This window comes from Coregonus lavaretus (genome assembly GCF_964263955.1).
Source record: "Coregonus lavaretus genome assembly, contig: HAP1_SCAFFOLD_1141, whole genome shotgun sequence".
In the NCBI taxonomy this organism is placed as follows: Eukaryota; Metazoa; Chordata; class Actinopteri; order Salmoniformes; family Salmonidae; genus Coregonus; species Coregonus lavaretus.
Window position 1 is genome coordinate 351 of NW_028162962.1, and position 72,089 is coordinate 72,439.

At 45.3% G+C, this 72,089-nt stretch overlaps 1 protein-coding gene and 1 long non-coding RNA gene across 2 annotated transcripts; both read right to left on the bottom strand.

The window, feature by feature from the left end:
• Positions 1–6,916: 6,916 nt before the first annotated feature.
• On the bottom strand, positions 6,917–7,442 carry LOC311118645. The gene is made up of 3 exons (XR_014611828.1): positions 7,419–7,442; positions 7,199–7,290; positions 6,917–6,993 (listed from the first exon to the last, which is right to left on the bottom strand). It is a non-coding gene; the product is annotated as an uncharacterized lncRNA (long non-coding RNA).
• Positions 7,443–9,146: 1,704 nt separating this feature from the next.
• Positions 9,147–12,783, bottom strand: LOC311118647 (serine/threonine-protein phosphatase 6 regulatory ankyrin repeat subunit A-like; the record flags this gene model as incomplete). The annotated part of the gene is made up of 4 exons (XM_084193436.1): positions 9,147–9,404; positions 9,628–9,745; positions 9,968–10,055; positions 12,762–12,783. The coding sequence occupies 4 exons, from the start codon at positions 12,781–12,783 to the stop codon at positions 9,147–9,149; spliced, it is 486 nt and encodes a 161-aa protein (XP_084049562.1).
• Positions 12,784–72,089: the final 59,306 nt, after the last annotated feature.

Sequence of the window (72,089 nt, forward strand, 5' to 3'; positions counted from 1 at the left end):
CTGTAGGCCTATGTGATCCTGTAACCAGTCACAAATGTGTCATTAGTGTAAATCACTTACCTGACTTCCTTCATAACATCAGCTTCATTGATGGGGTCATCCAGGTCTATGAGGGTGAGGTCATTCCCATTGACCTCTGACCTCTGAAAGACAGCACAAAGTCATGTTTAGATGTCACCTACTGTGTCGCCTTTTGCCGTGTTCAAAACAACTGGGAAATCTCTGACTTCCGACTTCAGTGCGTTCAAGACAACTGGGAAATAGGAAAAAAAAACAAGCTCCGACTGGGAAAAATCGTTTTGAACAGTCATCCAACTCGGAATTCCAAGTCGGAAGCAGCGCGGCTTGGCGGGTCATGTTTTGGAGGACGCCTGACTCAACCTTCACCTCTCCCGAGCCCGCTGGGGAGTTGCAGCGATGAGACAAGATCGTAACAAGATCGTAACTACCAATTGGATATCACGAAAAATTGGGGAGAAAAAGGGGATAAAATTACCACCACAAAATGTAAAAAGGAATTCCAAGTCGGAAATTCTGGCATCTTTCTAGAGCTCCGACTTTCCGACCTGAAGATCACGGACGTCATGATTTGACCTAGTTATTTTTTTCGAGTTCCCAGTTGCCTTGAGAGCACCATTAACCCAACTCTCATTGTCACATCATAATGCATCATATTCAGAGAAATAGAATCACCAGAACATCATATCAGGTGTGCAGTTCAGTTTACCAGTCAAATTGCCAAGGTCAGAGGCTCTATCCTTTCTAGTGATTCTATTTCTATGGTCACATAATAATGCATCATATCTATGCTTGTGTCCGAAATAGCACCCTAGTTCCAATATAGTGCACTTCTTTTGGCTGGAGCCCTATAGAGTCCCACAGTATGAGTCATAATACCCATAAAACCTAGTGGTCTGGCAGCCTCTGGAACTGCCGTTCTGCAGCCAACAAGGCAGAGTTAATCTCAGCCTATGCTACCCTCCAGTCCCTCGACTTCTTGGCGCTGATGGAAACATGGATTACCACAGAAAACACTGCTACTCCTACTGCTCTTTCCTCGTCTAACCATGTGTTCTCGCATACCCCGAGAGCATCTGGTCGGCGCGGCGGTGGCACAGGAATCCTCATCTCTCCAAAGTGGACATTCTCTCTTTTTCCCCTGACCCATCTGTCTATCTCCTCATTTGAATTCCATGCTGTCACATCACTAGCCCATTCAAGCTTAACATCCTTGTCATTTATCGCCCTCCAGGTTCCCTTGGAGAGTTAATCAATGAGCTTGACGCCTTGATAAGTTCCTTTCCTGAGGATGGCTCACCCCTCACAGTTCTGGGTGACTTTAACCTCCCTACGTCTCTGCCTTTGACTCATTTCTCTCTGCCTCCTTCTTTCCACTCCTTTCCTCTTTTGACCTCACCCTCTCACCGTCCCCCCCTACTCACAAGGCAGGCAATACGCTTGACCTCATCTTTACTAGATGCTGTTCTTCTACTAATCTCACTGCAACTCCCCTCCAAGTCTCCGACCACTACTTTGTATCCTTTTCTCTCTCGCTCTCCTCCAACACTACTCACTCTGCCCCTACTCAGATGGTAATGTGCCATCACAACCTTCGCTCTCTCTCTCCCGCTACTCTCTCCTCTTCCATCCTATCATCTCTTCCCTCTGCTAAATCATTCTCCCTCCGATCTCCTGATTCTGCCTCCTCAACCCTCCTCTCCTCCCTTTCTGCATCTTTTGACTCTCTATGTCCCCTATCCTCCCGGCCGGCTCGGTCCTCCCCTCCTGCTCCGTGGCTTGACGACTCATTGCGAGCTCACAGAAGAGGGCTCCGGGCAGCCGAGCGGAAATGGAGGAAAACTAGACTCCCTGCGGACCTGTCATCTTTTCACTCCCTCCTCTCTACATTCTCTTCCTCTGTTTCCGCTGCTAAAGCCACTTTCTACCACTCTAAATTTCAAGCCTATGCCTCTAACCCTAGGAAGCTCTTTGCCACATTCTCCTCCCTGCTGAATCCTCCTCCCCCACCCTCCTCCCTCTCTGTGGATGACTTCGTCAACCATTTTGAAAAGAAGGTTGACGACATCCGATCCTCATTTATTAAGTGAAATGACACCGCTGGTCCTGCTCACACTGCCCTACCCTATGCTTTGACTTTTTTCTCCCCTCTCTCTCCAGATGAAATCTTGCGACTTGTGACGGCCGGCCGCCCAACAACCTGCCCGCTTGACCCTATCCCCTCCTCTCTTCTCCAGACCATTTCCGGAGACCTTCTCCCTTACCTCACCTCACCTCACCTCGCTCATCAACTCATCCTTGACCGCTGGCCATGTCCCTTCCGTCTTCAAGAGAGCGAGAGTTGCACCCCTCCTCAAAAAACCTACACTCGATCCCTCCAATGTCAACAATTACAGACAAGTAAGTATCCCTTCTTTCTTTTCTCTCCAAATCTCTTGAGCGTGCCGTCTCTAGCCAACTCTCCTGCTATCACTCTCAGAATGACCTTCTTGATCCAAACCAGTCAGGTTTCAAGACGGGTCATTCAACTGAGACTGCTCTTCTCTGTGTCATGGAGGCTCTCCGCACTGCTAAAGCTAACTCTCTCTCCTCTGCTCTTATCCTTCTAGACCTATCCGCTGCCTTTGATACTGTAAACCATCAGATCCTCCTCTCCACCCTCTCCGAGTTGGGCATCTCCGGCGCTGCTCACTCTTGGATTGCGTCCTACCTGACAGGTCGCTCCTACCAGGTAGCGTGGCGAGAATCTGTCTCCGCACCATGTGCTCTCACCACTGGTGTCCCCCAGGGCTCAGTTCTAGGCCCTCTCCTATTCTCTCTATACACCAAGTTACTTGGCTCTGTCATATCCTCACATGGTCTCTCCTATCATTGCTACGCAGACGACACACAATTAATTTTCTCCTTTCCCCCTTCTGATAACCAGGTGGCGAATCGCATCTCTGCATGTCTGGCAGACATATCAGTGTGGATGTCGGATCACCACCTCAAGCTGAACCTCTGCAAGACGGAGCTGCTCTTCATCCCTGGGAAGGACTGCCCGTTCCATGATCTCGCCATCACGGTTGACAACTCCATTGTGTCCTCCTCCCAGAGTGCAAAGAGCCTTGGCGTGACCCTGGACAACACCCTGTCATTCTCTGCTAACATCAAAACGGTGACCCGATCCTGCAGGTTCATGCTCTACAACATTTGCAGAGTACGACCCTACCTTACACAGAAAGCGGCACAGTTCCTAATCCAGGCACATGTCATCTCCCGTCTTGATTACTGCAACTCGCTGTTGGCTGGGCTCCCTGCCTGTGCCATTAAACCCCTACAACTTATCCAGAACGCCGCAGCCCGTCTGGTGTTCGACCTTCCCAAGTTCTCTCATGTCACCCCGCTCAGTTGAGGCTCGCATCTACTACAAGACCATGGTGCTTGCCTACGGAGCTGTGAGGGGAACGGCACCTCCTTACCTTCAGGCTCTGGCACCCCAATGGTGGAACAAGCTCCCCCACGACGCCAGGACAGCGGAGTCACTGACCACCTTCCGGAGACACTTGAAACCCTACCTCTTTAAGGAATACCTGGAATAGTATGAAGTAATCCTTCTGCCCCCCCCTCCCCCCCATAAAAAAAAAAGAAGAAAAATAAGTGGTTGTCCCACTGGCTATCATAAGTTGAATGCACCAATTGTTGAATGCACCATTGTAAGTCGCTCTGGATAAGAGCGTCTGCTAAATGATATAAATGTAAAATGTAAATATACTGATAAAAGTCAACTTGTCCGAGAGAGATTTACATAGTTACAAAAATGTCACGCCAGGGTAAGCCTACACGAAATACAGCCCTTATTTTATGTGTTTCTAAAATCGCCTATGGGAAAAATAAATGGTGGAAAAACGATTGGAACCATGTCCCTGTTTGACCGCTAGGTTTTATGGGTATTATCACACCTCCACTGTGGGACTCTATAGAGGGGTTGGTTGTTAAGCAACAAAACTGGCATGCAACTATGGGGCAAAATAGACAGGGTTTGACTTAGACTGTTGACAACATGTAAACTATATTTAGTCTCTAAATGTTTAATGCAAACATAAATACATTTGAACAATGAACTCGTCTCAAATACATTGTTACAGTTGTTGTTGGTTAGCTAGGTAGCGAATTTGAGTCATTGCATAGACATGATATCAGTCAAAACACCTCAAAACAAGACATGGTATCAATAACACCATACAACAAGCTGAAACATGCCACAGAGCTACGATTCCCCACATGGCAGCTTGTTGTTAGCTGAGGTCAGAATCATAACAAGATACACGACTTCCGGCCATCGATGCGCGAGCATCATTTTCGTGACGTCAGCCAACCCTTCTATGGCTCCTGGTCAAAAGTAGTACACTAGCCTACATAGGGAATAGGGTGCCATTTTGGACGAATTTATGAAGGTGCTGTCATAACCTTTGACCCCCATTTGACCCTACTGTACCTTTAGCCAACTCTCATGACTCCCCGGCCATAGACTTTCTAGTTTGATATTACAGCATGAATAGCACACTATTTCATTTGTTAAACAATATTTAATCCACAGTAATTCATATAATTGAAGATTTAAAAATAAATAACATGCCTACCTTGAACTCTTTATTCTCCATCTCCTTGCAAAATCAGCACATTTCCTTGCCAAAATGAACGCGCATCCAGAGCGAAAACAAACGCAATCCTCCAGCACTAGGGAGGTTTAGACTGAACTGCTCCAGCGGTTTTTCATCAGTTTCAACGTTTATCAGTGATGACGTAACAATGACCTGTACAGATTTGACGCACTTTCGATCTCGTGCTGATGCAACACTCTGTGTTGTTGAAAGCTCATGTATGGAAATCCTGCGAGTTGTAAACAAATGTAGGCTATTGTTGCCCTTAAAACTGTAATGTTGAGGACGCCATGAAAAATAAAATACATAACCCACACCGTTAGGCCAAGGTACATGCAATATTCATCACTTTGCCAATAGACTTCTTGTTCCTTGTTGTATGTAGCCTTTCTTTTGGGATTAGCACCACTGTCACCTAGAAATTGATACTGCAGTTGTCACATACAACAGATAACTCATTTCTTTATTTTATTACTCATAAAATATACAGCAATCTTCAGATACTGAAAGAATTCATGGGAGTTTCGAATTCAGTCACTATTTCATATGTACATGCTAGTTTCATCCTTTTAAATAAAAAAAAAAGGACACGAAAAAAACTGTGAACCTCCTGTTCCTGATTTGACGAACATAGCATATGTATTGTACATATTTCCAGTTAAAATGATTTTCAAAAAGATACAAAAACGGGGGTTTGAACAAGCAATCACATAAAATGATTGAGTGGTTTCATTTTTTTGAAGAAGTTAAGCAAGCAAAACCTGTCAAAATACATTGCTTATAAGACCAAGACAAATAATATAGATTTTTTTTTTTTCAACAGAAGAAAATCTAAATGCTGCTGTCCTACCATTGGTTTACAGTGTTTCTCCTCTCCAAGGGAGGCATGTTTTCCCCCTCGTATGCCTCGGAATAGTATCAGTGCTTTTCACAAACGTTGTAGTACTTAGTGTGCATCATTGTTTTCGCTCATACAGCTGCCCCTACTCTCCTAACCTCCCCCCAGTAACTAAAGAAGGCACAAAATGATGACATAAATATCACAAGAAAGTAAATTATTCATTCATGTATTCTTTCTAAAATATTTTCTAGAGCGCAAAGGACAGGTAGGTTTAATAACACAAATGTAAATAGTCCTGTCATACAAATGCAAAACTTTACGTCCTAAATGGCACCCTATTCTTTATAGAATACACTACTTTTGACCAGAACCCTATGGGCCCTGGTCTTAAGTAGTGTACTATAAAGGGAATAGGGTGCCATTGGGGATGGAAATTCTTTGAAATTACTCATGAGAGCAAATACTACGATTTTTTGGTTCCCACAGAGGGTCAGGAGCTTAAGACATGAATGATGTTATTAAAATGTTTGTTCATAAAAAATAAATGATTTCCCCTCCTCCCACATGGATTACAGACAAGAGGCTAGGTGCGTTCTGACTGTCTTCGTGTGCGGATAAACATGACCATCACTCTCATAAAACTTAAATGAAACATCACTCCTTATGTTTTTTCTCAGCCCAAAACGCTCAATCCCATTTCTACTGTCAAAACAGGTTTTGAAAAGGCTTCTTCCACATCTTTTGGTCCATGTCTGTTTTTCACTCAGTGAAGTGCTACTATCCCCTTGGACTACAGGTTATTGCCGTCATAAGGTGTCCGTCTGTCTGTTGGCTGGACAGTTTCTACCGTTTAGGACCTTTGTGGGTAAAGGTAAAGGTGGGGTATAGCAGCAGCAGTTCCTCTGAAGTCCAGTATCTGCTGGAAGGACACCTGGTGGTATGAGAGGATGAGTGTGGCCAGCCAGCCTGTTGTGCCTCCCCCTCTCCCTCCCTCCCTCCCTCCCTCCATTTCTCTCTCTCCATCTGCAGGACTCTTAAGGCTCCTGTGCGGACTGTCTCGGCTCGTGCCCTCCCAAAGCTGGCTATGGTGATTTAAGACACGGTGTGTATGTGTGGATATGTTTGTGGCCTCTGCCCCACTTCACTGTCCATCCGCCTGCCCTTGGCTCCCCTCCTGGGCAGCGACCACCCCCCCCCCTCAGTATGTCTCTGAGTCTGAGTCGTTGAGTTCCTCATCCTTGTAGAAGCCTCCATCGTGGTCGCGGTGGCCGATGTTGTTGAAGCTGCAGTAGGAGCTGTGCTCGCTGCGCAGCACGGGCAGGCTGTCGAAGGTCACACTCTTGGAGGGGCTGGTGGTGTAGTGGTTAATGGCACTGAAGGACAGGCTGGGCGCCGGGTTGCAGGGGGACACGGGCATCATGGTGGCCAGGATCAGCGCCAGGCAGTCCGCCACGTCTTTGTTGGGGGCGCAGGCCAAGGCAGGCGTGTAACCTGAGGGGTTCAAACAGAACAGCAGAGGGTCACTTCAGGAGCATCACCGTTTACTATAACACTTTTGGTGAAAAACATGAAATAACAGCAGGCTAGGAGATACAAAGTTAAGACAATAACCAAGCAGTGGACTAGAGAGAAACAATTGTGGACACATTGAGAAGAGAAGTACAGAAGAAAACGGTGTTAGCGTTATGGATCTTACCATTCTCATCGACTGCGAGCACGCTAGCACCCTTCACTAGTAGCTCCTGAACCACCACCGTCAGACCATTTCTGGCTGCAACGTGTAACGGCCTGAGGAGAAAGTACCGTCAGATTAGCCAGCAGCAAATGAGGATACCTCCCAAATGCCAGACTATTCCCTATATAGTGCACTTCTTCTAATTCTTCTGGCCCAATTAATACAGCTGAACCATACGTACGTCTGTAAGGCTGCGTTAGTCGAGTTGATGAGGTTCCTGTCTGTAATCTTCTCCAATATCAACAAAGCACTGGTTTCATGCCCCTTTAAAAACCAGAGTCAAACATGTCAGACCAAAATTTCAACCAGAGAGAGCCAACTGTTCAGATGAACGTCATCTTCATGTGGGGATGCTCACCTTACTGCAGGCCAGATGAAGAGCAGTGTTCTTGACTGCATCCTGCAGGGTGAGCTCTGCTTTGGCACTGCTCACCAACAGCTCTGACACAGACAGAGAAACATAAAGAAACTCAATTAGGAAATGAAGCGACTTATTAAAATGTAAAACAGACATGTTGAACTTAAGCCGGCTGGGCGAGGCAAAGCGGAGGAGAGGGGGCTGCGTACCGACAGCGTTGGTTTGTCCGTTCTCAGCAGCCATCATGAGGGAGGTCTTCCCGGAGGCATCGGGGGAGTTGACCTGGGCGTTGTGGCCTAGCAGCAGCTGAAGACACTCCACGTGGTCCGTGAAAGCCGCCGCATGCAGGGGGGTCCTGGAGAGAGAGGAAACTTATTTCACCGATATCATGTAGGACTGTTATAAACAAGTTTGTTCAATTAACCCTGTTTATACCATAGAAATATAAAATCACTAATAGATGTATTAAAAGTAATCTACAATCCCTCATCCAACCCCAGAGGTCATTTTATTCCCAAGACAACATTATTCTCCAGAAGAAAAGGACTTTGTCATGTGCTGTAGTTACCGGTTCTTGGTGTCAGTGGCGTTGACAATGGCCGGCCCCAGAGTGTCAATCAGCATCTCTGCAGCCCCCTCGTTGTCATTGATCACAGCACAGTGGAGGGGGCTGAACGAGTTGCCCTCGGTGACATATGCTATGACAAAGTCCTGTTTCAGTGTAAGGTCCTCCACTGAGAGTCATAACCCCTAATTCTGTTGTAGTCTTGTTCATTCCCCCACATGGCTCCGTCCACACCAATCGAATGCTTTTCAAGCCACAAGAGGGAGTGAATGAGTGTACACTTCATGGAGGAGAGAACAGAGCTACAGTCCAGTTAGTCAGTACGTACCGTTGTATGTAGGGGTGTAACGATCCATCTACTACATCGATGTATCGATTTATATTCCTATGATCCAACTACATCGATCTGTGCTCGGTGAGTTGGCCTTTTGGACAACATATATCACTCTAACATCGTTTTAAAATGTAATAAATCGATTGTATCGATACTAGGAAATAACCCATTGGATTTAAGCACGTCAGACTTTATATGGATGTTTTTTCTTAGCACTTTTAATGATAAAGGCTTTAAACATTACTCGATTCAGTCTGCCTATCCGTGACGTCATCGCCCCACGCCAGCAGCAGCGCAAAGGCGCAAAGACAACAAAACATAGCATGGCGGACGACAGAGGAGAAGCCGACGAGCGAGAAATTATCAAGCCACCATTGCGGTCCTTACAAGAAACAGGAATCTAGGAAACTTCACCTGCACTGTCCAGTATCCAGGTATTTATTTCAGTCACACTGGTTGAATTTTTGGCTAAAAGGTTACTGAATCGATTTCAAGTCACTGAATCGTTTCGGATCGTATCGTTCTAAATGAACCAATATCGTCCTTGAATCGTATCGACAACCACGAATCGTGATACAAATCGAATAGTTACACCCCTAGTTGTATGGCCTGCCTAATTCAGGGACATGTTTACGGTGCTGAAGAGAGAAAATCAGAAAATATCTAGTGTTCCGTTAGTCCAGTACGTACCGTTGTAGCAGGCCCAGTGTAGTGGCGTGTAGCCCTGGTTGTCTGTGATGACGGGGAGGGTCTCCACTGACTGGGCGGCGTGTAGGAGTCCCCCCAGCACCCCGATGTGTCCGGATTCCGCCGCCAGGTGGACAGGGGTCCGCCCCTTACAGTCCCGAACCAGGAAGCTGGCGCTGTGCTGCAGCAGGGCCTCCACACACTCCTCATGACCCGTCAACGCCTGGGAGGAAGGGCAGGGAGACAAGAATGGATTTGAATAACTAATAATCAATGATATAATAATGAATCATCAATTATTACAAATGATGTCTGGAGGCAGGTCCCCCTACAGGGATGAATACACCACTACCCATGGACAACTACTTTTCTGAAGATAATATGTATATTTGAGCCTCCCCGTCTCTTTCTGTGTGTGAGCGTATACAGCCAGCTCTCCTCCTCACCCCTCTGTGTAGCGCTGTTCTGCCCCACTTGTCTTTGGCTTCTACGCTGGCTCCCTTGTTGAGTAGTGAGTACACACAGTCTGTGTGTCCGCTCAGCACTGACAGCATCAGAGGGGTTCTGATACACAAGACAACAAGGTCATATTACAAACTGGTAATAACCAGGCTGAGTCCCAAATGGCAACCTATTCCCTATATGGTACACTACTTTTGACCCGAGCCAATAGGGTTCTGGTTTAAAGTAGTGCACCAAGTAGGGCATAGGGTGCCATTTGGGACGTAGAACTAGTGTCAAAATCTCTTTATTTCAGGAATTGTATCCAAAACCCAATTGACTTACTGTCCATTCCCGTCTTGAACGTCCACTGCACTCTGGAGGTCAGCATTTCCAATCAGCAAATGCAAACACTCCGAATGACCGTTGGTAGCTAGAGGAGGATAAACAGAGAGGATATAAGAATGTGAGATGAATGACCGTTGGTAGCTAGAGGAGGATAAACAGAGAGGAATTAAGAATGTGAGATGAATGACCGTTGGTAGCTAGAGGAGGATAAACAGAGAGGATATAAGAATGTGAGATGATTGACCGTTGGTAGCTAGAGGAGGATAAACAGAGAGGATATGAGCTGATTGCTGGACGACTATTACCTTCACATGAACAGACAGATTTCTAGAACAGTGGTATTGGTAGATGACATCCTCATGATGTTAACACAGCAGATAATAAAACATTTTGGGGCTGAGGCCCTCGAAGCCTGTCACCTGCTAGCTGTGTACCTGGCTCTGGATAGAAGTCCCCCTGTGCACTGATCTAGGATCAGCTTACCCTCCCCAGATCCTCAGCAATAATGACAAAAAATGACCTTAGATCAGTGTGTAGTGGGCATTTTCACACTATGCTATATAATATCCCTAGAGTGGACATTGGCGTCCTAGCAACATGACCAAACAAATGTCCATCTTGGTAAGGAAAACTTTTGAATTACAGAATCTCTAGGTCTTACGTGATATCCTATGCGTACCTGCAGCGTGGATGGGGGTCCTCTTCAGGGTGAAGTCTTTAACCAGGATGGAGGCTCCCTGGTTGATGAGGACGTCAACACACTCCACATGGCCTTTAAAGGCAGCCAGGTCCAGAGGGGTGCGCCCCTGGCTGTTCCTCACGTCTAGATCCAGCAGAGACTGAACCAGGACCTCCATAGCATGGTGGTGGCCGTGGTACGCCTGAATGGAAACAAACACACAGTCTGAAGCAAATTCCAGTGGTATGCCTGAACAGATATACACTCCTAATATAATCAATGTCCTATAGTAGACCAGTGGTACGCCTGAACAGAAATACACTCCTAATATAATCAATGTCCTATAGTAGACCAGTGGTACGCCTGAACAGAAATACACTCCTAATATAATCAATGTCCTATAGTAGACCAGTGGTACGCCTGAACAGAAATACACTCTTAATATAATCAATGTCCTATAGTAGACCAGTGGTACGCCTGAACAGAAATACACTCTTAATATAATCAATGTCCTATAGTAGACCAGTGGTATGCCTGAACAGATATACACTCCTAATATAATCAATGTCCTATAGTAGACCAGTGGTACGCCTGAACAGAAATACCCTCCTAATATAATCAATGTCCTATAGTAGACCAGTGGTACGCCTGAACAGAAATACACTCCTAATATAATCAATGTCCTATAGTAGACCAGTGGTACGCCAGAACAGAAATACACTCTTAATATAATCAATGTCCTATAGTAGACCAGTGGTACGCCTGAACAGAAATACACTCTTAATATAATCAATGTCCTATAGTAGACCAGTGGTACGCCTGAACAGAAATACACTCTTAATATAATCAATGTCCTATAGTAGACCAGTGGTACGCCTGAACAGAAATACACTCTTAATATAATCAATGTCCTATAGTAGACCAGTGCTATGCCTGAACAGAAACAGTCCTAGACCCCTAAAGTAGACCAGTGTCTCTCAAATCGGGTGCCCATTTTTTCTCCCGCCCAGCATCAACATCGAAGGTCCCTGCCAAGCGTGAGATTTAGAAACACTCTACTTCTCCTCTGTTGGAGGTTGATTAACTCAAATGGCAAAATAAGGAAATCATCCTCATCATCACTGTGTCAAAACATGCATGTATTTTACACTAATCAGGAACAGATAGGAACATGGTGTGTGAGTGTCTGGACAATCAACTTTTCGTGGAAAAACAACACCATGCCTGCATCCCAGATAGCACCCTATTTCCCATGTAGTGCAGTACTTTTGATCTGGGCCCATAAGGCTCTGGTCAAAAGTAGTGCACTAAATAGGGAATAGGGTGCCATTTGTCATGTGGCGAGACCCCTACAGGAGCAGGTAGGCTTTACTCACAGCTAAGTGTAGGGGGCTGATGGGAGCTCTGACATCAGAGTCGTTCAGGATGTCTGTCCCTGAGGTTTCCATTAGCTGGGGAAAGACAAGGACGGGCCAGTTTAGACTTGTAACATGTTTACTTTGAAGGTTAGTCTAGTAGCATGTTTCATGTTGTAAATCTCAGTGACCAGCCCCTGCAGACATACTGGGGTGTTGCATTCGTATCTTAAACAAGCTAGTGTGAGGAAAAGTAACCAACTGGTACTTACCACATCTAAAGGTGTTTCACTTGCAATCTGGAAAAAGAACATCAAGAGTGACGATGCGGCCACGACAAACATGCAACCACACCTTAAAACCTACTGAATATCAACGTCTGTCCCAAATGGCACCCTATTCCCTATATAGTGCATTACTTTTGACCAGAGCCCTATGGGCCCTACATCCATTTGGGACGCAGACAAAATGGTCTGTGAATGCAGGGCGTCTAGTCCCCTGTGGTTCTGACTCACCAGCTCCAGACAGAGGCGGTGTCCGTACGCAGACGCGTAATGGACTGCGTTGTAGCCCTGATTGTCCCTGATCCCTGGGTTAGCGTCGTTTCGCAGCAAATATTCCAGACACCTAGAGGTCAGAGGTCAAGAGTTCACTAATCATTATACCAACATCAAGACAGACAGATAAGCAAGCAGAGACACTTTCCCAAAGGAGACGTGGCCAAGCTTTCACACTGCAGATTTTAACACTAGTATGCATTCAAACACGGCCAACAACATACTCTAGACTACAATGAAATGTGAAAGGTCATGGCACCACAACATACTCTCCAGACTACAGTGAAAGGTCATGGCACCACAACATACTCTCCAGACTACAGTGAAATGTGAAAGGTCATGGCACCACAACATACTCTCCAGACTACAGTGAAAGGTCATGGCACCACAACACACACAACAGTAAGAGAGGTGTGAGACGTACTTTCCGTCTGTGTCGGAGGCAGCAGCGTAGTGGAGCGGGGTGCAACCCCTTTTATCCAGATCGTTCACACTGGCCCCAGACCCCACCAAGGCAAACAGACACTGGTAGTTACAATTGGCTGCCGCATAATGCAGAGGACTCCTAGAAGAACGCACAGAAACCATTCAACATCAACAACAGAAACAGCTTATTGGAGCTGTATAACATTTACATTTTACATTTATGTCATTTAGCAGATACTCTTATCCAGTGCGACTTACAGGAGCAATTAGGGTTAAGTGCCTTGCTGCAGGGCACATAGATTTTTCACCTAGTCGGCTAGGGGATTCGAACCAGCAACCTTTCGGTTACTGACCCAACGCTCTTAACCGCTAGGCTACCTGCCGCCCAATCTTTCCCATAATAATTCCTATATGCCCCTATACTATATTCCAAATTATCATAAAGATCACATATGAAAGTTATTTGATGCCACAGACAGACCTTCCGAAGCTGTCCTTTCTGTTGAAGTCTGCCCCTGTGTTGAGCAGCAGATTCAGACAGTCCAGGTTCCTGGTAACAAGATATCAAGTTCAGAAAGGCTCTCGTACATCTGAGCTATCAGGTGGATGGTAACAAGATATCAAGTTCAGAAAGGCTCTCGTACATCTGAGCTATCGGGTGGATGGTAACAAGATATCAAGTTCAGAAAGGCTCTCGTACATCTGAGCTATCAGGTGGATGGTAACAAGATATTAAGTTCAGAAAGGCTTTTTTAAATAACTCTAAACAATACTGCTAAACCATGTGAAATGTAAGAGTGTGAATATGTGTTTGTTCTTTCTGGTGGCTTTCCAGTTCATGAACTAAATATTCCTTGGTGTAAAGCCTGGACCAGTCCACTCACCCAACAGCTGCTGCAGCATGTAAACAGGTCCTTCCAAAGTCGTCAGGGGTGTCTATATCAAAGCCTGATGAGAGGAGCTTCCGACAGCAGTCAGAGAACCCACTGAGAGCAGCCAGGTGGAAGGGGAACATCCCATGGATGCCTCGCCTGCAACACATTTTTACATTTTAGATCAACCCCCCACACACCACAATGTGTTGAGCATAGTCTCCAAGCGGCAATTCGGTCAATGACAGAATTGCAGATGCATGTTGCATTATTGCTGGAAACTGTGTGTGTTCTCACTTGGCTGTGTCAGCTCTGTTCGTGATGAGTGTATTGATGAGTAACTCGTGGCCGTAGCGAGCAGAGATGTGCAGGGGTGTGTTTCCATTCTTATCTTCACAGTCGATCTCAGCACCTACAGAACACACACACACACACACACACACACACACACAGACACACACACACACACGTCAACCACTTGACCCTAGAGGCCTCATGAAGCTTCATGTTCAACCACATTGCAAGTAACATTGCTCTGTGCCAGTGAATCATGGTTTGAAGACTAAAGACAATGCTGAAGAGCCTACTGGTTCATATATATTCAGTTGAGAGCATTCACAGCGACTCACCATTCTGGATGATGGCTTGAGATCTGGAGAAGCGTCCGTGGATGGCCGTCATGTGGAGGGGGGTCTTTCCATCTTTACTCTGCAGATAGAAAGACAAAGATGGTTCACACGGCAGTCTGTGCTGCTGACCACAGGCAAAATCAAACATGTATTGGAGGAGCGCTTGATGGCATTTAGTTTGCATTGTTAGGCCTATTCCATTGGTATTTGAATGTAGACCAGGGCCAAATACTAAGCCATGTGCTGCGTCAGTGTGTGCGTCCCAAATGGCACCCTATTCTCTTCATAGTGAACTACTTTTTGAACCAAAATAGTGTACTTATAAAGGGAACAGGGTGCCATTTGGGACACAGGCAGTGTCATCACGGCTCCTTGCTCTATGGGCCCCTGGTCAAAAGTAGTGCACTACATAGGGAATAGGGTGTTATTTAGTTCAGACACAGTGTTGGTCATCCGGTCTCCTCACCTTGATGTTGACGAGGGCCCCGTTGCCCACCAGCAGCTCCAGGCAGAGCGAACCATGGCGCGAGGCGGCCGTGAAGTGGAGTGGGGCGAAACCCTTCTCGTTCACCTGGTTCACGTTGGCGCCACACTCGATCGGCTCATTCACCACCACGTCCTGCCCGTTGTAGCATGCCACGTGGAGGGGGGTGTTACCGTACCCATTGGGCTAATTTATCTGGAGGGAGCAAGGGAGGGAAAAGAGTGGAGAGAGAGAGGGGGGGGGGGGGGGGGAACAAAACAATACATTCCTGATCAGGTCACTTGGTTCTGAAAACCCCCTGGCCCAAAACACTGGCTCCAACCTCCATCTCTTCATTACTTGGTTATGAAAACCCCCTGGTCCAACCTCTCTCTCTTCATTACTTGGTTCTGAAAACCCCCTGGTCCAACCTCTCTCTCTTCATTACTTGGTTCTGAAAACCCCCTGGTCCAACCTCTCTCTCTTCATCACTTGGTTATGAAAAACCCCTGGTCCAACCTCTCTCTCTTCATTACTTGGTTCTGAAAACCCCCTGGTCCAACCTCTCTCTCTTCATTACTTGGTTATGAAAACCCCCTGGTCCAACCTCTCTCTCTTCATTACTTGGTTATGAAAACCCCCTGGTCCAACCTCTCTCTCTTCATTACTTGGTTATGAAAACCCCCTGGTCCAACCTCTCTCTCTTCATTACTTGGTTCTGAAAAACCCCCTGGTCCAACCTCTCTCTCTTCATTACTTGGTTATGAAAACCCCCTGGTCCAACCTCTCTCTCTTCATTACTTGGTTCTGAAAACCCCCTGGTCCAAACTCTCTCTCTTCATTACTTGGTTATGAAAACCCCCTGGTCCAACCTCTCTCTCTTCATTACTTGGTTATGAAAACCCCCTGGTCCAACCTCTCTCTCTTCATTACTTGGTTCTGAAAACCCCCTGGTCCAACCTCTCTCTCTTCATTACTTGGTTCTGAAAACCCCCTGGTCCAACCTCTCTCTCTTCATTACTTGGTTCTGAAAACCCCCTGGTCCAACCTCTCTCTCTTCATTACTTGGTTCTGAAAACCCCCTGGTCCAACCTCTCTCTCTTCATTACTTGGTTATGAAAACCCCCTGGTCCAAATCACTGGCTCTAACCTCTCTCTCTTCATTACTATTATGAAAACCCCCTACACATTTGAATGCGTGTTGACTCACATCCACTCCAAGGTCCAGGAGGTACTTGACCACACTGATCATTCCACTGGAGGCTGCAGAGTGGAGAGGGGTGTAGGCCTTCTTGTCTTTACAGGACACCTCTGATCCATGAGAGGCCAGCAGTTTCACCACCTCAATGTGCCCTATGGTAGAGAGAGAGAGGGAGGGATAAATATAGAGAGAGAGAGAGAGAGAGAGAGAGAGAGAGAGAGAGAGAGAGAGAGAGAGAGAGAGAGAGAGAGAGAGAGAGAGAGAGAGAGAGAGAGAGAGAGAGAAGGGGAGGGAGATAGTAAGGGGGTTAAGAGAGAAACAGAGATACAAACACAGAGAGATAGGCAGAGAGAGGGAGAGATAGATTAGTTTACAGTGGTACACAGCACCATAAGCAACACCTACATCATGTTAGTACAACTGAAAACATCTAATCAACCTACTTAGTACATGATTCTGACATAATAACACACTAGACGTGGCTCATACAGCTGAGCTGTGAGACTAACACACAGTCCATTCATTCATTCATTCATTGGTATAAAGGACATTAGTCAGAATGTAAATGATGTGGTAAACTCATCACCCATGTAAGCAGCCCAGTGGATTGCTCGGCGATCCTTCTTGTCAAAGGCATTAATGTTGGCTCCTCTGGAGAGAAGCAGCCTCACCATCTAACAGGGAGAGGAGAGAGAAACAAAACACAGGTTGAGGAAAACTAAACAGCAAAATCCGCTAAATCTGGCTTCAAAGCCTTCCCTTTAAAATTATATATTTTGTATTCACAATGAATGAAAGATAACATGTAAAGACATGGTACATTTCTCCCCTTTTAGTCCCCCTTTGACCTCCCCCTCCCCCCAGAATGCCTCCAAACACATTTAAAAAGAAAGGGAAAGTAATTGAGTTACATGTCAGAAAACAAAACAAAAGTATACAACAACGTTACTTCAAGCAAAAATGTAATAGCCTAACAATTTCAGGTGATTAAGTGATTTTATAGGCCTATATAGCAGTAATCTCAAGGTGGGGCCAAGAGTACTAATCTGGAGGAAGTGTTTGGAGCTGTTCAAAATAGGATATCATCGGGTCCCAGGAGGAATAAAATGAGTTGGTTGACCCTCGAATGGTAACTTCATTTTTTCTCATTTTAGGAACAGCTTCAGATCTTTGAGCCAAAGAGAGGCTAAGGGAGGATTGATAGATTTCCAATCCAATAAAATCCTTCTGCGGGCTAACATGGAGGCAAAGGCAATGGCATCTAGCTGTCTATTGGTCAGAGAAGGATTGTTGTTTGGTACTCCAAAAATAGCAATTTCTGCACTAGGCTGCAACTTTATATCAAATGCTTCAGAAAGGGTTTTAAATAGTGGACAAATAATCTGCCAGACGGGGACAGGACCAGAACATGTGGGTCAAGTCCACCAAGGAGCTTTTACACCTGTCACATGTACCATCAATATTTGGGTAGAATTTGGACAATCTGGCCTTACTGAAATGGATACGGTAAAGTACCTTAAACTGTATAAGGCTGAGCCGGGCACAAGAGGAGCTTCCATTTACCCTCAGTAAGGCATTTCACACTCAGATCGGATTTTATTCAAAGCCTCCTCTGAACAAACTCAAGCATACAACTAGGGCTGTGATGGTCATGGAACTTCAGGTGTCGGTGATTGGCGTGTCTTATGTACGTGGTCATCGACAAAACTGACAGCTGACAGGGGGGCGGGACGGACATTAGCAAAGGAAAACATTAGCGCGTTTAGGCCAGTCTTCCTCTCAAGTTTGGGGAAGCTAATTTTCTCCATGAAAAATATCAAGCATTCCATGCATCATCACATTTGCAAACTTATTTAAAAAAAAAAAATTTGTTCACCTTTATTTAACCAGGTAAGCCAGTTGAGAACAAGTTCTCATTTACAACTGCGACCTGGCCAAGATAAAGCAAAGCAGTGCGATAAAAACAACACAGAGTTACATTTGGGGTAAAAAAACATAAAGTAAAAAATACAACAGAAAATATATATACAGTGTGTGCAAATGTAGCAAGTTATGGAGGTAAGGCAATAAATAGGCTATAGTGCAAAATAATTACAATAGTATTAACACTGGAATGCTAGATGTGCAAGAGATTATGTGCAAATAGAGATACCGGGGTGCAAAAGAGCAAAATAAATAACAATATAGGGATGAGGTAGTTGGGTGGCCTAATTTCAGATGGGCTGTGTACAGGTGCAGTGATCGGTAAGGTGCTCTGACAACTGATGCTTAAAGTTAGTGAGGGAGATAAGAGTCTCCAGCTTCAGAGATTTTTGCAATTCGTTCCAGTCATTGGCAGCAGAGAACTGGAAGGAATGGCGGCCAAAGGAGGTGTTGGATTTGGGAATGACCAGTGAGATATACCTGCTGGAGCGCAGACTACGGGTGGGTGCTGCTATGGTGACCAATGAGCTAAGATAAGGCGGGGATTTGCCTAGCAGTGATTTATAGATGGCCTGGAGCCAGTGGGTTTGACGACGAACATGTAGTGAGGACCAGCCAACAAGAGCGTACAGGTCACAGTGGTGGGTAGTGTATGGGGCTTTGGAGACAAAACGTGTTGGAGGCTATTTTGTAAATGACATCGCCGAAGTCAAGGATCGGTAGGATAGTCAGTTTTACGAGGGCATGTTTGGCAGCATGAGTGAAGGAGGCTTTGTTTGCGAAATAGGAAGCCGATTCTAGATTTAACTTTGGATTGGAGATTCTTTATGTGAGTCTGGAAGGAGAGTTTACAGTCTAACCAGACACCTAGGTATTTGTAGTTGTCCACATACTCTAGGTCAGACCCGTCGAGAGTGGTGATTCTAGTCGGGAGGGCGGGTGCCAGCAGCGTTCGATTGAAAAGCATACATTTAGTTTTACTAGTGTTTAAGAGCAGTTGGAGGCTACTGAAGGAGTGTTGTATGGCATTGAAGCTCGTTTGGAGGTTTGTTAACACAGTGTCCAATGAAGGGCCAGATGTATACAAAATGGTGTCGTCTGCGTAGAGGTGGATCTGAGAGTCACCAGCAGCAAGAGCGACATCATTGATATACACGGAGAAAAGTGTCGGCCCAAGAATTGAACCCTGTGGCACCCCCATAGAGACTGCCATAGGTCCAGACAACAGGCCCTCCGATTTGACACACTGAACTCTATCTGAGAAGTAGTTGGTGAACCAGGCGAGGCAGTCATTTGAGAAACCAAGGCTATTTAGTCTGCCAATAAGAATGCGGTGGTTGACAGAGTCGAAAGCCTTGGCCAGGTCGATGAAGACGGCTGCACAGTACTGTCTATTATCAATCGCGGTTATAATATCGTTTAGGACCTTGAGCGTGGCTGAAGTGCACCCATGACCAGCTCGGAACTTATGTAAAATAGCTGACTATTCCTAATGTGATTAGTAAATTGGATAGTCATAATTTAGGCTAATAATATAACTCAATCACAGGCTGTTCAATGCAGCGGGTGGTGGAGTAGGTTTCTTTTCACTGGAAAAATGTGGCCTTTTATTATTTTAAAATCACGCAATTCTACTACACTTTATATGACTAGAGAGATTAGCAGAATCTTTTTCAACACGACTTTCAAGTGGCACTGACCCAGTGATAAAGACAGTGAATATGCACACTCACCAGGGATATAGCCGATGCCAATGATACTGTTCCCTCAATTAAGTTGAGGATTTTGATCATTAAAAAGACATTAGTATTTTCATCTTCTTCTCTTTGAAGCAATAAGCCAATTGCTTTCCAAACTGTTTCCCTCCATTGTATTTAGAAAAATTGCGATATGCCTGGTTGAGCCTCTCTTTCACTGACATTCACAACTCAACAGTCATCTATTTGGAAGCCTATTCGCCGCACCCGCTGCCTTCCGACAGGCTACGCGATTTAAAACAATCCAGAAGAAGCTAATGATCATGCTTTCTGGTATAGTATACACACGTAACATGTAGGATTCCCAGAATATGTTCTATATTCTCATTATTAACTCATTATAATCAGTGGTTTAATTCGAGTATGAATTAAATAAAACAATGGGCCTATGGTAATGCAACATTAAGTGATTCAAGGAAACTAGCCTATTTTGTTTGTTTATTTGCTCGGGCATCTGAATTACAATTATTCATGAACAATCATTTTGCATATCTTATTCTTCTAACATTGAATAGCCTAAAATGTGGTTATTACAGCTGTTGGTGCTGTCATCTTCAGGACAGGAATACCGGCTTACTTAACGGAGGAATAAACACACATGTTCATCGTTGGTGTTTCAACCAGAACGCGGGAAAATGCCCTTTCTTTATTTTCGCACATGCGCAGTTGTACATCTCTCATAGGGCATAACTGTACCAGTGTAAGAACACAATTTATAACATATTAGTCTATATGTTAACACCCCCACTTGCTCTTATACTGTACAAGTCGTATTCAACCTAACTATCAACACATTTAGCTTACAGTTATACATCTCACAAATGTCAGTTTACATTCCAAACATATAACCCAATAATTTTTCATTTTTGAACTTCGTTACAGGTTTAGTCAAAACATCTGCAACCATGTCTGCCGTTGGACAATATTCAATACTTATTTTGCCATCACTGAGCGCAGATCGAATGAAATGATATCTGATGTCAACATGTTTACATCTCTGACGACATACTGGGTTCTTTGACAGAGCAATTGCACCTTGGTTATCTTCAAAGATTGTTACTGGTGCATATTGGCACTCACTATCCATCTGGCCCAATAACTGTACAAGGTACAAACTTTCTTGTGTAGTAGCAGCCAGTGCCATGTACTCTGCTTCACATGTAGATAAAGCTACTGTTGGCTGCTTCTTAGACCTCCATGAAATAACAGGTCCACATTTAGTTAAACTAAAACAATACCCTGTTATGCTTCATCTGTCACTTTGATCTGCTGCCCAATCAGCATCACTATATGCTACGAGGTTGTGTTTTTCCACCCCCTTTTTGTAACACAACTCCTGATTCATTGTCCCCTTCAAGTACCTCAACACATGTTCAGCTGTTATCCAGTGTTGCTCTTTTGGTTCTGATAGGTATTGTGACAGCTTGCTGACAATCCAGCTGATATCCGGTCTTGTACATGTCATAACATATATCAAGCTGCCTATCACTTCACGATACCTTTTTGAATCAATAGGTTCACCATCAAAGTTTGTTTTTTTGTTCACATGGTGTTGACCTTGTTTTACAGTTGACATACCAAACCTTTCCAGTATCTTGGTTATGTACCTTGTTTGGCTCATCTTTATTTTCCCTTCACTTTGTGTAAAATCGATGCCTAGGAAATGTCTAAGCCTCCCAAGATCTTTCATCTTAAATTTTTCACTTAACATTTCTTTTACACTTGTGAGTGAGTCACTATCACTAGCAGCGATAATTAGATCATTGACCCAAATTATCAAAATGATCCTTTCTGTTGCAGTTTGTTTGTTGTAAACACAGTGATCAGCTGGGTTCTGTGTAAAACCATGGTGATCATGCAACATTTTGTTCCAGTTCCTTCCTGACTGTTTCAGGCCGTACAGTGACTTGTTCAGTTTGCAGACTAGTTGCTCACCTGTATCTGACCTGACTTCAAAACCCTCTGGTTGCTCCATGTACACTTCACAGTCAATAGGAGCATGTAGATATGCTGTTTTGACATCCATCTGATGTAACTCTAAGTCATACTGAGCTGCTAGCTGCATCAAACAACGTACTGATGTCATATTTGCAGTTGGAGAAAAAGTCTCCTTATAGTCTATTCCTGCCACTTGACTATATCCCTTTGCAACATATCTTGCCTTGTATGTCTCAGTCTCATCTGAATTGTTTTTGACCGCATAGACCCACCTGCCCCCCACTGCATTTTTACCCTCTGGCAGTGTGGTCAATGTGAATGTATCATTTTCCCTAAGGGAATCCATCTCCTCCTTCATAGCAGTAGCCCAAATCTCTGATTTTGGTGAAATCATTGCTTCTTTGAAGGTTTGTGGTGCATTGCACATTACTCTGTAGCAGTAGTCAACACTAGGTGGTATCTGGTCATCACACTTCACTTTACACTCATAGTCTTTTAAGTACTGGGGCTTCTTCCTCTCTCTGTCTGGATAGCGTGGACTCTGACTATCTGAAGTCTCGATTTGCACATCTTGTGTCTCTTCGGAATTTTGATCTGCCATCTTGGCTTTTGGCATGGGGGATTGAAATCTCTCCCCATGAAGATCATCACTCATTTCCAAATCTGTCTGAGTTTGGCGTTCGACTACATCTTTTGTAACGAACTTGACTAATCTGTTTTTAAGAACTTTTCCAGTGTCTGGGTAGTAGACTAGGTATGCTGGACTATTTTTATCATACCCGACAAAAATACCCTTTTCACATCTTGAGTCCAACTTTTTCTTGTTCTGTCTGTATGCATAGCAAACAGATCCAAATTCTTTCATCTTTGAAAGATCAGGCTTTCTCCCAGTAAACATGTAGTGTGGAGTCTGTCCTACACGCTTATTTTAACACCTATTGCGAATTACTGCAGCAGTCATTACAGCATATGTCCACAATTTCTTTGGTAGGTTGCTCTCAAGTAGCATGCATCTTGCCATTTCAAACAGTGTTCTCCAATTTCTCTCAGCGGTCCCATTTTGATGGGGTGAGTAAGGGGCTGAAGTTTCATGTCTTATGGCATTCTTACTGAGCAGTGACTGGAACTCTTTGGCTGTGTACTCTGTGCCATTATCTGACCTGACACACTTTATTTTTTCCATAAGGGGCCACATCAGCAATAAACTTCTCAGTAGCTTTTACAGTATCACTTTTTGCTTTTAGGAAATACACAAAAACTGACCCTGAATAATCATCCGTAAATGCTAGAGTATATCCCAACCCATCTTTCGCCTCTGGCTCAATAGGGCCAGCCAAATCAGTGTGCACAAGCTCAAGAGCTGCTTTTGCCTTTTCATCAGGCTCTCTGTTTCTGCTCTGAACAAATTTTCCCTGTGTGCAGATTTCACAGTTGAGGGTAGATTTGTCAATCTTACCTGTGATTTTCATTCCCTCTGTCACATTTTCTAACTTTGACACATCCTCAAAATTACAGTGGCCAAGAATGTTGTGCCATGTGTGAATATCATAGCACCCATGACATCCATCATCATTTTCATCACTTACAGTGTTAAGATAGTAAAGTCTATCGTACTCCTCGATGTCAAAAGTGGTACCGTTCTTGTGGATGAGCTTGTTACACCCCTGTCGAAAGTTGACTGAAGCTCCGTTGGCTGTCGCTGCTTTAACAGAGAAAATGTCCCGTGGAAACGACGGCACGTACAGCGCCTTCGTCAGCGTTGTTTTCACCCGACGACCCGTGTTGTGTCAGCGTTGTTTTCACCCGACGACCCGTGTTGTCTCTCAGGTAAACCTCCGCTGCACCTCTCCTCTCCGCGACACCTTTCTTTATTTTCGCACATGCGCAGTTGTACATCTCTCATAGGGCATAACTGTACCACACAATAGCTTAGCCCTTGGTGCAGCCACAGCTCTCGGGCACCTGCGTGAGCACATAGAAAATCACTGTCTAATCAGAGACTTCAACACATTAGTTCCCACAATGAGTTCATCAACCTGCCCATCAACAATAAGCACTGGGACTACATAACAGAAGCCATAAAGTTGCATTTTTAAGTCACACATGCCCACTGGGCTAGTTTGTTCCCACCACAACCCACCAGGATGATGTCTGAAGGATCTAGAAAGTTCCCCTCTACCACTCCTGCCTCCCTCAACCGAGGTACAATATCTGCGCGCAGAGTAGTAGCCATGGACCCACTATCTAACATCCCCTTCAGCTCAACTTTATCCTGTACTAGCACAGTGGTGTAAAACAAACTGTCATTCTGAGTAATTCTCATTGTGTTCTGAAAAATGACTGTGTTGTTCTTGGGTACTGACTCACAAAAGTAAGAATAAACAGATTGGATATCATCATCAGTGGAGGAAAAATAAGAATGCCCCACATTGCCCTCCTCAGAACGGAGGCTTTCTAGTTTTCCTGAGACCTGCCAGTCTGTCCACATCCAGGGTTCTGTCGCTGCCCAGCCTCACTACAGTCAAAGCTCATGTGGCCCGGAGAAAAGCACTTGACGCACAGCTGGTGCATCTGACAGTGAGCTTTGGTCCAGTGATTAGTGCTTCCACAGTCAGCGCACTCATGCTGACGTTTGTGGAACTGTTTACGGGGCCCTCTACATTTAACATGTTTAAGTCATTTAGCAGACGCTCTTATCCAGAGCGACTTACAGTTAGTGCATACGTTACTTTTTCTTTTTTCATACCCCCCGTGGGAATCGAACCTACAACCCTGGCGTTTATTGGGGATTTATTATTCTCCTAAATTGATGGGATGACTAACTTAGAAAGAATGCATTCTTGACTGGGCTAATGTAGGTTGTGACACCTGGCAGGCTGTGATTGATGTGAAGAGCTGTTTTAGGGGGTAAAATGAGATAAGGATTGTTTCTCCAAATGCTAGACTATGCTGGTTCTTTGTGATCTGTGAACCTTCCTTGGACGTAGGAATGAGGTCTAAGGGAGCTGGCTCTTCTCACTATGACAGGTTGTTATGATAAACTTGTGCCTGGCTGAAGTGTGCAACAAATGGCGCCGAGGAGATGGGACCAACACCTGAACCAACGGATTGGCTGAGTAAAGTTAAAACCACACTCATTCCTTTACTCTAATTGGCCAGCAGAGAAGTGGGAAACTTTCTCTGTCAGAGTATTTGAGTATTGGATCTGAAACAATGTTTTAGTTCTCTGAAGTGCCCTGCGAGGTATTTCAAAGAGCCCGTATATACGAAACATCATATTTACCATTGAAGTTTTTTGCATTAATTAAAATAACTAGTATATCTTAGAAGTCGTGTTGACCTCTTTTGTTCCTAATACCAGATTTGAATTGACGCGACTTTGACAATTGGTGACCCCGACGTGATCTGGTAGAAGGGACTTCGCTGGATACTGTCCGGCCCATTTGGTCACCTCTTTCATCGAACCGTGTGTTTCACAAACTGCCCGGGCTTCTAAAAAGGTAAGCAGATACCTATTGTTAAATAACTAAAGATCTGCACATTGGCTTTATCCAAATTAATTTTGTGAAACACCTGTCTGATGTAAGTGAACTCAATTATGAAACTATTATGAGTAGATAAGCACAATATTGTGACATGCAAGCCTTTAGTAAATGTGATGTTTAAACCATGGTACCAGAGAGTATTGGTTCTACCGGCAAGGTCCGTGAGATACGGCTAGGTTCAGGAGACAATACTGACATCTACCGGCAAGGTCCGTAATTGCGACAATACGGCTAAGGTTCGGAAGATATAGGGAATAATTGGTTTAAATAATTGCTATCGGCAAGGTTCGTAACTACGACAGTACGACTAAGGTTCGAAGAATTATACCGGCAAGGTCCGTAACTGAGATACGGCTAGGTTCGGGAAATTTTAGATAATACTGGTGACTGGCAAGGTCCGTAACTAAGGGTTGCGGCTAGGTTCAGCACAGTGTTTTGAATAAAATAGACGCGGCTGTGTGCCCAAATAGATTGTGTGTGGAATATAAGTGTGTCATTTATGACTGTGTGACATATTTGACTGTATGATAGGATTATGACTGTGTATTGTGAGTGAGTGCGATAACTGTGTACTATTTTTGCTGTGTGATAACTGTATACTACGTTTAACTGTGTACCATTTTTGACTGTGAATACAAATAATATTTTAAAACAGTAAATGATGAGAATTACAATTAGGAAATAAAGTTTAAAGTGTGCAAACGTTAACAAAAGACACCCATAGGAGGTACTATAAAAGTTAGACAGTGCGAGTGTTGTCGTATGCATGAAAGTGTGAATGATAAACCTGTATACCTTGATAGAAAACAAATTGGGAATCAAAAGACGTTTGTGGCTGTCCAAACGGTATAATTTGGGAATAAATGTTGTATTTGTGTTTACTCAAACCATATAACCCGTCAGTAACAATCGAAAACATGAAATGAAAAGTGATGAATGAGTGTGACTGAACTAAAACGTTTGAACTGATATATTTGAAATATAACATTTGATGTTTGACATAGCGTAATACTGCTTTTAAATAAGTAAATTGAAGTGATATGGTGTGGCGTTTAATTTGATGTATCAACCATTGGTTAAATAATTGAAAAACTTGGGTTTATTCGTTCAATTTACCAATTGATGTGTGGCGTTTAATTTGATGTATCACCACATTGGTTAAATTATTGAAAAACTTGGGTTTATTCGTTCAATTTACCAATTGATGTGTGGCGTTTAATTTGATGTATCGCCACATTGGTTAAATAATTGAAACAATTGGGTTTATTCCTTCAATTTACCATTTGATGTGTGGCGTTTAATTTGATGTATCGCCACATTGGTTAAATAATTGAAACAATTGGGTTTATTCCTTCAATTTACCATTTGATGTGTGGCGTTTAATTTGATGTATCGCCACATTGGTTAAATAATTGAAACAATTGGGTTTATTCCTTCAATTTACCATTTGATGTGTGGCACTGTAAGAATACTGCTTTCAAACAATTAAGGTTGAAATAACCTGGCGCCGAGTTTAACTAATTAGGTGGGAATAATAGATAGATGTACTTTAAATAACTAAATAGCGGACGAATATTACAAATTAAAACGAAAAAAACATGACTACCAGCGGAGAAGCGGAAAGAATATTGAAGGCTCTAAAATCCACACTTGAAACAAACGGAGGAAAAGATGGAAAAGAATGGAGCAGGCGAGGAGAAAAACTTTATAGAGAATGGATAGACGATGGTTGTATACTGTCCCCCGATGGAGTGCCTGTAGAAGGCGAACCAGGGAGAATACTGGAGACGTTGAAACGGAAAACCCAGAAAGCAGAAGGCGAATGGAAAAGTGAAGGAGAGCCCCGCAGTGGCAAAATTAAAGACGCAATGGAGAAAGCAAAGCTAAAGGAGAGGATTGGCCTAGCAATGCTTGGAAAATTGAAGAAACTGTGTGCGGAGAAAACAGGACAAAAGGAAAGGACCCGTTTATACCCACCCTTACCAACAGCGCCACCACCATATGAAGACCACCCAAAAACAATGGCTCCGGTTCTGGATATAGCGGGAAAAGTCCACTATCAACAAAGGACAGATGAGGGGGAAGAAGGAGTGTGGGTCAGAAAGAGCGATATGACTGACAGAAGGGGAGAAGTGGATGTACTTCTAAAAGCTGCAAGAGCGCTAGAAAAAGGAGTGTTTGAACTGAGTAGAATTGAGGGAGAGACGGGGAACAGATGCGGAACAGAAGGAGGAGGGAGTATTTACGGTGACGGTGAGAGTGAGAAGGAAGAGAGAATGAGCCTAACTGGAGGAAACGTAAGAGGTGGTCTAGCCCAGGGGGAGTGGCAACGAAACAAGGATGCTGAAGAAGGGGAAAGGAGGGAGAGACTTGAGAGACAGAGAGATGAAGAACGACTGGAAGAGTTGAAGATGATAAAAGAGGAAGTACGACACCAGGAAGCACAATTGCAAAAGTTAAAAATGGAGCTCAAAGCGAACAAGAACGGAAGTGAAAGTGAACGCTCACCAGTAAGGGGACACTGTATTGACCTCAGAGATGGGGAAGAGAGTGAGGAGGAAAGAGGGAAACAACAAAAACTAATATGTGGAGCTTTTGATGGAGACATATGGGACAACAATGATGGACCTGCATACCATACCCGAGCCAGGGCCCAGTCCAGAGAAGGACACAAAGGGGGGCAGTACCCGTTGAGGGAGACCCCAGGGGGGGTCTCAGTTTACAAGCCATGGTCTCACAGAGACATACAGACACTGGTGGACAGTCTCCCCCAACCTGATGAATCTGGACACAGATGGGTGAAGTCTTTTGAGAGTCTCACAGCAGCGGATGAACTCACCATAGGTGATATGGTTACTGTAATGAACAGGTGTATGGGAGACCAGGAATGCAGAGAGATAATGACCTCTGGGGGACTGAGAGGGCAAGTGTGGTCGGCTACAAGATTTGACCCCCACCGCAGTGACGTATGGAATGTCATAAGGAGGAAGTATCCTACCCAGGCCAGACCCGAACTGATGAGAACTCTGATATTGAATGACGATGAAACCATACCAGCATACATGAAGAGGGCTAAGTGCCTCTGGAGGCAAGCATGGAATGAAGAACCAGGAAAAGACACCATGAAGCACCTCTTCCTGACAAACTGCTTGGGGGGACTCCCGGATCAGGCTCGAGCTGAATGTGAAAAAGTTGTGGCAATCACCGCAAAATCAATTCCGGAATTTACCGAGATAGCACAACACCATGTGGAACGATGGAGAGAGGGTAAGCGAAAGGAAGAGGATGAACTCAAACAACTTCAGAAAAAGGTTCTGAAGAAGCAACTGACAGAGGACAAGCCGGGAAAACAAATGGTGGTAACCAGTACCCCAACATCTAATCCTACCACTCCTGCACCCGGAAATGATACTACTGCTGCAGTTACTGCTGTAATACAGGCAATGACGGAAATGATGGCACCTTCTGGTCCTCCTGGATATGGTGCACCCGCATACCAGCAATCCTATATACCACCACGACAACAGGGATACACCCCTAGATACGCTGACCAAGGGTGTTTTAACTGTGGGATGCATGGCCACCTGGCAAGACACTGTTATCTCCCAAGACAGGGACAACAAAGAGGGAGGGGTTACATGGGACAGTCCAGAAGACAAGCACCGAGATACCAACAAGGATGGGGAAACTGGCAAGGAGGAGGAATGCCAGTCCAGCAGCACCAACCACCACAACAGCAGAACCGAAAACAAGACCCAGCAGTGCCTAACGCTGCCTTCCTGCCCAGCATGTCATGGCTGGGTGATGAACACAATTACCAATGAAGCTGCCCAGAAACCCATAAGGATCCCACCACCAACATTTACACTTTCCCACCAGGTTCAGAGCCGATAGTGACATGTTCGATTGGAGGAAGACAACATAATATGCTGATTGATACAGGATGTACATGGTCTTCTGTACAAGCAACATATCAACTCACTACCAAAACACAAGCTTTCTCTGGGGTTTCTGGGGCTATAATGAGAAAGCCATACACAGTTCCATTGGAGGTTGTATGGGATGACCAACAGGTTACCCATCAGTTTCTATACAACCCGGAATGCTCAATGGGGCTCATGGGGAGGGACCAGCTTTCCAAACTGGGATGTAGTATCTATTGTAACCAGGAGGGTTTACATGCATCCATCACGCCCATAGATGATCTCATGCCAGTAATCATGAAAAAACTCTCCGACCCCCCTCACATGCTATATGTGGGAACACACCTAAACGAGGAAGATGAGGAGGAAGCATATGTTTACTGGCTGAAGCTCATGGATACTGACCCTGATGCTCCCCGAGTATGCAGAGAGTTCCAACTATGGAAGGCCTGGATACAGACCTTAAATGCATACTATCCACCTGAGGACCCTCCGCACATGACAATGAACTATACCAGGGACTTGGATGAAGCCTGGGAGGAGGAAATGGACGATAGGCGCCCGATTGTGACCAGCAATTATATGTACATACTCAAAGAAGGAGTGGCTACCAGCTGCATGGTCATGGATGGACAAATGGTTTGCTCTTCCTAATGATTCTATGCCACATGTTACCCTTCTCGTGGGATTTGGATATGAGGCAAGATCTCTGGGACCAGCGGTAAAGGCAGCAAGTTGCCTACGGTGGAACAAAACCTCTTGTTACAAAGTGGAAAGCGCATTCCTTGAGGGAAATCAAGTATGGAGAATTAAACTCAATGTGGATGATGTGTCAAAACCAGAGGTTGTGAGGAGATCACGTTACCATGGCAGGGAGATGACTGATCATCCGGATACTCCTAACATTTTCAATCAACTACCAGAGGAACTGTGGACAACAAGTGCTGAAGATGTGGGGCTGGTTGATGTAGAACCAGTGGTTGTCTCCATTCGAGAAGGAAGTGAACTCACTATCCCAGTTCACAAATCTCAATACCCTCTCAGTGAAGAGAAGACGAGGGGTATTGAGCCTACGATATCAGGACTCCAAAAAGGACAGGTTATATATCCAACCTGTTCTGTGTGGAATACACCCATCCTTCCAGTAAAGAAAGGTGACACTGGGAAATGGAGGATGGTGCAGGACTTCAGACCAATCAACGAAGTAACTGTACCAGATGTTCGACCTGTACCAGACCCATATCTGGCCTTACAGAACATTTCACCCACCCAAGATTGGTTTACAGTAGTGGATCTCGCCAATGCATTCTTCTGCATCCCATTACATCCAGAGTCCCAACCACTTTTTGCATTTACCTATAGAGGGCAGCAATTTACGTATTCCCGACTTCCACAAGGCTACCGTGATTCCCCGGGAATCTTCAACGCTATCCTGAAGAGCCACTTGGAAGAACTAACATTACCTGAGGGGGTGACACTACTCCAATACGTTGATGATCTTCTGTTGGCAGCACCCACTGCTGAGTCTTGTTTGCAGGCCACCAAGTCCCTTCTCCTGTTGGTGGCCAAAAAGGGATACAAGGTAAAGAAAGAGAAAGTGCAGTGCTGTCGGAGAAGTGTCCAGTTCCTGGGAAGAGTGCTGTCAGGGAAGGGACAAGCTGTGTCTGTGGCTCAGAGGACCTCCATCTTGGAACATCCCAAACCTACTACTGTACAACACCTTTTGTCATTTCTTGGCCTTACTGGATATAGCAGAACGCACGTGCCAGAATACTGTCTTAAAGTGGAACCACTGCGGGCAATCTTGAGAGAAGCAGGAAACAGAAACCTCACAGCAGTCCTTAAGTGGACTCCGGAAGCAGAGGCAGCTTTAATCCAACTCAAACAGATGCTGGCACAGGCTGAAGCACTGTCCTTACCCGATTACACCACGCCATTCTGTTTGGATGTTTCTGAGCAGGATGGTTATGTACATTCCATCCTGTATCAGAAACAAAAGGGGGAAAGAAGAGTGTTACACTACTATAGCGCAAAACTGGACAACATTGAAACAGGACAGACTGACTGTGCCAGACACATGGCTGCCATTGCAAAAGCTATAGGTAAAACAGCCCACATTGTGATGAGACATCCACTTGAAATCAATACAGATCATGGGGTGACCGCTTTTATAGGCTCCAAACTTTTCACAATGTCCAGTAAAAGAAAATCCAGCATAACAAAGGCCATCACTGCAAAGCACATTACATATGTGACAACAGCAACCAATATGACCGATGGTATGGGTTTTGGAGAACCACATGTCTGTGAGGATAGAGCAGCCAAACAGATTAAAGTCCGAATGGACCTGCAAAACTCACCCTTGGAGGGGAACAAAATCACCCTGTTCACTGATGGATGCTGCTACAGGTCAAAGGACCCAAAGGAAGGAAACACTGCTGCCTATGCAGTGGTGAAACAAGACACAGAAGGAGGACATGAAGTAATGGAAGCAGAGAAACTTGGTCCCAATGAAGCTTCAGCACAGTTAGCTGAACTTAGGCCGTTGAGGAGAGCTCTACAACTAAGTGAAGGAAAGAATGTGGACATCTACACAGACTCTGCCCATGCACATGGGATTGCACACATTGATGGACCACAATGGATGAGAAGAGGCTAGGCTAGATATTGCAAAAATCAGATATACAGACTACATGCAGGCACTAATTTCTCTTGTTGAAAGATTGTCTAAACAGGTGGTGGAAGTGCGCACTCCTGCTGTTGAAACCACGGACGAGAACAGAGACATCCTGGTGGGAGATTGGGTGAGAGTGAAGGTGCATTCCAGGAAGTGGACGGAGCCAAGGTGGGAAGGGCCTTTTCAGGTGAAAGAGGTATCAAGTCACTCGCTGAGGGTAAACACGAGTAAGAAGGACGCGTGGTACCACAGAACACATTGTGCCAAAGATATAGTTCCAGGAAGAACTCTAGATCAAGTACAACAGGACTTGGCTGCAGACGGGGAGGATGGTATGGTTACTAGCGGGGCTGGCCCTATGGGGAACAGTGACATCCAGTCAGTATCATAATATAGTCATTACCTTACAGGAAGGGGAATCTCAAGTGATGTCCCTAGAACCATGTAAGATCTGGTCATGGAGGAATAGGGCTAGTGGAATTGGGGACACTGGTTGCAATTGGAACCAGAAGGAAAACTGTAACAAAATGTATCCCCATGTGTTAAAGAGAAGTACTTATCTGTGTGGGGGAAAGTGGTGTCCATATTGGGATTTTATGATTACAAATGTTGGCACCTTCTGGGAATGGCGTAGAGGCTATCCATATGTAATAGGAGATGCTTCTAAAGCAGCTAGGTTTTCAATGATAAGGGGTGTGCAGGGGTCAAAAGGGGGTGCATGTAAAGGTGATGAAATCCTACTAACCATCCAAGACATTAAACTTACAGACGCAGGTGTGTACACCTTAGCAGCAGTACGATCCGGACCAGACACCATGGGTGTGTTCACCATCGTGGTCACACCCAAACCTGCAGCTGGGGAGAGACAGACCCAGTTGAACCACATCACCACTCCAGGACCAGCTCAGCTTCAATCCACTAAGGTACCAAACCCCGTTCGGGTGATTAATGTTAGGGATATAACGGACAGCGACCAATTGGGGACAGAAACTGGCTATGAAGGGAAAGAAAATATGTGGTTGGCATACAAGAGGTATACGGCTAGGACACTGGTCAGGCAGAATTGTGTTATCTGTGGGCATGCAAGACCTGGTTTGGCAACCCACCCATTCGCTTTAGGAGAAGGGGAAGGATGGCAGTGCATATTGGAAGAGTTCTAACATTCACTGCCAAACACCACCCTGTGCAAAGCCCTAAGTTAGATTTTCCCTGAGGTTCCCCCACAAAAGGCACCTGAAGGAGTTCAGGCTTATGGAGGTAATTACAGTTGCATTACTGGAACAGGTAAGGGTGTTAACTATGGTAGGCTACCACCAGGGGACTGTGCTGTGAATGTAACTATGAACAGCACTTGGCCAGTAGAGGGTAAAACCCAGACAAAAGGGGTGGCTGATGTGTGGTGGATCTGTGGACCAAATAGAAAACTAACCCCGATTCTAAAGGGGGACTGGCAGGGCACGTGTGCATTAGCCAGTTTGATTATACCTCTGACCATTATTCATGTTTCCTCAGACCAACTTTTGGGCATCGCCCAGCTAGCCCCAGACAGAGAGAGAATGAGGCGGGGGAAACGTAGTGCCCCATGGTCAGCAGGAGAGGAGATCCACTCTAACCTGTTGGGGGTGCCTGTGGGAGTACCATTACAGTTCCAGGCACTCAACAGGAATGATGGGTTGTGGCATTTGTTGCCAATCATAGGACCTGCCATAGATGCTGCTAAACAGCGATCTTGGATAAATTACATCTATTATAACCAACAGCGATTTGTTAACTATACACGCACTGCCCTGACTGGAATGTCGGAACAACTAGAGGCCACCTCTAGGGTGGCTAGGCAAAATAGACTAGCACTTGACATGTTGCTTGCTAACCAAGGGGGTGTGTGTAAGATGTTTGGGGAACAATGCTGTACGTTTATTCCTAACAATACTAGCCCGGACGGGAGCATCACAAAGGCCCTAGTTGGCCTGGAAGGTTGTCAGCAGAAATGAAGAGCATGGCTGGAGTGGGGAGTGGTGGGCTGTTCTCCTGGTTAAGTGACTGGTTCGGTAAGTATTCTTCTATGGTGGTTACTGGGTTTCTGACCCTAGTAATTGTGTTTTTATTGTTGATGTGTTGTGCTGCTTGTATCATTCCCTGTCTCAGGAAGTCAGTGGTAGGAGTGGTGCGGGTGTCAGGAGTGATGCCGTTGTTGCCAGCCCAGGAAGTTGCGGGTGACTCTGCCACTGACTCTGAGACCAAGTTGGATGATCCATGGTTTGCCTAGTAAAATATATACACGCATTTAATTTCAGTTTTTGCTCATTTATTACCTTGTGTTTTTACTAACCACTGTGATTGTTTATTCCTCCTGAGGTGAAGGTAAAGGATTCCTGGGTGGCTGGTAGCCAACTCAGTACATGTTAGGTGTAGGGGAGAAATAGAGGGTTAGAATTATTATTTTTTGTTTATTAATTTTTTGATGTGATTTAATTTCCATATCCTGTTATACTCAGGGTTGTTTATATTCTGTTCAAACTGTTATTTGGAGTGACACCATAAATGGTGTCAACAGAGGGAATCTTACATTTTCCCTTTCACATTTTTGGAATCACACCCTAGAGCATAGGTCACTAACAGGCGGACCGCGGTCCGGATCCGGACCCAGAAGCCGTCCCATACGGACCCGGACCAAAACAAAAGATTATGAATTAAAACCTGACGGGGCGCTTCTATTTTAATATGCACAGCTTTTGTAGTCTTTACGGTACTCGTTTTGTGAATGAGGAAACTCACCGACCAATTGCATGTGAGTTAAGCGATCCCACGTGATACCACTCAGCCAATGAAGTCTTTGCATTCCTGGCGGTAAACATTGGGACTCTACAGTGCAGACAGATGAGAGTTTTAGAGGCAAGTTACCAAGGAAAAGAAAGTCGGATTAAAAAGATAGCGATATAGGTAGAAAACAAAGGGAGCGAAAACAGACGAATGAGACGGAGAAAGGGAACGAAACAGACGAGTGAGAAACAGACGAATGAGACGGAGAAAGGGAGAGATACAGACGAGTGTGCCGGAGAAAGCTGAGGAAAATACGAGTGAGACGGAGAAAGTTGACGAAAATATGAGTGAGACGGAGAAAGGGAGCGAAACAGACGAGTGAGGCAGAAAAAGGGTAACAGTTAGAGAAAATAAGGAACAAATGGCACTCTCCAAAAAAAGAAAAGTGGACAATGAAAACAGAGCATTTAATCCAGAATGGACAGACTCATTTCTGTTCATACTTCCCAATGGGAGCACTAAACCAGTGTGTCTCATATGTGCAGAAACCGTGGCACTTATTAAAAGTGGCAATGTGAAACGCCATTATGAGACAAAACATAAAGGTTTTGAACAAACGTACCCACTCAAATCTGAATTGAGATCACAGAAAGTAAGTAGTCTCAGAGCCCAATATGACCAGTCCACCAGGATCCTGAGCAACACATTCACTGCCCAACAACGTGCTCTTGAGTGTTCCCTCAGAGTTTCTTGGATTTTGGGTAAACACAAAAAGCCATTTACAGATGGAGGGGTTGTCAAAGAATGCATGAGTGCAGTAGCTGAAACACTACTTGAGGGAAAACAAAAAAATGAGCTTTGTGATAAAATAAAGCAAATTCCCATGTCAGCATCATCTGCCACAAAGAAAAGTGAAATATTAACTCAGGATGTGCTAACCCAGCTAGATGAAGCCATGCATAAGGCACCATGTGTAGGCTTAGCTGTGGATGAGTCCACTGACATATGTGACAATGCTCAGCTGTTAGTGTTTGCCAGGTTTTTCAACACAGCCCAGAAAACATTCTGTGAAGACATGTTAGGTGTCACTCCCCTTCAGACCAGTACAAGAGGAGAGGATATCTACCTGGCCATTAAGGAGATGTTAACAAAAAGAGGAATAGAGCCAAAACAAGTGGTTTCAATAACCACAGATGGAGCCCCTTCTATGATAGGGAAAGAAAAAGGAGCTGTAGCAAGACTGAAAGGGGACAATCCTGAGCTTTTATCTTACCATTGCATCATTCATCAATCTGTCCTCTGTGCCTCCCTGTCAGATGAGCATGCTGAGGTGATGAATACAATGATGAAAATGATAAATTTTCTCAGGGCATCCTCTTCCTACCAGCATCGCATGCTTAGGGAATTCCTCAGAGAAGTTGATGCCAATGCTGATGATCTTTTGCTGCACAACAATGTGAGATGGCTCAGCAAAGGCAGGGTGCTAGAGCGCTTTTGGTCCATCAGGAGGGAATTAGCATCTTTTTTGGCAGAGCTAAGCAGTCAGAAGGCAACACAGTTTTCTCTCTTTTCAGAAAATGAGAAATGGATGGATAATGTGGCCTTTTTGGTTGACATCACGTCACATCTGAATGAACTGAATTTGAGGCTACAGGGCAAGGACAATTCAATTTGTGAACTGATGACAGCTGTTCGCTCCTTTCAGAGGAAACTTGAAGTGTTCAAGGAAGACCTGCAGGGAGACTGTGTACACTTCCCAGCAGTGCAGGAACAGGTTCAGGGACAGAGAGATTTGTCTTATTTTGTTGATTTTATTGATAAGCTGATTGTAAACTTCAGCAACCGTTTTGACAGCTTCAGCTTTGGAGAGCAGCTCACCATGTTCATTCAGAACCCATTTCTGATCACAGATGTCAGGGGGTTCTCAAAGGAAGTCACACAGCACTTTAAATGGGTAAATGCTGGGTCTCTCCAGATGCAATTGGTTGATCTCCAAGCAGATGTGGCCCTGAAAGAGCAGTTTGTAAGAACTGACCCTTCCACTTTCTGGTTCCAAATGGTCCCTGAGACTGCTTTCCCGGGTCTGAGGAAAGTAGCCCTATACATCTTGACCATGTTTGGCTCCACATACAACTGCGAGGCAGCTTTCTCCACAATGAACATAATTAAAACTAAATATCGTTCCAGGCTCACCAATGAGCACCTTCACATGTGTATGAGAATGGCCCTGACTCCATTCAAGCCCAGGTTTAAAATTCTGGCAAGACAGGCTAAAGCTCAATTCTCTCACTGAGCAAAAACATGGTGGAGTGGGATATGAGGGGAAGAAAGTGATACTCTAAAACTGTTCAATTGTTAAGATCTGTTGAGATTTATTATTTGTAAAATTGGTTGAGACTGTTGAGTCAAGATGTGAAACAGAAAAGGGGAAATTCAAACTTTTCCTCCCTTTATATTATTTTTCTGAAGTTAAGCACTTTTTTTGAAAATGCACAATTGTCACATTTTATTTATTTTCTCTTATTTTGACATGCAGCCCTAGTTTTATTTAGTTAATTAATGAGAGCACATTGTACATATCTACAGTCATACATATATGTTCAGTAGGGCTGCCCCTCTTAGTCGATTAGTCGACTAATCGGTCGTTTTGGTCTTAGTCGACTAAGATTTCTTTAGTCGATAAGTCATTTTTTATGCTTATTCATGCTTAATTACTCATTTCCAAGTAACTTATGAGAACATTTCTGGTGAACACGAGATTTAAAGTGGTGCTTTTGCAGGATTAATTTCGGAGAAACTCAGTTTTATAGATGGTTAATTAACTACATTTATATTGCGCTTTTCTAGTCTTGCACAGCTCTGTCGATTAAATCAACTAATCGATTAGTCGACAAACTCATATAAGTGTTAGTCGACTAAGAATTTCTTTAGTCGAGGACAACCCTAATGTTCAGTTCTATGTTTCGTGATAATAAATATTGTCAACAAGTTTTTGAATTGTACTGAATTAATTTGATTAGACGGTCAGTTATTGATTACATTCAGAACTACTAGGCCACTTAAATATATATACCACTAAATTGTTAGACATTATGATCTTCTGGACCTTTGCTTCAAAACATTTTCTCTAACTGGACCTTTTTTAAATTTTGTTGAATACCCCTGCCCTAGAGGGTGTCAAAAGGGAGTCAACATGTACTTCTTTGTTTGTGTTTTATGTGTTAATAGTTTTATGTTTTGTGTTCTATTAATCCTGTGTTATATGGTTTGAAGTTCTTTGATGACTGGTAACAATTTGCAAGTTGGGTGTAGATGAACTGAGGGTTTACATTTTTTAGTATCATTATGGCCTATAAATAAAAGTGTGATTTTTTGTTTGTATTGTATTATAATGAATGACAATCTGTGTTTTCTTATTTTTTGAATCACACCTTATTAGGTGTGAAAAGGGGGATTATTGGGGATTTATTATTCTCCTAAATTGATGGGATGACTAACTTAGAAAGAATGCATTCTTGACTGGGCTAATGTAGGTTGTGACACCTGGCAGGCTGTGATTGATGTGAAGAGCTGTTTTAGGGGGTAAAATGAGATAAGGATTGTTTCTCCAAATGCTAGACTATGCTGGTTCTTTGTGATCTGTGAACCTTCCTTGGACGTAGGAATGAGGTCTAAGGGAGCTGGCTCTTCTCACTATGACAGGTTGTTATGATAAACTTGTGCCTGGCTGAAGTGTGCAACAAATGGCGCCGAGGAGATGGGACCAACACCTGAACCAACGGATTGGCTGAGTAAAGTTTAAACCACACTCAGTCCTTTACTCTAATTGGCCAGCAGAGAAGTGGGAAACTTTCTCTGTCAGGGTATTTGAGTATTGGATCTGAAACAATGTTTTAGTTCTCTTAAGTGCCCTGCGAGGTATTTCAAAGAGCCCGTATATACGAAACATCATATTTACCATTGAAGGTTTTTGCATTAATTAAAATAACTAGTATATCTTAGAAGTCGTGTTGACCTCTTTTGTTCCTAATACCAGATTTGAATTGACGTGACTTTGACACGTTGCAAATACCATGCTCTACGAACTGAGCCGGCCATTCCCTCCACTACCCTAGGCGACGCTGGTCCAATTGTGCGCCGCCCCATGGGTCTCCCGGTCGCGGCCGGCTACGACAGAGCCTGGATTCAAACCAGGATCTCTAGTAGCACAGCTAGCACTGCGATGCAGTGCCTTAGACCACTGCGCCACTCACAGACTGAGTATTGCTGAGTATTGCTGACCAGAGCCTTCTCTAACAAAGTCAAAACTTTCTTTAATGTCCCACCCTCAGATACAGATGGTGCCTGGTCTGGTTCACGGCCACATTGAGAAAAAGATGACACATTAGGTCTTTTCACAGGACCCACTCCCTCCTGAGGGCAGTCAAAAACAGCAGCAACCTGCTGTGAAATTTGTGTTCTACATGCTTTACGTTCCCTTAACAGTTCATCCAACCGATCCTGTACCTCACTGGCTGTCCAGTCACGAATGGGTTTGCTCTTGAACACTTGGGCCAACTCTTTATCAGGACAGTTGCGTACAAACATGACTGCCAACTCTGAGCACTGATTGGGTAAGGTCCTGCCCTCACTCACAAGGTACTGTTCGGCTGCCTCTGCAGCTTTGTTAAGCCTAATCCAGAAATCTATTGGACCCTCATTAGCATATGGTTTGATTGAATAGAAATCAGCTAATGGCATACCTGAGCAGACAGTATCCCCAAAGTGTTGCTTGAAAACACTGAACACCGCCTTAACATCTGTGACAACAAGGTTGTTACGCTTCCAGACTTTGGTCACATCCCGTGCCCTCCCCATGAGCCTAGACATTACCTCCCCAACATTCCCAGACCCAGTGTAACCCCTCTTCTCTAGGTAGACTTCCATTAACTCCTCCCACTCCAGGACAGAGTACTTATCTGAGCCATCACCCCTAAAAAGAGGTGGAGCACTAACATCTGACTTCACAACCAGATTCAGCTTGGACGCATCAATAAAGGTTGACCCACACTGCTCAGGCAGGGGAAACTGCTGGGGTTGGTGAGGGGGACGGGCAGGAGAAAGACTTGAAACCCCAGGCTGCAGTAAACTCGCTCTGATAGATTCTCATATCTCTGAACCAATCTGCTTAATAAGGTCACTAAGCTGACTCGGAGGCGTCCCATTATCACCGAGTACTGTGGATGATGGTACATCAAAAGACAGAGGTGGGATACCCTGGTCAGGTGGAACAAACAGCCTACCCCTCCCAGTGCTTGCAAACTCAAGACTAGCAAACGCTCTACTCCCAGGAGCTGACTGTACAATTGGTGTAAATGGAAGGACACCCCTCCCTCTACCCACACTAAAATCCCCAGCATAACACGTCTTATGGATTTGAGAATCTTCCATGGCTCAACAGAGCACTAAAATACAATGTAATTTAGTGCATTCAAATACCCAAAAAAATTAATGCAATAAAAAAATTCATCCAAAACATACAAATAAGCACGAATACCTGTATCTAATGAATATGCTACATTCACTTTCACTGTTTACAGTATATATTCACTTACAGTAAGCCATCAACAAATTCACATGCGCAGGTCGTGCACCTCATCCACATGCACAGCTCCGGCGGTCGGCTTGAGCTGACCAGTCGGCAGGTCACGTAATTAGGACACTGCCACAACTGGAATTCTGATGGTTGGATAATTTTTATTCGACCTGCACACGAAGAGACAACACACAATATGTTAGCTCTTGGTGCAGCCACAGCTCTCGGGCACCTTGCTAGTTGAAGGTCAGGCAAAAGAGAACAGGTGCTGCATGCACACATTCAGTGCCTAACAACACACTATACAATACAAGTAAAATGATATACAACATAATTCTGACAAAATAAATGACATACCTGTACACGAAGAGACAACACACAATAGCTTAGCCCTTGGTGCAGCCACAGCTCTCGGGCACCTGCGTGAGCACATAGAAAATCACTGTCTAATCAGAGACTTCAACACATTAGTTCCCACAATGAGTTCATCAACCTGCCCATCAACAATAAGCACTGGGACTACATAACAGAAGCCATAAAGTTGCATTTTTAAGTCACACATGCCCACTGGGCTAGTTTGTTCCCACCACAACCCACCAGGATGATGTCTGAAGGATCTAGAAAGTTCCCCTCTACCACTCCTGCCTCCCTCAACCGAGGTACAATATCTGCGCGCAGAGTAGTAGCCATGGACCCACTATCTAACATCCCCTTCAGCTCAACTTTATCCTGTACTAGCACAGTGGTGTAAAACAAACTGTCATTCTGAGTAATTCTCATTGTGTTCTGAAAAATGACTGTGTTGTTCTTGGGTACTGACTCACAAAAGTAAGAATAAACAGATTGGATATCATCATCAGTGGAGGAAAAATAAGAATGCCCCACATTGCCCTCCTCAGAACGGAGGCTTTCTAGTTTTCCTGAGACCTGCCAGTCTGTCCACATCCAGGGTTCTGTCGCTGCCCAGCCTCACTACAGTCAAAGCTCATGTGGCCCGGAGAAAAGCACTTGACGCACAGCTGGTGCATCTGACAGTGAGCTTTGGTCCAGTGATTAGTGCTTCCACAGTCAGCGCACTCATGCTGACGTTTGTGGAACTGTTTACGGGGCCCTCTACATTTAACATGTTTAAGTCATTTAGCAGACGCTCTTATCCAGAGCGACTTACAGTTAGTGCATACGTTACTTTTTCTTTTTTCATACCCCCCGTGGGAATCGAACCTACAACCCTGGCGTTTATTGGGGATTTATTATTCTCCTAAATTGATGGGATGACTAACTTAGAAAGAATGCATTCTTGACTGGGCTAATGTAGGTTGTGACACCTGGCAGGCTGTGATTGATGTGAAGAGCTGTTTTAGGGGGTAAAATGAGATAAGGATTGTGTCTCCAAATGCTAGACTATACTGGTTCTTTGTGATCTGTGAACCTTCCTTGGACGTAGGAATGAGGTCTAAGGGAGCTGGCTCTTCTCACTATGACAGGTTGTTATGATAAACTTGTGCCTGGCTGAAGTGTGCAACAAATGGCGCCGAGGAGATGGGACCAACACCTGAACCAACGGATTGGCTGAGTAAAGTTTAAACCACACTCAGTCCTTTACTCTAATTGGCCAGCAGAGAAGTGGGAAACTTTCTCTGTCAGAGTATTTGAGTATTGGATCTGAAACAATGTTTTAGTTCTCTTAAGTGCCCTGCGAGGTATTTCAAAGAGCCCGTATATACGAAACATCATATTTACCATTGAAGGTTTTTGCATTAATTAAAATAACTAGTATATCTTAGAAGTCGTGTTGACCTCTTTTGTTCCTAATACCAGATTTGAATTGACGTGACTTTGACACGTTGCAAACACCATGCTCTACGAACTGAGCCAGCCATTCCCTCCACTACCCTAGGCGACGCTGGTCCAATTGTGCGCCGCCCCATGGGTCTCCCGGTCGCAGCCGGCTACGACAGAGCCTGGATTCAAACCAGGATCTCTAGTGGCACAGCTAGCACTGCGATGCAGTGCCTTAGACCACTGCGCCACTCACAGACTGAGTATTGCTGAGTATTGCTGACCAGAGCCTTCTCTAACAAAGTCAAAACTTTCTTTAATGTCCCACCCTCAGATACAGATGGTGCCTGGTCTGGTTCACGGCCACATTGAGAAAAAGATGACACATTAGGTCTTTTCACAGGACCCACTCCCTCCTGAGGGCAGTCAAAAACAGCAGCAACCTGCTGTGAAATTTGTGTTCTACATGCTTTACGTTCCCTTAACAGTTCATCCAACCGATCCTGTACCTCACTGGCTGTCCAGTCACGAATGGGTTTGCTCTTGAACACTTGGGCCAACTCTTTATCAGGACAGTTGCGTACAAACATGACTGCCAACTCTGAGCACTGATTGGGTAAGGTCCTGCCCTCACTCACAAGGTACTGTTCGGCTGCCTCTGCAGCTTTGTTAAGCCTAATCCAGAAATCTATTGGACCCTCATTAGCATATGGTTTGATTGAATAGAAATCAGCTAATGGCATACCTGAGCAGACAGTATCCCCAAAGTGTTGCTTGAAAACACTGAACACCGCCTTAACATCTGTGACAACAAGGTTGTTACGCTTCCAGACTTTGGTCACATCCCGTGCCCTCCCCATGAGCCTAGACATTACCTCCCCAACATTCCCAGACCCAGTGTAACCCCTCTTCTCTAGGTAGACTCCCATTAACTCCTCCCACTCCAGGACAGAGTACTTATCTGAGCCATCACCCCTAAAAAGAGGTGGAGCACTAACATCTGACTTCACAACCAGATTCAGCTTGGACGCATCAATAAAGGTTGACCCACACTGCTCAGGCAGGGGAAACTGCTGGGGTTGGTGAGGGGGACGGGCAGGAGAAAGACTTGAAACCTCAGGCTGCAGTAAACTCGCTCTGATAGATTCTCCTATCTCTGAACCAATCTGCTTAATAAGGTCACTAAGCTGACTCGGAGGCGTCCCATTATCACCGAGTACTGTGGATGATGGTACATCAAAAGACAGAGGTGGGATACCCTGGTCAGGTGGAACAAACAGCCTACCCCTCCCAGTGCTTGCAAACTCAGGACTAGCAAACGCTCTACTCCCAGGAGCTGACTGTACAATTGGTGTAAATGGAAGGACACCCCTCCCTCTACCCACACTAAAATCCCCAGCATAACACGGGTGCATTTAGTGCATTCAAATACCCCCCCCAAAAAATGCAATAAACAAATTCATCCAAAACATACAAATAAGCACGAATACCTGTATCTAATGAATATGCTACATTCACTTTCACAGTATATATTCACTTACAGTAAGCCATCAACAAATTCACATGCACAGGTCGTGCACCTCATCCACATGCACAGCTCCAGCGGTCGGCTTGAGCTGACAAGTCAGCAGGTCACGTAATTAGGACACTGCCACAACTGGAATTCTGATGGTTGGATAATTTTTATTCGACCTGCACACGAAGAGACAACACACAATATGTTAGCTCTTGGTGCAGCCACAGCTCTCGGGCACCTTGCTAGTTGAAGGTCAGGCAAAAGAGAACAGGTGCTGCATGCACACATTCAGTGCCTAACAACACACTATACAATACAAGTAAAATGATATACAACATAATTCTGACAAAATAAATGACATACCTGTACACGAAGAGACAACACACAATAGGTTAGCCCTTGGTGCAGCCACAGCTCTCGGGCACCTGCGTGAGCACATAGAAACTCACTCAAACACTGACCCAAATACTCCCGAGTTACAAAAGGTACCCTAATTAGCGAGCTCGGTGAAAGTTGTTAACATACATCTTTATATTGTCCACATTGTAACAAAACCTGTAGTTGCGTAACAGCACTTTGTGTAACTTTACCACAGTTTTATATTGACAAATTACGGCGCCAAGGACAACATACCTTGCTAGCTGAAGGTCAGGCAAAAGAGAACAATAAGAGGGTACATAAATACAGATAACCCGCGATGGACCAAACCAAAATATACACAACTTTTACAATTAGGTGTATTAACAATATAGATACATAAAAATGTTTGTACACCAAAAAATAACATTAGCTATGGAGCTGTAATTAAATAAAGAAACCACATTGAATTACTATTATTATTAACTTTTTAACATCCCCTCTTGACCTGGCCTACTTGAACTGTCCTTGTGTGCAATTTGGTGCATAATCTAGGGGAACAACATCACACTACTACACATATAATTCAAGTCATACCTTTATTGTCATTCATGCTCTTATTTTTAACCGAGTAGTTTTGCAAAAGTGTAACCTGCGTCAATTCTAGGAAATATTGGAATAACGTGCTTAAGAGGACACCTGACACGCACAACAGGATAACACAACAACCAGATTTTCAATTGACAATCATTGATTTAAATGGACGTGGTCAATAGATTTGTATAGGCATATATACTAATTTAATTTAACTTGTAAACCAAGGTTGGATTAGTAGGTCTATGCAACTTGCACCTGGATAACCGCGTCATGAATCGGAACGGGCTCCAACGTCCTCATATACACATTATGACAAAATAAAGATCTTAATCTTTCACGAAATAAAGACATAGAAGAAAACAGGTTCTAGAAACTCAATTTCTCCATGGCAATAGAATGTAAACATGTATGTTGCGCCAAACATATCCAAATATCGCCTACAACTCAATTCTCAGCGCAGCAAATTGGACGATTCCACAGGCATTGATCATTCGCGACTTTAAGTAATTCCTGTTATCTCTAGAGCATCCCGTATATTTATAGCGCTGCATTTCGTCCCCCTCTGACCATGGATAGGATTGGGAGCATTCCTGAGTTCACTTATGGTCCCACTAAGGTAATTTTAGGAGATATTCCTTTTGGCATACTGTAAATGCCTGTGCATAATGTACCTAATAAAGCATACTTATTTTAATTATCTTCAAAGGAATTCTGTAGAAGCAGCCTTTATTTTCAGACTCTGCAGGCCTGCTGGGAGGAAGCATATTACAATAAACAGGTAAGATTCATCCCACAAAAACAGTAACCACAGAAAGAAAGAGATAGATTTAATCCCAAAACAAGAGTTTTATTTCAAGACAGTTTAGAGAAGATGGTCATAAGAGTTCTTAATATCACTTGCAAATTGTGAGACATGAGCAGTTGTGAAATGTTACGAGAGGCCCTTCTGAAAGCACATTATATGGTCTTTAGTGGCACGGTCTCACACCTTACCTCATCTTGCAGAAGAAGCTCATGGTCCACTATCTGCTGCTCCAGAGTCGAGGCCAGGTCTCGCCCCATGTCACCATGGAGCACATGAGCGACTGGCTGGTGTCTCAGGGCAAAAAATCCCTTAGGGAGAGGTGAGTACCACGTCAGCTCTCACCTTCACTGCCATTCTCTGTCACCAGCAGCACTCCAGGAGGTGTGGGTAAAATAAACAACAGATAAATAGGAAGCCAGGAAAGTTGAAATGCTTTGTGTTTTATTTGAAGGGTGTGGAAGGAAACCCTGGAGGAGGGGAACGAACTCGCTCGGCTGGTAAGAGAATGAGAGTTAGAGACTTAGACTATCAGTCAGTGAGCTCTTTTCTAGCCTTTCAACAACTAGTTAGTACAGCAGAATATATCTGTTGTGAAATTACACTAATGGGACTTCCTGTTTCCTACAGCAGACCTGGGAAGTAAACACCTGCCTAAAAATGATTGACATGGAGCACAAGGCTGTCTGCAAGCTCCGCCGCTCTATGCACCCCACCTCTCCAGCTGGCGCTGACATGTGAGTTCCATGTACTGCCCCGCATACGGCTTGCTCCATTCATCTACACATCTGGAGCTATGCAGAAAAAAAACTAGGGCAGTGTTCTCTGTGTGAACATTGCACATTGTTTAGCTTTCTCTGCTGCTTTTTGTTGATTTCAGCGACCCCAAGGTCCACATCATCATGGAGAGAGCTGTGAGGAGCATTCAGGACAAGCTGTCCAATAAGCCCTGTAGCAACCTGCTCAGCCCATCCCAGGTGGTGGTGGAGCTGGTGCCCAGGATCCTCCTGGCCCTGTGGCTTCAGCCAGAGGAAGGCCATTCAGATCACCCCATCCTCCTAAGCGGGATGGCTGTGAGTATGGTGGTGGCCGTAGGGGAGAAGCTCTCCAGCATGTTGAAGGCCTCTTCTCCTCACACCCCTTTCTCCCGGGCTGCTGCTTTTGACTCTGTGAGGTCGATCCTTGGGAGAATCAGCCAGTCCTTCTCCCTGGATGACCTCACAACCCCTTTTTTTATGAGCTCTGTCTGTGCCTTTGTGGCGGACGAGGTGAAAAGCTACTTCCAGCCTACTGCAGACACCCTGCCAGTTCCCCCTGTCCTAGTGGTGGCCGTCTCCGCCACACTACCAGCTGACATCCAAGCAGGTGAGTAGCACTCATAGAGAGCACTCTGACATATGCCTTTTGTCATGACATCCTGGTGCCTTGTAGTAGTAAAGCCAATCAGGATTTTAATTGTCACCCCAAACACAGATGCAGACCAGGATTCTTCCCACCTGGAGGTTGTGGAAATCCCCCATAACACAGAGGCAGACCCAGCTTCTTCCCACCCATTGGTTGTGGACATCACCCCTAACACAGAGTCAGACCCTGCTTCTTCCAACCTGGAGGTTGTGGACATTACCCATAACACAGAGGCAGACCCGGCTTCTTCTCAGCTGGAGGTTGTGGACATCACCCCTAACAAAGAGGCACACCTGGCTTCTTCCCACCTGGAGCTTGTGGACATCACCCCTAACACAGAGTTAGACCCGGCTTCTTCCTATCAGGAGGTTGTGGAAACCACCCCTAACACAGAGACAGACCCGGCTTCTTCCCACCTGGAGCTTGTGGACATCACCCCAAACACAGAGGCAGACCCGGCTTCTTCCCACCGTATGGTTGTTGACATCTCCCATAACTCAGAGGCAGACCCAGCATCTTCCCACCTGGAGGTTGTGGACATCACCTCAAACACAGAGGCAGACCCGGCTTCTTCTCACCTGGAGGTTGTGGACATCACCCCTAACAAAGAGGCACACCTTGCTTCTTCCCAACTGGAGGTTGTGGACATCACTCCTAACAAAGAGGCACACCTGGCTTCTTCCCACCAGGAGCTTGTGGACATCACCCCTAACACAGAGGCAGACCCATCTTCTTCCCACCATGAGGTTATGGAAATCATCCCTAACACAGAGGCAGACCTGGCTGCTTTCCACTTGGAGCTTGTGGACATCACCCCTAACACAGAGGCTAAGAAGGCTTCTACCCACCTGAAGTTTGTGGTCCTCACCCCTAACACAGAGTTAGACCCGGCTTCTTCCTATCAGGAGGTTGTGGAAACCACCCCTAACACAGAGGCAGACCCGGCATCTTCCCACCTGGAGGTTGTGGACATCACCCCAAACAAAGAGGCAGATCCTGCTTCTTCCCACCTGGAGTTTGTGGACATCACCCCTAACACAGATGCAGACCTGGCTTCTTCCCACCTAGAGGTTGTGGACATCACCCCAAACACAGAGGCAGATCCTGCTTCTTCCCACCTGGAGCTTGTGGACATCACCCCTAACACAGAGGCAGACCCGGCTTCTTTCCACCTAGTTGTTGTGGACATAACCTTTAACACAGAGGCAGACCCGGCTTCTTCCCACCGTAAGGTTGTGGACATCACCCCTAATACAGAGGTAGACCCGGCTACTTCTCACCTGGAGGTTGTGGAAATCACCCCTAACACAGAGGCAGACCCGGCTTCTTTCCACCTAGTTGTTGTGGACATAACCTTTAACACAGAGGCAGACCCGGCTTATTCCCAGCTGGAAGTTGTGGAAATCACCCCTAACATAGAGGCAGACCCGGCTTCTTCCCACCGTAAGGTTGTGGACATCACCCCTAATACAGAGGTAGACCCGGCTACTTCTCACCTGGAGGTTGTGGAAATCACCCCTAACAAAGAGGCAGAACCCGTCTCTTCCCACTTGGAGATTGTGTTCGTCACACCTAACACAGAGGCAGAACCCGTCTCGTCCCACTTGGAAGTTGTGGACATCACCCCTTACACAGAGGCAGACCCGGCTTCTACCCACCTGAAGGTTGTGGACATCACCCCTAACACAGAGGCAGATCCGGCTTGTTCTCAGCTGGAGGTTTTGGACCTCACCCCTAACACAGATAAATACCCTGCTTCTTCACTCTTGGAGGTTGCGGACGTCACACCTGAAGAAAAGCCTCTCATGGTGGCCGTCTACGCCACTCTGCCATCTGACATCCAAGCAGGTGAGTAAGACTTATAGAAAGCACTCTGACAGGTGCCGTTCATCATGATAACATGTAAAGTGTTGGTCCCATGTTTCATGAGCTGAAATAAAAGATCCCATTCAACTGGCCAGTGTTTAGAACCTACGGTTTGCATTTATTTACATTCTGCCCCACTTTTGTCCCTTTCCAGAGGATGTTGCTGTGGTCACCCTGGACGTCACCCCACACGTCACCAAGGAGGTGACCCTGGATGTTCCATGCAGGGCGAGGAAAGGGGCAGTCCGGCGTTTTTTTTGCAGGCTTTGGAGGGCAGTGTGCTGCTGCGCTTGCCACAAGGAAGAGGAGGAACAATATTAATTATTCATTAGACCAGAAACAGGATTGAACCATAGACCATTAAATTCTTTGCATTATAGTTGCCTTCAATTCTGATTTTCTTCTGTTTAATTCTTAATTAATTTCAGAACATTTCTCTAAACTTTGTGGAGTAGGTTGTATAAATAAGTGGGAAACATCCCAATCCCAATTTTAATGCTTTTAATAATTAACTTATTACATTTTTTTTAGATGTATTATTTGACAAAAAAGTGGAGGGCGCGACCAAAAAACTTTAATCATCATAGAAAACTCTTGCTCACTATGAAAAATGCATTGTTTTATTTAAGCAAAGTTAAAAGATGAACGTTTCCGCCTAGTCTATGACGATATGCAAGTTGTGTTTGCCCAGTTAAAGGGGGACCCAGACTCACCCTGGTTCTTGAGGGTTGCAGACACTGAATAATTATCATTTGAAATAAATGGCACTTTTCAAGTCTTGACTAAAAATCTTTAATGAATATGAATTTAAATACAATTGACTTGAGGATCAGAGCAGGCAGACTGACTGGCTTGCCCTGAAGGCCCTCTACCTCTACCTCTGTGTGGTTAATCTCAGCCAAGAGGTTGTATGGGTTGTCTGTCTCTCTCTGGGTGTGAATCACTATCACTATGACCTCTCGCTCCGCCTGCCCGTTGGCCTGATCACAGGAGCAGGGGTGATGGCATTCGGGGTAACCTCCTCCTCTCCTGTATCTAACCCATCTTTCTGGCTATGAGTTCGACTGAGGTCACTCGTTCTCTCTCCCAGGGTGTTGGATAGTTTCTCCTCCTCTGTGTCTTGTGTATTTTCTACATTGTAGAATAATAGTGAAGTCTTCAAAACTATTAAATAACACATATGGCATCATGTAGTAACCAAAAACGTGTTACACATATCAAAATATATTTCAGATTTGAGATTCTTCAAAGTAGCCACCCTTTGCCTTGAAATGTTCTGAGACCAGGTTGCGCTTTCACCTCCCTCGGTAAGAGGGGAATAAGGCAACCTCAGAGTTACATCCAAGGATACTTTATTGACACACACGGATGAAATGGACATGGAAAGGTAGTGGAATGATAGTGGTCCTGTAATGGACAGATAACAGGGGTAATGAATATGCACAATAACTGATAGCACAAGTAGAGCAACAACGCTATTAACAAAGGAAGGGCTGTATTAATGGCATAATGCTACCTGCGGAGTATTACACAACACAGTAAAACACAGAGAGGCAACTTACAATAGGCAATGGTAGTAACTATAAAGAACAACAAGCAAGAATGATATACATGTTACAAACTCACTTTGTGCACGTACACTATCCCACGGTATCTCTGTGCATTCAAATTGTCATCGATAAAATGCAATTGTGTTCATTGTCCGTAGCTTATGCCTGCCCATACCATAACCCCACTGCCACCATGGAGCATTCACAACGTTGACATCAGCCAACAGCTCGCCCATACGCTGCTTTACAAGTGGTCTGAAGTCGTGAGGCCAGTTAGAAGTACTGCCAAATTCTCTAAAGCCGCCTTGGCTTATGGTTGAGAAATTAACATAAACGTATCTGGCAACAGCTCTGGTGGACATTCCTGCAGTCTGTAAGCCAATTGCACGCTGCCTCAAAACTTGAAACATCTGTGCATTGTGTTGTGTGACAAAACTGCACATTTTAGAGTGGCATTTTATTGTCCTCAGCACAAGGTGCACCTGTGTAATTATCATGCTGTTTAATCAGCTTCTTGATATGCCATATTTGTCAGGTGGATGGATTATCTTGGCAAAGGAGAAATGCTTGCTTACAGGGATGTAAACAAATGTGTGTACACAATTTGAGAGAAATAAGCTTTTTGTGCAAATGGAACATTTCTGGGATTTTTATTTCAGCTCATGAAACATGGGACCAACACTTTACATGTTGCGTTTATATTTTTGTTCAGTGTAGTTATTAGGTTGGGAGATTGGGATCCTATCTGGGCTAGCTAAAGCCAACTTCATGGTTAGTAGTATGACAGAGAAAATATAACAAGACAAATTTAAACATCACAAATCTGAGGGGGCAAGTGACCCTGTGCCCCCTTTGGGCATGACGTCTCTGCTATCAACCACATCATTCTGTCTCCGTGAATATTCAAAACAGACACATTCATTAAGGTCTGGTACTGGTTGTACCATATAGATCAGGGATGGACAATTCCAGTCCTTGGGGGTCGGAGGGGTGTCACACTTTTTCCCCATCCCTAGCAAACACAGATGATTAAACTTATTGCATTCTAAACTGAAACCCATGAGCACTTGATTATTAGAGTCAAACGTGTTAGCTGGGGCTGGGGAAAAAGTGTAACACCAATCAGGTCCCGAGGACTGGAGTTGCCCATCCCTGATATAGATGCTCTGTTTGCACGCATCGAGGGATGTGGTGACAGTGGAGACAAGGGAACACACATAAACAGCTTTGTCCTTTTAGAAAGTCATCATAATCCTTACATAAATATGATATGTATGCAAGAAATGCAGAGCCACTTCCAAAAACATATTGACAGAGTCTAGTATCTAGTAATCTAATCAATTCGTTTTCAACCCCTTTGTTATGGCAAGTGTAAATAAGCTCAGGAGTAAAAATGTGCTTAACAAGTCACATAATCACTTAGATGTACTCACTATGTGTGCAATAATAGTGATTTTTGAACGAATACATAATCTCTGTACCCCACACATGCAATTATCTATTAGGTCCCTCAGTCGAGCAGTGAATTTCAAACATAGATTCAACCATGAAGACCAGGGAGGTTTTCCAATGCCTCGCAAAGAAGGGCACCTTTTGGTAGATGGGTACAAATAAAGCAGACATTGAATATTCCTTTGAGCATGGTGAAGTTATTAATTATGCTTTGGATGGTGTATCAATACACCCAGTCACCACAAAAATACAGGTGTCCATCCTAACTCAGCTGCCAGAGAGGAAGGAAAACGCTCAGGGATTTCACCATGAGGCCAATTGTGACTTTAAAACAGTTAGAAAGTTTAATGCTTTGATAGGAGAAAACTGAGGATGAATCATCAACATTGTAGTTACTCCACAATACTAACCTAATTGACAGAGTATGCACTCACTAACTGTAAGTCGCTCTGGATAAGAGCGTCTGCTAAATGACTAAAATGTAAATGTAAAAGAAGGAAACCTGTACATGCATTGTGTTTGCAATAAGGCACTAAAGTAAAACTGCAAATAATGTGGCAAAGAAATGAACTTAATGCCCTGAATACAAAGCCTAATGTTTGGGGCAAATCCAACACAACACATCACTGAGTACCACTCTTCATATTTCCAAGCATGGTGGTGGCTGCATCATGTTATGGGTATGCATGTCATTGGCAAGGACTAGATACTTTTTTAGGATAAAAATAAACGGCATAGAGCTAAGTACAGGCAGATTCCTAGAGGAAAACCTGGTTCAGTCTGCTTTCCAACAGACACTGGGAGACAAATTCCCTCTTCAGCAGGACAATAACCTAAAACACAAGGCCAAATATTCACTGGAGTTGCTTACCAAGACGACATTGAATGTTTCTGAGTGGCTTAGTTACAGTTTTGACTTAATTCGGCTTGAAAACCTATGGCAAAAAAAAAATGTCTGTCTATATATAGTATAATGCATATATTTTACAATCCAGTTGTGCAAAGCTCTTGGAGATTTATCAAGTAAGACACAGCTTTAATCGACTCAGGGGTGGGAATACTTATGTAAATGAGATATTTCTGTATGTAATTTCCAATACATTTGCAAAAATTTCAAAAGCGTGTTTTCAATTTGTCATTATGGTATTGTGTGTAGCTGCGTGAGAGAAAATGTTATAATTGAATCCATTTTGAATTCAGGCTGTAAGAAAGCAACATGTGGAATAAGTTAAGGGGTATGAATACTTTCTGAATGCACTGTATATCTGCAAGAAAGTGATAAATAAGTGACTGTTTGAAAGGGGGTCATATAATGTCACGCTCGTCTACGAGAGAGGACCAATGCGCAGCGTTGAAGGTGAACATAATATATATTTATTAACTGATCAACACGATCAAAACAATAACCAACGATGCGTGACGTCTAAGGTTACAACACGAACAAACCTTAACGGAACAAGAAACCACAACACAAAGTGAAAAGACCGATAGTTAAATATGGCTCCCAGTCAGAGACAACCAGCTGACACTCGTTGCCTCTGATTGGGAGTCACTCAGGCCAACATAGATATACAAACATAGACTTACACACCCTGGCTCAACATAACATAGTCCCCAGAGCCAGGGCGTGACATATAAACATTGCCTTATTTATATTTTTACATATAACATAAAGTTAATTTTGTCTGAAATAGTCATGCTAAAATGGGCGTCGTTTCTCAGACCAAATTTCCATTCTGGCTCAAACAAAGCAATCGGATCATGCTCCAGTCAAAAACAGCTATAGGGAATGCCTATACATTGTCCAATCTCCTTCCACACATTGATTTCATCTTATTCAGAAAAAAACAAACTTGAAATTAAGTGTTGTTTCAGTGTCTTGTTGCAGGTTGTGCAATGTTCAAAAGTGTGTGAGAGAAAAAGCATTAACTTGTGTGTGTGGTGTCAAGTGTGGATGGTCCTATGTATGCAAATAGCCGAGATTGGATATTTCAGCACCATGGACAGCAGCGACATTGGGATAGCGAGATCTGTAATTCAGCAACACATGACACTGGATAGTGGCTGTCTCAGGTGAAGTTGGCATTGGGAAAATCCCATCTAATGGGAAACGAGGCATAGGAGGCAAAAAGACTGAAGGAGAAGACTCCCACAGGAACTCTTGGCTTAACTGTTCTGTCACATTCATTTCAAATGTTACATTTTTCGATTTGTAAATAAAAGGGAACACATCTGCAAATAATGTAAACTGACTTTTCTAACTACACTGTACAGCTTTAGTGTGTCTGTGTGTCATAGGTACAACTGCAAGCAATTCTCTTCTCAAATCCTTCTCAAATGTCTGTTTAATGTGAGAAATAAAATAAATGAAAACAATAAAATGAAAAACAACTGTTAGACTAATGATTAACTAACTAAGGCTCCTCTGTCCTCCACTCGTTACCTGTATTAATGGAACCTGTTTGAACTTGTTATCAGTATAAAAGACACCTGTCCACAACCTCAAACAGTCACACTCCAAACTCCACTATGGCCAAGACCAAAGAGCTGTCAAAGGACACCAGAAACAAAATTGTAGACCTGCACCAGGCTGGGAAGACTGAATCTGCAATAGGTAAGCAGCTTGGTTTGAAGAAATCAACTGTGGGAGCAATTATTAGGAAATGGAAGACATACAAGACCACTGATAATCTCCCTCGATATGGGGCTCCACGCAAGATCTCACCCCGTGGGGTCAAAATGATCACAAGAACGGTGAGCAAAAATCCCAGAACCACACGGGGGGACCTAGTGAATGACCTGCAGAGAGCTGGGACCAAAGTAACAAAGCCTACCATCAGTAACACACTACGCCGCCAGGGACTCAAATCCTGCAGTGCGAGATGTGTCCCCCTGCTTAAGCCAGTACATATCCAGGCCCGTCTGAAGTTTGCTAGAGTGCATTTGGATGATCCAGAAGAGGATTGGGAGAATGTCATATGGTCAGATGAAACCAAAATATAACTTTTTGGTAAAAACTCAACTCGTCGTGTTTGGAGGACAAAGAATGCTGAGTTGCATCCAAAGAACACCATACCTACTGTGAAGCATGGGGGTGGAAACATCATGCTTTGGGGCTGTTTTTCTGCAAAGGGACCAGGACGACTGATCCGTGTAAAGGAAAGAATGAATGGGGCCATGTATCGTGAGATTTTGAGTGAAAACCTCCTTCCATCAGCAAGGGCATTGAAGATGAAACGTGGCTGGGTCTTTCAGCATGACAATGATCCCAAACACACCGCCTGGGCAACGAAGGAGTGGCTTCGTAAGAAGCATTTCAAGGTCCTGGAGTGGCCTAGCCAGTCTCCAGATCTCAACCCCATAGAAAATCTTTGGAGGGAGTTGAAAGTCCGTGTTGCCCAGCGACAGCCCCAAAACATCACTGCTCTAGAGGAGATCTGCATGGAGGAATGGGCCAAAATACCAGCAACAGTGTGTGAAAACCTTGTGAAGACTTACAGAAAACGTTTGACCTGTGTCATTGCCAACAAAGGGTATATAACAAAGTATTGAGAAACTTTTGTTATTGACCAAATACTTATTTTCCACCATAATTTGCAAATAAATTCATTAAAAATCCTACAATGTGATTTTCTGGATTTTTTTTCTCATTTTGTCTGTCATAGTTGACGTGTACCTATGATGAAAATTACAGGCCTCTCTCATCTTTTTAAGTGGGAGAACTTGCACAATTGGTGGCTGACTAAATACTTTTTTTCCCCACTGTACATACATACATATACACATACACATATATATATACATACATATATACACATACACATATATACATACATATACTGTATACCGGGACTTTTGTATTTGAGCCAGGGTGTATTTGTTTTGTGGGGTTTTGTTGTGGGGTTTTGTTGTATAGGGTGTATTCGTTTGGTTGTGTTTTGGGTGAGTTAATTGTGGTGTCGTGTGACTCCCAATCGGAGGTAACGAGTGTCAGCTGTCGGCTCGGTATCTCTGATTGGGAGCCATATTTAAACTGTTTGTGTTCTCATGAGGGTTGTGGGTTTTTGTTCCGTTTTCAGTATTTGTACTGTTGGACTTCACATTCGTCGCTTTGGTTTGTTGTTTTTGGTTGCTTTAAGTAAATAAAGTCAACATGTTCTTTTCACTCGCTGCGCCTTGGTCTCCTTCACTCCTCGACGAACGTGACAGAAAAACCCACCATAAAAGGACCAAGCAGCGTGTCAAGCGGCAACAGGATTTATGGACGCCTATCAAGGATTCATGGACATGGGAGGAGATTCTGGATGGAAAGGGTCCTTGGGCACAACCGGGAGAATATCGCCGCCCTCGTGAAGAGCTGGAGGCAGCTAAAGCCGAGAGGAGGCGGTATGAGGAGGCAGCACGGAGTCAAGGCTGGAAGCCCGTGGGTACTACCCAAAAATTTCTTGGGGGGGGGCTAAAAGGGAGTGTGGCGAAATCAGGTAGGAGACCTGCGCCTACTCCCTGGACTTACCGTGGAGAGCGAGAGTATGGGCAGACACCGTGTTACGCAGTAGAGCGCATGGTGTCTCCTGTACGCAGGCATAGCCCGGTTCGGTACATTCCAGCTTCACGTATCGGCCGGGCTAGATTGAGCGTTGAGCCGGATGTCATGAAGCCGGCCCAACGCATCTGGCCACCAGTGCGTCTCCTCGGGCCGGCTTACATGGCACCAGCCTTACGCATGGTGTCCCCGGTTCGCCCACATAGGCCGGTGCGGGTTATTCCACCTCCCCGTACTGGTCGGGCGACGGGGAGCATCAACCCGGGTAAGGTTGGGCAGGCTCAGTGCTCAAGGGGGCCAGTAAGCCTGCACGGTCCGGTATTTCCGGCGCCACCTCCCCGCTCCAGCCCAGTACCACCAGTGCCTACACCACGCACTAGGCTTCCTGTACGTCTGCAGAGCCCTGTGTCTCCTCCACGCACTAGCTGTATGGTGCGTGTCTCCAGCCTTTTCCCACCAGTGCCTACACCACGCACCAAGCCTCCTGTGTGTCCCCCGAGCCCTGTGCGTCCTGTTGCTGCTCTCCGCACTAGGCCTTATGTGAGTCCCCAGGGTCCAGCATGCCCTGTTCCGGCTCTCCGCACTAGGCTTTATGTGCGTTCCCAGGGTCCAGCATGCCCTGTTGCTTCTCTCCGCACTAGGCCTTATGTGAGTCCCCAGGGTCCAGCATGCCCTGTTCCGGCTCTCCGCACTAGCCCTTATGTGCGTCCCCAGGGTCCAGCATGCCCTGTTGCTGCTCTCCGCACTAGGCCTTATGTGAGTCCCCAGGGTCCAGCATGCCCTGTTCCGGCTCTCCGCACTAGGCTTTATGTGCGTTCCCAGGGTCCAGCATGCCCTGTTGCTTCTCCCCGCACTAGCCCGGAGATGCGTGTCCTCAGCCCGGTACCTCCAGTTCCGGCACCACGCATCAGGCCTACGGTGCGCCTCAGACGGCCAGAGTCTGCCGTCTGCCCTACGGGGCCTGAACTGCCCGTCTGCCCAAAGGCGCTTAAGCCGCCCGTCTGCCATGAGCCGTCAGAGCCGTCCGCCAGACCGGAGCCGCTAGAGCCTTCCGCCAGACAGGATCAGCCAGAGCCTTCCGCCAGACAGGATCAGCCAGAGCCTTCCGCCGGCCATGAGCAGCCAGATCCGTCAGCCAGCCATGAGCAGCCAGATCCTTCAGCCAGCCATGAGCAGCCAGATCCGTCGGCCAGCCACGAGCAGCCAGATCCGTCGGCCAGCCATGAGCAGCCAGATCCGTCAGCCAGCCATGAGCAGCCAGATCCGTCAGCCAGCCATGAGCAGCCAGATCCGTCAGCCAGCCATGAGCAGCCAGATCTTTCAGCCAGCCATGAGCCGTCCAGCCAGGATCCGCCAGAGCCGTCCAGCCAGGATCCGCCAGAGCCAGCCAGCCAGGATCCGCCATCGAGTCCGGGGCTGTCCCTTAGCCCGATGCTGTCCCTTAGTCCGGTGCTGCCCCTTAGCCAGGTGCTGTCCCTTAGCCCGGTGCTGCCCCTAAATCCAGGTGGGGTAAGTTGGAGGGTGGTCATGTGGAGGAGGCTATGGAAGCGGGTGGTGACTAAGGTGGGGTGGGGACCACGACCAGGGCCAGAACCGCCACCGTGGACAGACGCCCACCCAGACCCTCCCCTAGACTGTATGCTGGTGCGCCCGGAGTGCGCACCTTTAGGGGGGGGTACTGTGACACTCTGGCTCCGGGACTTTTGTATTTGAGCCAGGGTGTATTTGTTTTGTGGGGTTTTGTTGTGGGGTTTTGTTGTATAGGGTGTATTCGTTTGGTTGTGTTTTGGGTGAGTTAATTGTGGTGTCGTGTGACTCCCAATCGGAGGTAACGAGTGTCAGCTGTCGGCTCGTTATCTCTGATTGGGAGCCATATTTAAACTGTTTGTGTTCTCATGAGGGTTGTGGGTTTTTGTTCCGTTTTCAGTATTTGTACTGTTGGACTTCACGTTCGTCGCTTTGGTTTGTTGTTTTTGGTTGCTTTAAGTAAATAAAGTCAACATGTTATTTTCACTCGCTGCGCCTTGGTCTCCTTCACTCCTCGACGAACGTGACATATACACATACACACACACACACCATTACACATCACTATTATTAAAATACCAGTGGCATTAAAATAAAGGATAGTTGTAAACAAATTAATAAGAATGGCCCAAAAAATAAGTACAAAGCAATCTGCAACCCTGTGTCTGTGTGTGTGCGTGTGTGCGTGCGTGTGAATGAAAGGGTCTGTTTATCCCAGTAGTATGCATATTAGATGCAGTAGTTGGCGCACCTCTCCAATCTCTGATAGTTCTAGGTGTCTTTTGCCAGAGGTTACCTCAGCATATGTAGGCTGATGATCTGAATGATACATGGTGTGGACTGCATCATGTGGTGTACTTCTCTGAAGGACAGTGTTCTGCCCGACCCTGGAGTAGTGGGCAGTGCTGTGTTGTGATGGGCCAGGTCTAGTAGAGCTGTGTTGTGATGGGCCGGGTCTAGTAGAGCTGTGTTGTGATGGGCCAGGTCTAGTAGAGCTGTGTTGTGATGGGACGGGTCTGGTCGTGCTGTCCTGAGGCGGGTCTGGTCTGGTAAATCTGTGCTGTGTTGGGCCTGGTCTTGTAGAGCTGTGCTGTAATAAGCCGTGTCTGGCTATTCTCTCTTGGGGATGGTGGGGGTACTGTTGTTTCAGAAGGTGGGGCGGGGGGAGGGGGGGGGGGCTCTGTTGCTGAGGTGATGGGTGTGTGGGTCCCTGCCAAGTGTTGCATCCTTTAGGTCTTTGGCAAAGGTTCTGATACTGTCCTGATCAAGATGTACATTATCGTATAAATGTTCACATGTCAGAGTGGGGTGGTGAGCCGTTGAGCAGTGAGGCACAGTCCACAGTGATCTGTTGATTTATTTTTTCGATCAACTTTCCTGGGAAGTGTGGATGATGACGTTGTCGGGGGTGTCAATCCTGGTCTGACTGAGTAGCTGCATTGCATTCTCAGTTGTAGGACACCAGAACTTATACACCTGGTGTCTAGGGAATAATCTTTCCTGGACTAAGAACTTCCCATTTGAATCAATAATGATTGCAGTTGTGGGTGACTGTCTGGGTGGAGCAGACTGGGAGACTGGTATTCTGACCTGGGCTGGAGCAGACTGGGAGACTGGTATTCTGACCTGGGCTGGAGCAGACTGGGAGGCTGGTTGGCTGACCTGGGCTGGAGCAGACTGGGTGGCTGGTTGGCTGACCTGGGTTGGAGCAGACTGGTTTGCTGGTTGGCTGACCTGGGTTGGAGCACACTGTGCTGGAGCAGACTGGGAAGCAGGTAGGCTGACCTGGGCTAGAGCAGAGTGGGATGCTGGTTGGCTGATCTGGACTGGAGCAGACTGGTAGGCGGGTGCAGTGTCATCAGGCTGTGTGGTGGAGGCCATGCTGGTCTCAGGTTCTGCTTGTGTTGTACCAGGCTGGTGGACATGTTCTCTAGATGCAGAGGACATATTGACTAGCTGCTGGTTGAGGGTCTCAATGTACCTCTCTCTTTGTTCTAGCTCCTTTCTTGTTGTGCTCAGATGGTCTCTGAGGTCATCATTTGTCTGATTGAACTGTTTCATCTCTTCTTTTAGTTTCTGGACAGTGTCCTCCTCCCTCTCTTTGAATTATAGGACCTCTGCTTCAATTAGAGAGAGGGTGTTGTGGAAACATTGCATAGCAGGTGTTCTTGGTGTCGTAGGCATGTCCTTGGCTTTGTCTGCTGCAGGTGAGGTAGGTAGAGGGACACTGAGGGCTTCTTGCTGTGTCACAGAGACCGTTGGGGCCTGCTTTTCTCCATCTCCCTCATTTACTTTTTCCTCAGTTTCTGAGATGAGTTTAGCTTCTGCTTTTAGGGTAGCAAACATATTCTCAAAATCCTGGAGCCTTGAATCATTGCCTTGTATCAATACAGTTCCATTATTATATAAGTTTACTGTTTAATACGTGTTGCTCTTGTCAGCTTCTTCAAAAATGCTGATCTGACATCCTTGGCTGATGCCTCTCTTTTTTGAGAAAGGGAAATTGTTGCAAATAACCCTTTTTCATATGTACCCTTGTTTGGTATTAAATATTACATTTGCTCTTGTTTTGCAACTGGTAAGATCTGCAAACAGGCATTCATGGTTCTGTTCCATCATCAAACCTTTGAAACTTTTCTTAGCTTTCTCCGTCTGGATGTCTGGTGGGTAAACAATTTCACACAATGTTGCAATAGAAGCGTTGTTTCTTGTATTATTCTCTCTTGTGTCTTTTAGAGGACTGTTTTACTTTGATGTCATTTGTCTTCTGTCCTTATTTTGTCTTATTTTGTCTTTCTTTTCTTCAGTTAACTAGATATTCTTTGTTAGCTAGCTAGCTTCTTCCAGGAGAGTCCCTAGCAACTGCTTAGCAACTGGTAAACAATTCAGCTAGCTAAGATAACTACAGTTTTATGAAAAATAGTTACTTTTTCAAAAGCCTTTCTTCTTTGTTTGTTGCTTGTTTTGTCTCTTATTCAGTCTTGCAGTTTTCTTTTGGTTTTTTTCCGATGTACTTCACTCTAAAAACTCATTTTTTCATTAGCTGCTGCTCTATTTGAAATTTTTTGAATAGTATCTCTCTCTCTCTCTCTTGCCATCTCTCTCTCTCTCTCTCCCTCTCCCTCTCCCTCTCCCTCTCCCTCTCTCTCTCCCTCTCCCTCTCCCTCTCCCTCTCCTCTCTCTCTCTCTCTCTCTCTCTCTCTCTCTCTCTCTCTCTCTCTCTCTCTCTCTCTCTCTCTCTCTCTCTCTCTCTCTCTCTCTCTCTCTCTCTCTCTCTCTCTCTCTCTCTCTCAATCGCCATCTCTCTCTCTCTTTCTCTCTTTCTCTCTCTCTCGCCATCTCTCTCTCTCTCTCTCTCTCTCTCTTTTTCTCTCTCTCTCTCTCTGTCTCTCTCTCCAGTCTCTATCTCTCCAGTCTCTCTCTCTCTCTCTCTCTCTCTCTCTAGAGACTGGAGAGAGATAGACTGGAGAGAGATAGACTGGAGAGAGAGAGAGTGAGAGAGAGAGAGAGAGAGAGAGAGAGAGAGAGAGAGAGAGAGAGAGAGAGAGAGAGAGAGAGATACTATCTTACTCAAACTTGATCTTTATCCATAGATTACACATTGATTTTGGATTTTAGATTAATCCATAGATTAAAGTCCATACCAGACAATAGAATGGTTCAAGAGTGCGTCTGTTCATACCACTAAACTGTTTAATGAGCACTAGGTGGCAGTGTTTCATCGTGTTTGTTTGTAATATAGTGTGTGTTACAGTTTTTTTTTGTTTTATTTCACCTTTATTTAACCAGGTAAGCCAGTTGAGAACAAGTTCTCATTTACAACTGCGACCTGGCCAAGATAAAGCAAAGCAGTGCGATAAAAACAACAACAACACAGAGTTACATATGGGATAAACAAAATGTACAGTCAATAACACAATAGAAAATCTATATACAGTGTGTGCAAATGTAGTAAGTTATGGAGGTAAGGCAATAAATAGGCCATAGTGCAAAATAATTACAATTTAGTATTAACACTGGAGTGATAGATGTGCAGAAGATGATGTCAGTTACTTGTTGCCTGTCCAAAATTGTAATCAGTAACGTAACTTTTGGATTACCCAAACTCAGTAATGTAATCTGATTACTTTCAGTTACATTTTGATTACTGTCCCCTTAAGAGGCATTAGAAGAACACAAAAACACAAAAAGGATCCATCAAACGCATTTGGTGTGTCATCATAGTGGTCTCTGATTGGTGGTCATCATTTGGTGTGTCATCATAGTGGTCTCTGATTGGTGGTCATCATTTGGTGTGTCATCATAGTGGTCTCTGATTGGTGGTCATCATTTGGTGTGTCATCATAGAGGTCTCTGATTGGTGGTCATCATTTGGTGTGTCATCATAGTGGTCTCTGATTGGTGGTCATCATTTGGTGTGTCATCATAGTGGTCTCTGATTGGTGGTCATCATTTGGTGTGTCATCATAGAGGTCTCTGATTGGTGGTCATCATTTGTTGTGTCATCATAGTGGTCTCTGACTGGTGGTCCGTCCGTCCGTCCGTCCGTCCGTCCGTCCGCCCGCCCGCCCGCCCGCCCGCCCGCCCGCCCGTCCGTCCGCCCGTCCGTCCGTCCGTCCGTCCGTCCGTGCGTGCGTGCGTGCGTGCGTGCGTGCGTGTGTGTTTAACACTCTGCACCCTCAGCAGTAAAGTGAAATATTATGACTCCAGTTCTGAGAAGATGAGACTTTGTATCCCAGAGCTGATGTCTTTACAATATCCCTCCTGTCATCTGTCTGACATCACTTTCAATTTCCTTTTCAGTCTTTTTGTAGTGTAGTCCTATTCTATTACCCCAGTGATATCTGAGACGTGCTGAGAGCTAGTCACATAGTAAAGGAGACATACAGTTGAAGTCGGAAGTTGACATACACTTAGGTTGGAGTCATTAAAACTCGTTTTTCAACAACTCCACAAATTTCATGTTAACAAACTATAGTTTTGGCAAGTCGGTTAGGACATCTAATTTGTGCATGACACAAGTAATTTTTCCAACAATTGTTTACAGACTGATTATTTCACTTATAATTCACTGTATCACAATTCCAGTTGGTCAGAAGTTTACATACACTAAGTTGATTGTGCCTTTAAACAGCTTGGAAAATTCCAGAAAATGGCTTTAGACGCTTCTGATAGGCTAATTGACATTGTTTGAGTCAATTGGAGGTGTACCTGTGGATATATTTCCAGGCCTACCTTCAAACTCTGTGCCACTTTGCTTGACATCATGGGAAAATCAAAAGAAATCAGCCAAGACCTCAAAAAAAAAATGTGTAGACGTACACAAGTATGGTTCATCCTTGGGAGCAATTTCCAAACATCTGAAGGTACCACGTTCATCTGTACAAACAATAGTACGTAAGTATAAACACCATGGGACCACGCAGCCGTCATACCGCTCAGGAAGGAGACGCGTTCTGTCTCCTAGAGATGAACGTACTTTGGTGCGAAAAATGCAAATAAATCCCAGAACAACAGTAAAGGACCTTGTGAAGATGCTGGAGGAAACAGGTACAAAAGGTACTGAAAGGTCAATCAGCAAGGAAGAAGCCACTGCTCCAAAACCGCCATAGAAAAGCCAGACTACGGTTTGCAACTGCATATGGGGACAAAGATCGTACTTTTTGGAGAAATGTCCTCTGGTCTGATGAAACAAAAATAGAACTGTTTGGCCATAATGACCATTGTTATGTTTGGAGGAAAAAGGGGGTTGCTTGCAAGTCGAAGATCACCCTCCCAACCGTGAAGCACGGGGGTGGCAGCATCATGCTGTGGGGGTGATTTTCCAAGCTGTTTAAAGGCATCTGGGGAGATGGCACCGGAGAAGATGGCTGCCGTTTTACAGCCCTCTAACCAATTGTACTATAATGTGTGTTTTTTCGCGTTATTTGTAATTTATTCTGTACATAATGTTTCTGTCATCGTCTCTTATAACCAGAAAGAGCTTCTGGATATCAGGATAGCGATTACTCACCTCATATTGGACGAAGATTTTTTCTTCAACGAGTCGGACGCGAAGGATATCCTACAGACACCCGACAAGGACCAAATCCCCGTCATTCGCAGGAGAAAGAGACGGAGATATCGTGGACGTAGGTCAGGGTGCCTTGTAAGAATCCGACGGCGAGCAAGTAAACTGCCTCTTCAATCAATCCTATTAGCCAATGTTCAATCATTTGAAAATAAATTAGAAGACCTACGATTACGGTTATCCTACCAACGGGACATTAAAAACTGTAATATCTTATGTTTCACCAAGTCGTGGCTGAACGACGACATGGACAACATACAGCTGACGGGATATACGCTACATCGGCAGGAAAGAGCGGCTGACTCCGGTAAGACAAGGGGTGGCGGTCTGTGTATATTTGTAAACAACAGCTGGTGCACAAAATCAAATACTAAGGAAGTCTTGAGGTTTTGCTTGCAAACGCCATGCTCTATCAACTGAGCTACATCCCTGCCGGCCATTCCCTCCCCTACCCTGGACGACGCTGGGCCAATTGTGCGTCGCCCATGAGTCTCCCGGTCGCGGCCGGCTGCGACAGAGCCTGGATTCATAGAAAGTGTTACAAATGTTCTCCTGTCATCTTATAGGAGATCCATTCATGGATTTAGTTATGGCTTGAGAATGTGACTGGTCTACGGAGTTCTCCTTTATGTCTGTCTTTGTATGTGACAACAACTTTTCTGTATTATGTGTATTTCCACAATCAATAATCATAAACGGTACTTCACTATGAATACTTTTGACTATGTGATTTGAAGTACTTTACCGTTATCTTGCACATACATGAAGACTACTATAGACAGAAATCAATGCAGTAATGTTTTATTAAATAAAGGCTCTGATTAAAATATAATATTAATAAAATCAGGCATTTGGCTAATTCTTCTTCCCAGAAGCTCCTCTGAATGGTTTGGAGATGGCTCTGGAGAGAGCGTGTAACACCCTGACTATGAGTGGGCGTTTACGGGACTGGGACTCCTGGGGAGCAGGGGCCGGTGTGGTTGTCAGGTCCTCCTTGGGAGGGGAAGTGGATGGAACCTCTGGAACCTCACACTCAGCATCTGTCATAAGAACATTTCATAATCAGAAAATGAATGTGTGTGTTTGTGTCTGTCCGTCTGCCTGCCTGTCCGTCTGCCTGCCTGTCCGTCTGCCTGCCTGTCCGTCTGCCTGCCTGCCTGCCTGCCTGTCTGCCTGCCTGTCCGTCTGCCTGCCTGTCCGTCTGCCTGCCTGCCTGCCTGTCTGCCTGCCTGTCCGTCTGCCTGCCTGTCCGTCTGCCTGCCTGTCCGTCTGCCTGCCTGCCTGCCTGTCTGTCTGTCTGCCTGCCCGTCCGTCTGCCTGTCCGTCTGTCTGCCTGTCTGCCTGTCTGTCTGTCTGTCTGCCTGCCTGTCCGTCTGCCTGCCTGTCCGTCTGCCTGTCTGTCTGTCTGTCTGCCTGCCTGTCTGTCTGTCTGTCTGTCTGTCTGTCTGTCTGTCTGTCTGTCTGTCTGTCTGCCTGTCCGTCTGCCTGCCTGCCTGCCTGTCTGTCTGTCTGCCTGCCTGTCCGTCTGCCTGTCTGTCCGTCGGTCTGCCTGTATCTGTTGTCACTGTTTTAACAAGCTTGTCATAGGGTGATACATCAATATGACATTATCGATGCTTATCACTTACCCTGTGAAATATGAGTCTCTCTGAGACGTTTGGTAGGCAGTGCATCCTGTTTAGGGTGGCTCTTCGGTTCCCCTTTTGTCTTGAACAGCTGTTGACAAAACACATCAGGACAACTGAGCCTGTGTAAAATACAGAGTGTGCATCCCAAAAGGCACCCTATTCGCTACGTAAGGCACTACTTTTGAAAAGGGCCCATAGAGCGCTGGTAAAAAGTAGTGCACTATATAGGGAATAGGGTGCCATTTGGGACATAGCCATTGACTCTCTCCCATGTGTATTAGGATTGCATTACAGCGTCCTCACTCAACCTCCTAAAGACAATGACAACAGTTTTGTTCTAATGCTGAGAGACAATAGGGGTGTAGTGAATCTGTAGGGTAAAATTCAGCCCTGCCTTACAGATGTAATCTCAAAACACAGAGCACCCTACCTTAATCATGATCTTTGGAAACTTATGCATTTTCGGTAGGAAACGCCACTTCCTGTTCTTCTTAGTCTCTTCCCCTCTGGCAGAGGGAAGGCGGGCCATGCCGTCAGCCTTTACATCAGCCGGGCTAAGGCTCCTGGCAGGGAATTCCTCAGTAGCATTAAGGTCAGCTACAACACCATGAGTGATGTCACTTGTGGCATTGCTGGTGTCTGAGTGAGAAGAGCACGCTAGTGTGACCGACCTGTGTACAATAACTGGGAGAAGAGGACGCAGCCATTGAAGTCAGTCACTGCATCCCAAATGGCATTCTCTTCACTTTATAGTGCACTACTTTTGACCAGGACCCATAGGGTCTGGTCAAAAGTAGTGCACTAAATATGGAAGAAGGTGCCATTTTGGACACAACCAGTGAATTTTACATCATAAAACGCAATGTATTGAGCATCATGTTACAATTAAGTCCTATGCAGATGAAAAGAGGTACTTTCACCTCTCTCAACCAGCGCTGCCTAAACCAGCCCTGAGGAAGCTGTCAAAGGACGATGCCTCAGAGCTCATTTACAACTTTGCCCAGACTTCTGTTAGGAGACTCCTGGGGCAGTGTATGGGAAGGCCTTTGCCACCATCAGCTGAAATGGTTTTGGATCAGGTCATCAAGTTGATGACAGACGTGGTGATGGACAGCCTGACTTATGTGTCTAAGTCTACAATGGAGGGTGGCCAACCATGGATTGAAGCTGACGGTTTATGGTTATCTCCTGAATGAGACCATGGACCTTTGCGATCAGGTTGCCAGATGCACCTTGAAGGGCTTCAACTGACAGGAGCCTATCCAGATGTTCTTCTGCTGAAGTCATCTCTGGGTCGTCCGTCTTCAATGTGTCCATTATAGTTTTCACTATGATATTGGTGTCAGATATGTTTATTTCTTGTTGGCTCACAAGCATTGACCGTGAACCTGTCTCGTCCATTGCGATAGAGGTATGGGATTCTGTCCTTGTGATCTCATCGGCAGCGCTCATGTCAGGCAACTGGTCAAGGCTCTCCAGTACAGAGTCTAACATGTTAGTGGCTATCAGACACTCCTCACTTGCAATCTGCCCAACAGATGAACTCTCAGAGTTGGCCACTCTACACTTGATCACATTTAGGATCAAGCTGAGCGTCTTCTTTGCAGTTTTGCTAAAGCCTTCTTGGCTGACTGCCACTGTTACGTCTTTTAGAGCCACAAGAGGTTTGCAACTTTCACTCAATCCACTGCCGTGGAGAGGAGAGGCTCTCTTCAAACTGTTGTTGCTCACAACTGACATACTCCTGGTGGGCAGAGTGACATCCTCACTGCATGTGTCAATTACATGGTGGTCTGTTGAAGAGCCACTCGAAGACAGAAGGGTTTTAGACCTTTTAGCCAAACAGACTTTTGACAAAGGCTTCTCACTTCTCACAGACGGAGGGCGGCTCCTGTCCTCAACAAGAGCAGTGTCAGCGGACTTAGAACGTCTGAGTGTCTCCACAGGGGTGGAGTCCAGCACATATTTGGCTGTGGTGACTGACACTGGTGGAAAAGAGAAAAAGATGTTCAGTCTATCCTTTACTCTGTGGTACATGGTTTGAGCAGCATCCAATAAGTTGTCAAAGACAACTCTGGGTTTGAGCTGGAACTCCAGCTTTTTCTCTCCTAGTGGGAAGGAGTCTGCGTCGTCCACAGTGTACTGGGATACACTTTCAAGGTCTTGCATGATAATATTTACTATATCTTCGGCTGTAGAAACCGCATGGTGTGAGAAGGTGGTGCTAGGCATGCTCTGTAGCAAAGAATGGCTGGCTTTGCTAGCAGCTCTGAGAATGGTCTCATTCACAATGTGTTTGGCCTTAGCTCGGAACTCAGCACTGTGAAAGCTCTGGATAGAAATGTTAGAGGTTCTGCTGGCTGCACTAAGAGATCGCGTGAGTGTGGCAATCTCGGCTGACGTCACATCCCTCGAAATGGTGAGGTCCTCCAATTTCGAAATTATCGAGTCCAACTTCTGGTTGAAGTCGAAGGATGAATTTGACGTGCTCTCCCCAACGGAAGCGGAGCAGTTTTCCTTTGAAGTGTCCACCCTCAGCACCGAGATCACCTGTTTGATTACCCCTTTAGTGCAGGTGTCGAGGGTGAGCTGGTAGGCTGAGGCTGAGGACTTAGAAGGGGTCTTACTGTCTGTCTTCTGTACAGGAGACACTGCCAAAGTGGCCTCAGTTACAGGAGATTCCTGCACAGTGGCCTCAGTTACAAGTAGTCCAGTTGCAGAAAGCTCGATTTGCACAGGAGTATTTTTTCCCTCAGTGAGATGGTGGGAGGTGAACAGCTTCCTTAGTTTGTCCAGGGTTTTGGTATAAATCTTCTGGGAACCTGAACTCACTTCCACCCAGAACATTTTGCGACCTGATTTCGTACGCTTGGAGGCCTTATTGACCTCATATACCTCAAGCAGGTCGGAAATAATTCCACCAAAGAGATCAGAGGATGCCTCCTCAATATTCTCTGAGGAAACATGGACAGATAGGATTTCCGACAGTTTCCCACAAGTGTCGGTTTTATCCAGCGCAGCAGTATATGTCACAGCTGCATCCTGAATGACCTGAGTGATGCATTGCTCAGCTTTGACAATATACTCCTCCACTGGTTGACCATGGAGGATGTCAACTTTATCAGCAGGGAGCTCCTTCTGAATACTCACATTCTCCTCTGATGGGCATGGGTTGTTGAAGATAATGCTCTCAGTGACCATCTTAGAGGAGGCGAGAGATGAGTCGAGAAGCAGAGATCTGTATATTGTCGAGGTGGACATCTCTGGGTGCTTTATCACAGCAGCCACCTCCAAAATGGCCGACGGGCCCCGGAGGATGTCAGAGATATCCATGTCCTCAATGGTCTCTACCAGAGACGATAGTAGGTCTCTGGCTGCCAGGTTGGTAGGTCTCTGGTTCTCGAGCTCTGTTTTGATTGCTTGACAGGCAGTTACCAGAGCAACAACAGAGCGAGAACACAACTGCTTCAAGGTGGAGTCAGAAAAAGATGATGACAGATCTGTCATGGACATGGTGGAGAGTTGACTCTCAGAGACAAACGGGCTGAGTTTGACAGACACCTGTCTGACCAAGTCCCCAGCAAGAGCTCTCATATCTATTGCTCCACTAGCTGAGTTGTGGGAGCAGGCACTCTGTGGCCTTGACGGGTTCCTGTTATCCAAAAATCCTGTTATCCAAAAAACCTCAAGTACAAGATCCACAACATCGGATGACACTTCTATCATTCTGTTGTCGGACAGAAATGTACTTGGATGAATGGTGCCTGCATTCACAGTCCAGTCGCAAATGGAGTTGTTGGACTGACTCTGGACTAGTGGAACTAGACATGTTTCACATGGACCTTGGCCAAAGAGCTCTGCCATTTTGAGCAGAACTGATCTTAAGACCTTCGACTTGGAAATGTTCAGCAGTGGTTGTTGTTGGACAGTCTGGTGGATGGTCTGCTAGCCGATCTGTGAACCACTAGGCTTTGTATTTCTGCCGAAATGGCAGTTAGAAAATAGGTCAAGGGGCTGGTCGCTCTCCCCTCATTTCCTCCGTTGGTTTTAGCCTTGATGATGCTATCTATGATGATGACTATGACCTGTCCAGCCAGAGGACCCAAGATGGCCTCAAGCTCCCTCTCTAACTCAAGGGGAGACTTGTGGCCGAGCGCAATATGCTCTATGGCATGGGAATACATCTTAGAAGTCGCCATGCTTAGCATCTCTTGGGCAAACTGTTGACTTGCTGAGATACTTCCAGTCAGCAGAACTAGAGTTCCCTGACTGACACTTCGCATTAGCTCAGCCCATCTGGAGTTGAGAAGGTTTATAACCAACTCGACAATACCCATCATAAACTTGCCGTCCGTTGACATTTTGCTAGGTCTGTATTTCTCCTGTCTACTCCGTTTGGGCGGCGGTACGATGTCACCCTGCGACTGGCCGCTCTGGACCATGTCGAAGACAGAGTCCTCAGAGATGCCAAACACAGATCTCAGTGGTGCTGAGTGTGGTCTGTGTCTCATCTCTCTATCGCCACCCTCAGGTGAGGAGACATATCGCTCATTGTCCTCACTCAGCAAAGAGGTCAAACACCTGCAGAATGCACAATATAAATGAATAATACATGGTAACAAAATAAAAAAATATGATCCAAGAATTTGGGACACAAACTCAACCTTGTTATTGTTATTCAAAGGAAGCATTGTGAACCATCTCAAACCACACTCAGTCCAAACATTAACATTTAGAGTAAACTTTTTAGAGTGGTTGTGTAGTATCTAAGTAGTATTTCTCACTAAGTGGATCTGGAATGGATATTTGTACCTATAACAGGAAAGACCTGCAAAAAGAGGAGGGGATAGAGCTAGGTATCTGTGAGAGGAGGGGATAGGGCTAGGTACCTGTGAGAGGAGGGGATAGGGCTAGGTACCTGTGAGAGGAGGGGATAGGGCTAGGTACCTGTGAGAGGCATGGATAGGGCTAGGTACCTGTGAGAGGAGGGGATAGGGCTAGGTAGCTGTGAGAGGAGGGGAGAGGGGTAGGTACCTGTGAGAGGAGGGGATAGGGGTAGGTACCTGTGAGAGGAGGGGATAGGGCTAGGTACCTGTGAGAGGAGGGGAAAGGCGTGGGAGTGCGTGTGCTGCAGGCGGTTCTGGCGCTGGTGCACCTGCTGGGTCCTCCACTACAGCTGAATCTGACGCTGCGGCCAAGAGAGGTCACCTCTCCTGCCTCATTACTTCCTGATCCAGAAGAGCTTGGCGAATCAGAGAGCTCTATCTGCATGGTGAGGTCAAGGGCGGGAACAACCACAGTGGATGTAGACTCCATCACCCATGCTACAATATCCATGCACTTGGCACTAAACTCATGTCTGCTCATCTGCAATGTTAAAAGACCATCCAGAGTTAGTTTGTTAAAGGGGCTGCACTGATATAAAACGTAGAACCATTTACTCAAGCTAGTCAATTAAAGCAGTGGTTCAGGATTAAAGGTCCTGCAGGATTTCCACAAATGAATGTTTGGTCCATTTTACCAACATTAACTACTTTAGAGGTGACTATAACTCACCCCGGCACGCATATTCTCACTCAGCAGATTCCAATGGCTGAAAAGTAAATAAATGCAAGTACACAATGAACTACATGACATTACCTCTATTATCTTAGACTACGTTATGGATGGACATGACCTCTATTATCTTAGACTACGTTATGGATGGACATTACCTCTATTATTTTAGATTACGTTATGGATGGACATTACCTCTATTATTTTAGATTACGTTATGGATGGACATTACCTCTATTATTTTAGATTACGTTATGGATGGACATTACCTCTATTATCTTAGATTACGTTATGGATGGACATTACCTCTATTATCTTAGACTACGTTAAGGATGGACCTCTATGGAACTAGGCCACACCCAGACATCCCTGATTGGTTATTTGGTCCGTTGAGTCCTTTGTATTGGCCCGAGACTATGGGAGACTCTCAATCTCCTCACCTCCTCCTCAAAACCCATTGGATGAGAAGGTCAGAAGGGCGGGACCTCTGGCTTTCTCATCCAATGGGTTTTGAGAAGAGAGGACACGAGGAGTATGCAATTGAGATAGGGAACATATCTAGGGGATGCATGGGGAAGCCAAAGAGCAACTTACTCGTCCTTCATGTCCTGCACAAAGGTGTGTAGGTCTGGGTAGCTTCTCTTTCCCCTGCTGAGGGTGAGGCTGGTCTGGGAAGTTTCATCCTTATGGGTCACGGTAGTGAAGGTCACCACTGCAGCCTGATGGCGACAACAGAAAGCAGAGTTAGGCTGGAATTCAATTTTGCGTCATTAAAACACAAAATATCTCAATGAAATGTCATCCATGTAATAGAAAAATACATCATACCTCCTGTGACTGAGATGGGATGGCAACAGCCTCGTCCAACTCACTCTCTCCTTCAACCTCCTGTGACTGAGATGGGATGGCAACAGCCTCGTCCAAATCACTCTCTCCTTCAACCTCCTGTGACTGAGATGGGATGGCAACAGCCTCGTCCAAATCACTCTCTCCTTCAACCTCCTGTGACTGAGATGGGATGGCAACAGCCTCGTCCAACTCACTCTCTCCTTCAACCTCCTGTGACTGAGATGGGATGGCAACAGCCTCGTCCAAATCACTCTCTCCTTCAACCTCCTGCGACTGAGATGGGATGGCAACAGCCTCGTCCAACTCACTCTCTCCTTCAACCTCCTGTGACTGAGATGGGATG